At 44.1% G+C, this 72,089-nt stretch overlaps 1 protein-coding gene across 1 annotated transcript; it reads right to left on the bottom strand.

Annotated features, from left to right (window-relative positions):
* Nucleotides 1-14,188: 14,188 nt before the first annotated feature.
* il10 (interleukin 10) lies at nt 14,189-26,848 on the bottom strand. Its single transcript, XM_063066414.1, has 5 exons — nt 26,635-26,848; nt 25,429-25,491; nt 23,146-23,298; nt 16,396-16,473; nt 14,189-15,603 (listed from the first exon to the last, which is right to left on the bottom strand). Exons 1-5 carry the CDS (start codon nt 26,788-26,790, stop codon nt 15,514-15,516), a joined length of 540 nt encoding a protein of 179 aa, XP_062922484.1. The 5' UTR covers nt 26,791-26,848; the 3' UTR covers nt 14,189-15,513.
* Between the last annotated feature and the right edge of the window lie 45,241 nt (nt 26,849-72,089).

Below are 72,089 nucleotides of genomic sequence, written 5' to 3'. Positions count from 1 at the left end.
CGGAGGAACTCAGTGGGTCAGGCGGTATCTGTGGAGGCAGAGGGATGGTCGACATTTGGAGTCAAGACACTGCATCAGGACTGAATCTTTGGAGTGTCTTTGCTTTCAAAGATTCAAAGTGCATTTATTATCAAGGTATGTATAGAGTATACAACCCTGCGTCTCATCCTCCTGCAGGCAGCCATGAAACACAGAAACACCGTGGAACTCATTCAAAGAAAGCATCAAACACCCTACCCATGAAAAAAAGAACAAATCATGCAAACAGCAAAACGGGCTAGGAACGTACAGTTTAGTTCAGTTCAGCTCAGCGCTGTGTCCTTCGATGACTGCAGGTTTTGTTATATGAGTTTGCTCGGATTTGGCATTTCGTCTAAAAGTTTGACAAGCATCCATAGATGAGTGATGGGGAGTATCCTGACTGGTTGCATTAAGGACAGGTATGGAAACACCAATGCCCAAAAATGGAAAATCTTACAAGAAGTAATGGATACGGCCCAGTCCATTGCAGGTAAGGCACTCCTCACCATTGAGCACATCTGCATGCAGCGCTATCACAAATAGAATCTATCACTGAGGACCTCCACATCCAAGCTCTGCTCTCTTCTCACTGCTGACATCAGGAAGAAGGTGCAGGGGATTTACATCTCACACCACTAGGCTTAGGAACAGTTATGACCTCTTCAATCATCAGGGCCCAGGACCAGCCTGGATAACTTCACTCACCCCAACAATGAACTGATTCCACAACTTATGGATTCACTTTTAAGGACTCTACAACTCATGTTCTCAATATTTATTGCTTTTTCTCCCTTTGTTTTTGTATTTGCACACTATATTGTCTTTTGCATGTTGGTTGTTTTTCCATCCCTGTCATGTGTAGTGTTTCATTGATTCTATTGTGTTTCTTTGTATTTACAAAAAAAATAAGAACCTCAGGGTGACATATACATGCTTTGATAATAAATTTACTTTGAACTTTGAACTTCTGAACTTGGAATTCACTAACCCAACCAGTTGTGGATGTTCAATCATTTGTTAATTTCAACTCTAAGTCTTGTGGATCTCTAGTTGTAAAGGGTTTGGAAATTGTGCAGGCAGGTAGAGTTAACTGTCACATGCGTCTTCACTATGTGCTGAAACATAGTGGAGGCGTGACCTAAACACAGAGTAGAGGAGATGATTACTGATGAATAATCACTTTAATAATAAACTGCAAAATAACAAGTCATGAGGGGCCACAAAACAAGACAGAATGGATATATTAACACAACAAGGTAACTGGAAGTAAGGAGCCACTGACTGGTTCCTTGGGTTGAACACGGAATGTGGATAAGAGCTGGGTTTTAATAGGCTGCAGGTGATGAGTTGGAAATGAGTGGCAGGTGACTGGGAAGTGCCTGCCTGTGCAGGCCTGACAGGTGCAAGAAAAAATTAGTATAAAGTATACATATTTTATGAGGATGAAAATAATTAGAACAAAAAATTGAGATATCAGAATCAGAACTGTGTTTATTATCACTGATTAATGTCATGCAAATTGTTGTTTTGTCGCAGCAGTACAGTGCAAGATATACAATATAAATAAGAAAAATAAAAACATTAATAAGTAGCACAAAAAAGAGAGCAAACTTGTGAGGTAGTGTTCACGGGTTCATGGACTGTTCAGAAATCTGATGGCAGAGAGGAAGAAGCTGTTTCTAAAATTTTGAGTGTGTATCTGCAGGCTCCTGTACCTCCTCCCCAATGGTAGTAATGAGAAGGGAACATGTCCTGGGATAGTGAGGATTCTCAACGATGGATGGTTCCTTCTTGAGGCTCCAGCTTTTACAGACGTCTTCAGTGCTGGGGCGGCTAGTGGCCATGATGGAGTTGGCTGAGTTTACAATCCTTTGAAGCCTCTTTCAATCCTGTGCCAGGCTCCTCTGCACGGGGTTGAAAGAAGTTCCTCTACACGGAGTTGTAAACCAGGGAGTGATGCAGTCAGTCAGAATGTTGACATAGAATGCCATAGGGTCAACCACGGTCTTGTTTATTGACAGAGGAGGTATGGGGCCAGAATGGTTTACCCCCGACCCTGCTTCAATCTTTGTCTCTGGGCATGCCAGGATTACCAGACTCAAAAACAGTTAACTCCCCAAGCCATCTTGTATCTCGAATCTTGAATTGTTCCGTGTGCACTCTTTCTACACCCTGCTGGGACGGGTTACTGTTTCCTGGTTACTTTTCAATAGGAGCAAGAACATAGCACTGGACAGGCCATTCAGCCCACAGTGTTGTGTCTATCTCAATGCCAATTTATATTAAATGTCCTTCTCTGGTTTGTCATCCACGTCCCTCCATTCATTTCATGTTCAGGTGTCTGTCTAAAAGCCTCTAGTGCGCATGCGCCGGTCGTGCATGCAGCCTGTTACAGCCATTCCTATCAGTATTCTTACTTTTTCTCTTCTTACTTTTTAACTTACGTTATTTTTTGTATTTTTTTTCTCGCGGTAACACCTCGAAGCTGCACCCTCTCTAACATGCTGGTAGAGATAGTTTTATTTGGGTTTTTAGCACTAGAAATAGTTACATTCCGACACGTCTCATTAGCGGGACAGAAGCATGGTCGCATTATTTATTCCAGTGACCAGCTGCTTGCACTTATGCCGGCCGGTTTAGCGAGCAGAGTGGCGGACACCCCTGCTGAAATCTGGAGGAAAACACACAGAGGATGCAGAGGGGGATCACAAAGTCGAGGAGAGAGGACCAGGTCGAGACAACGGAGACTTATGGAGAAGAGGAGTTCAGTGGGTAATAAAATGGACGAGTTCACGGCGCTAGCCAGGCATCAGAGAACATTTCGGGAGTGCAGTGTTATGTGTTTCACTGGAACGGGGCTGCACGAGGACATACCCGATCAAAACTTTTCCATGGACAGCTTCCAGACCGTTCTGGCTGACCGGAAGTGCACTGAGAGCGGTAAGCGTAAAGGAGTTGGGTGTTTACTGTTCTGGTTAACAACAGATGGTGCAATCCGGGTCATATTACGATCAAGGAACGTGTTTGTAGACCGGATATTGAACTTTTTACTGTTGGACTTCGCCATATTCCACCGAGGTACAACACTGGACGGCACGGGAGGTCGTTCCTGCCTGTGGCCATCGAACTTGCAGCTCCTCCCGTGGAGGGTCAGACACCCTGAGCCAATAGGCTGGTCCTGGACTTACTTCCCATCTGGCATAGTTTGCATTTTGTTGTTTGATTGTTTGTGGTTTTTGTATTGCTATATTTATGCTCTATTCTTGGTTGGTGTGGCTGTAACGAAACCCAATTTCCCTCGGGATCAATAAAGTATATCTATCTATCTATCTATCTAACTCCATCAAGCTATCAGCTTCCACCACTATCCTTGATAGTTCTTTCCATGCCCTGACTCACTGTCATTAAAACACCTTTAAATTTTCCCCCTCTCTAACCTTCAAAGCACGTCCTCATGTGCTTTCCATCTCTATCCTGGAATGAAATTCTGACTGCCTACCCTACCTATGCCTCTCATTTTTAAAAACCTCTGCGAGGTCTCTCCTCAGGCTCCGACGCTCCAGGAAGAAGAACGCAAGTTTGCCCAACGTTTCCTTATGCGTCATACCTCTAATCCAGGCAGTATTGTGGTAAACTCCGGGATCTGCTCCAATTTTCCTAACACCACAACAGGTAGACAGCAGATGTGATCTCTCTGGCTCGTCGTTCTGCTCTGAACCATCTTGTCAATGAGAACTAAAATGTTAGATAATGTTCAAAGATTACAGCTCAGTGTTGAGCACAATCAGCTGCTCCAATCTTTTCATTCTAGACCTGGGCCTCTGTACCTCCTCTGCAACTGGATATTGGATTTCCTCATTGGAAGACCTCAATCCATGTGGATTGGTAACAGTATTTCCTCCTTGCTGGCAATCAATGTGGCGGACCTCCATGCCTTCTACTTAGTGTCCCGCTCTGCTCTCTAAACACGCAGGATTGCAGTGTTCAATGCCATCTGCAAGCTCGCTGGTGGCTCGGCTGCCATTGCGGCTAGTAATGAGTCAGCATACAGAAACAAGATCGGATTACTGGTTAAGTGGTGCCATATTGACGGTCTCTCCTGCAAAACTAAATTGTCAACTTCAGGATGGGGAAGGAGGGTGAACATCTGCCAGTCTAAACTGAGGGACCCCCAACTACCCAGGACTTGCCCTGTTCTCATTGCTACCATCAGGAAGGAGGTACAGAAGCCTGAAGACACACACTCAATGATTCAGGACCAGCTTTTTCCCCTCTGCCATCTGATTTCTGAATGGACACTGAACCCATGAACATTTCCTCACTACTTTTCTTTACTTCTATTTTTATAGTACCTATTTTAAATTCACTATTTAATACACACACACACACACACATATATATACTGTAATTCAATTTCTATATTTATTATATATTGCATTGTACTGCTGCCACGAGGTTAACAAAATTCATGACATGCTGCTGGCATTAAATCTGATTCTGATCTGATTTTGACTCTAATTAGACTCCGACTAATGTTTTACATAGGCTTCCTTACTTTTATACTCAGCACCCCTACCAACGAAGGCAAGCATGCTAAACACATTCTTAAATCACCTTATCTCTTTCAGAAGACTATGGAGTTGGACCCCAAGATCATTATTTCCCTCAGTGTAGTTAAGGAGTCTACCATCAATGAATATTTCCTCCTTTTATTTGATATCCTATTATGCAGCACCTCACACGTACCCAGTTTAAACTTCATCTGCCTCTTCTCTGCCCATATCAGAATCAGGTTTAATATCACTGGCATATGTTGTGAAATTTGTTGTGTTATGGCAGCAGTACATTGCAATACATAATAATAAGAAAACTATAAATTACGAAAAGAAACATATATTTAAAAAATTAATTAAGTAGTGCGAAAAGAGAGGTAGTGTTCATGGGTTTATTGTCCATTCAGAAATCTGATGGCGGAAGGGAATAAGCTGTTCCTGAAACGTTGAGCGTATGTCTTCAGGCTCATGTTCCTCCTCGATTGTAGCAATGAGAAAAGGGCATGCCCTGGGTGAAAGGGGTCCTTAATGATGGATGCTGGGGAGGCTAGTGCCCATGAGGGAACTTGCTGAGTTTACAACTTCCTGCAGTTCTTTCCAGCCCTGTTCAGTGGCCCCTCCATACCAGCAGCCGATGCAGCTGGTTAGAGTGCTCTCCATGGTACACTGATTACTGGCCTATGTATATCCCACTGTATTCTTGGATAATCATAGAGTCAGAAAAGTTCAGGTCAGAAAATAGGCCCTTCTGTCCATCAAGTCCATTCTGAACCATCTAAACTGCCTACTCTCATCGGCCTGCACCAGGATCGTGGCCCTCCATATCCCTACCATTCATGTACCTATCCAAACTTCTCTTAAATGATGAAAATGAGTCAGCATGCACCAATTGAACAAGCAGCTTGTTTCATATTCTCACGACCCTCTGATTGAAGAAGTTACGCCTCAAACCTTTCATCCTTAACCCTTGACCTCGGGTTGTAGTCTCAGCCAACCTCAGCCTGCTTGCATTTACCCTGTCTGTACCTCTTGTAATTTTATATACCTCTATCAAATCTCCTCTCTACATTCTAAGGAATAAAGTCCTAACCTATTCAAAGTTTCTTTATAACTCAGGTCCTCCAGACCCAGCAACATTCTTGTAAGTTTTCTCTGTACTCTTTTAACCTTATTTACATCTTTCCTGTAACCAAAACTGCACACAATACTCCAAATTAGGCCTTGCCAATGTCTTAGACAACTTTAATTTCCTTGACAGTTGTCCTTTAAAATTCCACCAAATTTTGGTGCCATCCACAAACTTGCTAACCCACCCATCCGTAGTATCCAAAACACCTTCAAGGAGCAGTGTCTCGGAAAAGTGGCTTCTGTCTTCAAGGGCCCACCACCCAGGACATGTCCTCTTCTCATTGTTACCATCAGGAAGGAGGTACAGAAGCCTGAAGACACACACTCAGCGTTTCAGGAACAGCTTCTTCCCCTCTGCCATTGGATTCCTAAATGGACATTGAACCCATGAACACTATCTCACTGCTTTTCTTTAAATTTTATTTTTTGCACTACTTAACTATTTAATATACGAGGAGTGATTGATAAGTTCATGGCCTAAGATAGAAGGAGTCAATTTTAGAAAATCTAGCACATTTATTTTTCCTACATTTACACACTTAGTCCAGCGGTCGTGGAGCATACGGATCATTTCTTTGTAGAAGTCGGCGTCTTGTACCTCCAGAAGTGGTCCGCAGCAGGGGTGATTGATAAGTTGATGGCCTAAGTTAGAAGGAGATGAGTTATTAACTTCAAACTTTCTGCATTTTCACTCGAAGAGTTGAACTGCATGTGCATGTAACAAGAGCTGTATAACCCATCGCCGTCTACCCTAGGCCACGAACTTATCAATCGCCCCTTGTATGTATATATGCTTAGTGTAATTCAGTTTTTTTGTTTATTTATCGTGTATTGCATTGTAGTGCTACCGCAAAGTTAACAAATTTCACGAAATACACTAGTGATATTAAACCTGATTCTGATTCTGATCTACATTTTTATCAAATCATTGATATATATCTCAAACAGCAGAGGTCCCAGCACCAGTCTTGTGGAACGGTACTGGTCACGGACCTTTAGCCAGAGGAACAGACTTCCACCCCAGATTCTGTTTTCTGTGAGTGAGCAAGTTCTGAATCCAAACCTACAAATCGCACTGGACCCCACACATCTTTATCTACCGAACCAAGTTTTCTCACACTGTCAAGCTAATCTGCACATCAGTTACTATACACTTATGTATCATCTGGCAATTTTTATCAGTCACATCTGATAAAAGTGCCTATTTAAGTGATGCTTATTCGATCAGCACTGGTAAGATGTATATGGTTGGGGAAGATCTTGCTTTATGTGATGAAATGATTACAAGTACATTTCTAACTGCCTTGCTGAAACTTTGACACTATTCATCATTTGTCTTTCCTGGTATACATGCATATTCTTGTATCTAAATTTGCAAGACTAGAATTGCTGGAAATAACTTCATAATTAAGATAAGTTTATAATGAACATTACTTGTTAATTAAACATCTCTGAAGTTTTTTTGAATATAAAGCAGTTTTTATGTTTTATAACTTCAAAACATTAAATTAATAAAAAGGAAGATGTGGATTGAAAAACTGCAGGTGTAACTTTATCTTTACTTTAAGCAAGGCGCACCTGTATCACATGGTAGTGTGGTGATGTATGCAATTCATGCATTTATATATGTTGCTATTCCTCTCCGCACCTTGTGGTGCATCGGGTGGCAACCTTGTTGTTTCTTTAGCATTTGTCAGTTTTTTATGAGGCTGAGTCGCTCACTCGACACTCAACCCAGCACGGACGGAAAGTGTGCGAGGAGCCGGCCGGATTCGAACCCAGAACCACTCGCCTCGAAGTTTGTTGCTGATGCCACTACACCACAGGCGGGCTATTTACACATATTACCCGTAGTGAATGATTGAAGGGAACAAGAATGCTTAATCAAACTATATATATAATTTACAAGGTTATGCTAATATAACTAAAATATCAAATACACAACAGTTTTGCAAAACTTGGTCTTTTAAGTATTTAATGGACAATGTCAAGAATTTTATGGTAGAGAAAGCCCTCGCCCCACCTTATCCAGACTGGCCAATGCACTTGGCTATATTAGGTCAGACAGCATCTCCTAAACGTGACGCTGCCTGACCTGCTGAGATCCTCCAGCAATTTGTGTGTGTTACCTCGGTGCCATCTGCCAACCCTTGATCAATAGACTTAAACATGATTCATATGCTTGTCCAGATGTTTCTTAATGGCCTGTGAGAGCAGACTGATGGGAAAGGTTGATGGAAGGGCAAGGATAAGTATGAAGTAGTTTCTTTTGACTGTCAACCATGACTGACAGGGGCCTGGATCTCAATGCAGGGCACAACTGTGACTTAAGTTCAACAGTTTAAGGGCCTGAGGGAGTGGTGGATGCAATGACTCTCAAAGCCTTGAAGAAATACAGAAGTATCTATTGAATCGCCCAGGAGAGAGAAGGCAAAATGGGATTGGTGCAGGTTGGTGTTTGGTGGTCAGCATGAGCATGATGGGCCGAATGGCCTGTTTCTGTGCTGTTGGATTCAATGAGTTTCGGTTAGTTCTCCTGTGAGCTGCTGTACTTTTTGTTTTTATTTTACCTTTTATGAAGAGATGCAGCACAGTAACAGGGCCCTTCTGGCCCAATGAGCCCACGCCTCTCAATTACATCCACGCGACCAATTAACCTACGGACCCGTACTACGCTGGAAGAACTCAGCTGGTCAGTCAGCACCTACGGGAAGACATATGCAGTCAACGCTTTGGGCCGATACCGATCCTCAGGACTGAGAAGGAAGGGGGAAGATGCCGGAACAAAAAAAGAAGGGGTGGAAGGGAAAGAGGAAGGTGATAAGTGAGTCCAGGTGGGTGGGAAAGGTCAAGGGCTAGCGAAGAGATATAGGCATCCATTAGTCTCGTAAAACCATGGATTTGCGCCTTGGAAGGTTTCCAGGGCGCAGGCCTGGCCAAGGTTGTATGGAAGACTGGCAGTTGCCCATGCAGCAAGTCTCCCCTCTCCACGCCACCGATGTTGTCCAAGGGAAGGACACTAGGGCCGATACAGCTTGGCACCAGTGTCGTCGCAGAGCAACGTGTGGTTAAGTGCCTTGCTCAAGGACACACACGCTGCCTCAGCCAAGGTTCGAACTAGCGACCTTCAGGTCACTAGACGAACGCCTTAACCACTTGGCCACATGCCAACACTTAGCAAAGAGAAAATCTAATCAAAGGGGAGAAACACGCAAGTCTTTGGAATATGGAGGAAATTAGAGCACCTGGAGGAAACCTCCGTGATCATGGGCGAGAAAGTACAAAAACTTAACAGACAGCGGCAGGTAATAAAGCTGAGTTGCTGGTGCTGTAATAACGTTACACTAACTGCCATACTACCGTGCTGCCCTGTCCTACCGAGCTTCTGCCTTTTCGATGTGGTATTAAATTGATCACCTGTTTGCTGGATTGAAATATTCCTCTGAGGTTGCAGTGGAGAGGAGTGCGGTCATCTTGATCGCCTTGATATTTCAGCTGAGCTCACTGTAGATACTGAAAGGGATGGAGGGACAGTGGGACCTTGGAGTGTTCGTCCGCAGGTTGTTAAAATACTAGCACTGGTTGACAGGAGGATGAAAAAGGCAAACAGTGGATTATGTCATTCATTAGCAGGGTGGGCATGTGGCCAAGTGGTTAAGGCATTGGACTAATGACCTGAAGGTTGTGAGTTTGAGCCCCAGCCAAGGCAGCATGTTGTGTCCTTGAGCAAGACACTTAACCACACATTGCTCTGCGATGACACTGGTGCCAAGCTGTATGGGTCCTAATGCCCTTCCCTTGGACAACATTGGTGTCGTGGAGAGGGGAGACTTGCAGCATGGGCAACTGCTGGTCTTCCATACAACCTTGCCCAGGGGAGAAGACTTTCCAGGCACAGATCCATGGTCTTCCTAGACTAACGGATGCCTTTATTTTTATCAGTAAAGGCACAGAGTATAAGAAAAGAGAGTTTATGGGGGAGATACAGAGACCGTGAACAAGGATAGCATGCATGATTGTGAAGTGTTGCATAATTTTTCTTTGGTTGTTTGTCAGGCTTTGTTTATTCAAGATTCAAAGATTCAAAGTGCATCTGTTATCAATGAATGTATACAGCATACAACCTCTTCCCAGACAGCCACAAATCAATGAAACACCATGGAAGCCATTCGAAGAAAAACATCAAACCGTCAGCGAGCAAATAAAAGAACAAATCACACAAATCATGATTCGAGGTTGTTTATTTGTTGTTGGTCAGTACACGAGTGTAAAGGAGAACAAAATAATTGTCACTCTGGATCCGATGCAGCACAGAAAACTCAGTAAGCATAAAGAACACAGTAAGAAACAATAAATATAAATTAAAAAAGCAATCCTATAAAACACAATGTACAAGTAACTGTTACATACAGATTGATTACACGTACATAAAGCGATGCTAGGTGATGTGCATGTAGTGTTGGTGGGGGGGTGGAGGGGTTAGTTAATGAGTGGAGATGTTGATCAGCCTGATGGCTTGGGGGATGTAATTGATTTTGAGTCTGGTGATCCAGATGTGGAAACTGCGTTGCCTCTTTCTCAATGGGAGTGGGAATAAGAGTCCATAAGCAGGGTGGAAGTATATGTATAGTTTTTTTAAAATAAATATTACTGTATTTCTTTACTCTTCTTGTAAATGCCTGCAAGAAAATGAATCTCAGGGTAGTATACGGTGACTTTTACATACTTTGATAATAAACTTACTTTGACTTTTGTGCTCAGGTCTGGACATGACACATCAGAGGGTAAGATGGCACTGGAGATGGTGCAGAGGTTGCTAAGACTGAAAAATAATAATGACAGAGTAAGATTGGATAGGCTGGAGTTGTTATAGGGTGCTATGGTAATGCAGCAGTTAGCAAGGCACTATTACAGCTCGGGCCGTTGGAGCTCGGAGCTCGATTCCGGTGTCCTCTGTAAGAAAGGTTGTACGTTCTCCAGAGTACACGTAGGTTTTTTCCTGGGGCACTAGTTTCCTCCCACAGTCCAAAGACATACTGGTTAGTCGCTTAATTGTAAATTGTGTTGTGATTCTCTCTCTTCGGTTGTCCATCCAAATCCGATGAGGACGTCCACTCCTTTAACGGTGAGATCTTTGATGACTATACAGTCCTATCCTGGACCCACAAGCTCTATTGTAGGAGGGACATGTATATGTGGTAGTGGTGGCAACCATGGCTGCATTTCTCCTGGCTCTCTTCTGCTGTCTTCTGGTTGTTCTTTCCATCTCCAGAATACGAACCCCGTCCCTACACAGCTGTCGCCAAGTGGTACGGTCAGCAGCAACGTCCTCCAGGTCCTCGGGTCTGATTTGCACTTCCTTAAAGCATTCTTCATCTGATCCTTATCGCGCTTCTTCGGCCCTCCAGCTGAGCGTCGACCGTGATGTAGCTGGCCGTGTAACACGCTGCGGGGTAGCCGACATGGGGGCATCCTTATCACGTGCCCTGGCTGTGTTGTGGTTAGGCGAGGGTTAAATCAGAGGATTCTGGGTGGCACGATTCATTGGGCTGAAAGGACCAGTTCTGCGCTGTATCACTAAATAAATAAAGACTAAGGAGCCATAGGTAGGTACACAGGCAGGCTGAGGAGGACATAGTTAAAATAGAAAGGGCATACCTATTATCAGACAGGTCAACCTCAAGTGGTTATAGATTGGTAGAAGGATTAGGGAGGAGAAGTCCTTTCATCTGGAGAGTGGTGTGGGGTGCAATTCGCTCCCTAAAACTCACAGGACCTGACAATTCATGCTCTTGGCATTATTTATTTATTTATATACATCAGTACCTATCTGTCTACTCATTTATACATTTATTTATTGGACCATTTTCTCTTCCTTTGCACATTGGTTGCTTATCAGTCTTTGTTTACATATAGTTTTGGATAAATTCCATCGTAAGTCTTTACTTCATTGTAAATACCTGCAAGGAAATGAATCTCAGGGGAGTACATATATATGTGACGTATAATCAGTAGTCACTTTATCACTTTCTCCTGTAGCTGATGAAGTGGCCACTGAGTCTATGTTCATGGTCTTCTGCTGCTGTAGCCCATCCACCTCAAGGTTCTACACTTTGCCTTTTCAGAGATGCTCTTCTACATACCACTGTTGGAATGCATGGTCATTTGAGTTCTTGTCACCTTGAACCAGTCTGGTCATTTGCCTGCGATCTCTCTCATTAACAAGGTGTGTTTGCCCACACAGCTGACACTCACTGCTTGTTTTTTTTTGTTTCTCGCACCATTCTCTGTAATCGAGATTGTTGTACGTGAAGATCCCAGGAAATCAGCAGTTTCCGATATACTCAAACCACCCCATCTGGCACCAACATATATCATATTTCTTCCCCATTTTGATGTTTTCTCTGAACAACAACTGAACCTCTTGACCATGTCTGCATGTTATTATGCATTGAGTTGCTGCCACATGATTGGCTGATAAGATATTTGCGGTAACGAGCAAGAGTACAGGTATACCGAATAAAGTGGTCAGTGAGTGTGTACACACTTTGATAAGTTTCATTTGACTTTGACTGAGATGGAAGGACAGATCATTTGCTGCATAAGAGAGTAGTGAAAGCAGATTCAATTATCTCTTTCAAATAGAATTGGATAGATGGAACAGAACCGTTAGCGGATGGGACAAGTGCAGGGAATAGGACTCAGGACTCGCACCACTAGGTTCAGGAACAGTTATTACCCCTCAGCCAGCAGGCTCTTGAACCAAAGGTAATAACTTCATTCAACTTCACTCGCCCCATCATTGAAATGTTCCCACAAACAATGGACTCACTTTCAAGGACTCTGCATCTCATTTTCTTGGTATTTATTGCTTATTTATTTATTTATTATTTTTTTTTTGTATTTGCACCGTATATTGTTTTCTGCATTCTGGTTGACTGCCCTAGTTGGGAAGTCTTTCATTGATTCTGTTATGGTTGTTATTCTATAGATTTGTTGAGTATGCTCACAAGAAAATGGATCTTGGGGTTGTATATGGTAACATAAATGTACTTCAATAATGAAATTATTTTTACTTTGGTTGCAGGGCTCCATCGAGATCAATGGCCTTGCTACATGCTGCTATCATAATTATAACTCTGAAAGAAGGCAACAGATTGATAATTGAAGATTTGAACAAAATGGTATTTATTTAAACAGTGCAATCAGGTATACAACAGTTCAGATTCACACACTACACATGCAATGAGGTAGGCAGAGTGTGTCAATACACAAAACAAAGCAGAGACATTCATGTTCTGACACTTTAAAGCCTTCGGCGGATCCTCCCCCCCAAAGTACAATAATTACTTTTAACTTGATGTAACAGATTCTGGGCCCTTGACACCCAATTCAACACACACAAATCTGTAAGAATTTGCACTTCAGATTGAAACCGCACAAGAAACTTTCAGAGGTTCAACAGTCCAAAGCATCAACGCTACATTTCACGGTAAAACATACTACTGAGGTTAATTACTTTGTTCATCACCTTCCATCCAAGGGACTCACTTAACAAAACATACACAATGAGGTATAGTTGTTAACATTTATATAGATTGCATTATTTACATTGTCTCCATCGTCATTAGAACAACTCGTGCGACAGTAATGATTAGTTTTTACACAATCCTCCCTTTGCTGGGAGGCTTTCTTTCCCCTTCACACACCAATATGCCAGGCTGGTGAGACTTTTTTCCAGGATCATCTGAAGACTTACAAAGGATTTTCTTTTGCATTTTTAAAAGGTTAATACTTCACAATGTGCTCAAATGTGAGAATTTGATAAGAGGAGGTGTAAGGTGCTCCTTCCCTCTGCTAGCCTGCAGGCCACCCTTGGGCAAGGTGTAGCACCTGCTTGGATTGGGGTCATGTGAAGCCATGGGGGCAAGGTGTAGCACCTGCTTGGATTGGGGTCATGTGAAGCCATGGGGGCAGGTGGTGGATGGTCGTATGAGCAGCTGGTGCACATCACTAGTCCTGGTTATGCAACCACTGACGCCAGGCAGACAATCTCTGAAGAGTATTGATAATGGCTGGGGTCTCCCGTCTTGTAAAGACACTGCCCAGAAAGCAATGGCAAACTACTTCTGTAGAAAAATTTGCCAAGAGCAATCATGGGCAAGACCACGATCGCCCATGTCATACGGCATGGTGCATAGTGACGATGTCATAAGGCACGGCACATAGTGATGATGTCATACGACACGGCACATAATGATGACGATGAATACATCACAATGTGTTCAAAAGTGAGAATTTGACAATAGTCTCAGGCAAAGTGTGAAGATCTAGATCTAAACTAGTTCAAAATAGAGCTCCTAATATTGCAATGATGGAGACAAGTCGTTATAACTTATCATAAAGTACACACAAGTGTACATTCATTTGAACACAGACAGTATTCATAACAAGTCAATAAATATTTAGATTGAATCAAGCTGTAATATTGCAGTAAATGTCTTTGAAATGGTTGTTATAGATTTACTGATACAGTAATGGATGGATATATCAAAATACAACTGAAATTAAATTACTTAAAGCTCCATATTGCACTCTCATAAATAGTAAAAAATGCAAATTGAAAATATATCCGTTATCAAAATATACTGACCACAAGCAGTAAAGAATATTGAGAAAATCTTATGAACTAATTGTGAGAGTTATTTTTGTTCTATTGCTTAATTCTTGAATACATGAATAATCAAAACTAGAATTGTTGATCTAACAAAAGATTATGAAATAAAAAATATTATTTGCATTTTCATTCTATTGAAAAATAAAAATTGAATGAAATTCATTCAGATGTGATTTACATTTAGATCGAGCAGTCACAGGACAAATTGCAACAAGTGGGATGTACAGAGGAAGCATTTTTAGATACTGGAGAATTGGAGTAACCCTTGTTGACTTCAAGCATTGAAAATTTCGGGTGAATTCATGTGGGGTCAGTAAGTGTCACTGGGCAGAAGCGAGGCACTCTTGCACAGGTGAGTAGGGTGAGTCAGAGACACACTTCTATAGTACTGGATTATCTGGTTACAGACTGGCTTAGCCCATCCCCTGAGCAGCTGCTGGATGTTCAGTTGTGACAACATAGATTGAGCGGACACGGAGAGGGTTTCCTATAGTTGGGGGAGTCTAGGACCAGAGAACACAGCCTCAGAAACAAGTAAATCCCTTTAGAACCGAGATGAGGAGGGATTTCTCTAGCCAGAGGATGGTGAATCAGTTGAATTTGTTGCCACAGACAATTGTGGAGGCCAAGTCATTGGGTATATTTAAAGCGGAGGGTGATAGGGTCTCAATTAGTAAGGGAGGCCAAAGTTTGTGGGGAGAAGGCAGGAGAATGGGGTTAAGAGGGATAATAGGTCAGCCATGATCGATAGGTGGAGCAGACTCGATGGGCCGAATGGTTTGATTCTGCTCCTGTGTCTCATGCTCTTATGGTGACAGATAGCAATGACCTTGCCATTCCTCGCTGGCTGTTCAATTTTGTCTGCTCCCAACGTCCACTTTTGTTGTCTTCAAGGGAGCTAACTTTCAGGGGACAATACTAAATCAGTCCAGATTGAGAGCAACACCACAAATCGGAAAAGCATTCCATTCATTTTACTCTTAAAGGGTTAACAAATATTGGGAGAAGCAAACACCACAATGAAGTAGCAAAGATGCTGAAACTGCCAAGCCTAAATATAAATATGGCTTTAAATACTAGTGATTTTCTTAATTGAGGAAATATTGGGACTCGATCAGTCTGCTCCACTCCTTCTTAATGTCGTCTCAAGTTTATGTAATTCCAAATCCAGTCGATGAAGGCGTTAATTTCTCCCATTGCTTTGTACACGCCTTTCACCTGTAACTGATGAGGGCAGTAACACGTTACCACACAATGACCATTAAAATCAAAGTAAACTTACTATCTAAGTACGCATAGGTTGCCTTGTGCTAAACACGAGATACTCTGCGGATGCTGAAAATCCAGAGTAACATGTGCAAGACGCAGAAGAAACTCAGCAGGGTCAGGCAGCTTCTATGGAGAGGAATAAACCATCAACCCTTCAGGCCGAGACCCTTCATCAGGTCCTAATGAAGAGTCTTGGTCCAAAACGTCAACTGGTCATTCCTGTCCATAGATGCTGCCTGATCTGATGAGTCCCTCCAGCATTTTGCGTATGTCACTATATACTACAACCTGAGATTAATTTTCTTGCAGGGACTAATAGCAAAATAAAGAAATACAATAGAATTTACGAAAAACATTACATAGCAAAGACTGACAAACAAATTATGTGCAAAAGAAGACAAATTGTGCAAATGGAATAATAAATAATACTGAGAACATGAGCTGTAGAGTCCTTGAAAGTGAGTCTGTGGGTTGTGGATTCAGTTCAGTGTTGGGGTGAGTGAAGTTATCCTCTCTGGTTCAGGACTCTGATGGTTGAAGGGTAATAACTGTTCCTGAACCTAGTGGTGTGGGACCTAAGGCTTCTGTCCCTCCTCCCCAATGGTAGTCTTGGGAAGGGAGCTTGGCCTGAATGGGAGGGGTCTTTGCTTTCTTGTGGCAGTGCTCAGTGGTGGAAAAACACCACTGAGATTTCGACTGCCTGAAGTCAGCCTCCCTGGACATTTCGAAACATAATCGCTCTCTTACCTGCTTGAATGTGTGATGTATGGTCTTGAAGTACGAACTTTGGTTGCAGCTGCACAGTTCGCAGTTGAAGAAATGATGCTGAAAGGCAAAATAGCTCATCTTACAAAACGGTTCACTCTTGTTACCAATTTGAAATGACACACATTCTGGTACTAATTTACACAGGCGGTATCAAGTCTAAATGTTGTTTTAAACCTGTGAAAGCAGTGTGAATATTAACAACAAGGTGATTAGCTTGAAATCCAGTACCGAATGTAACAACAGAACATGGACCACCAAACACTACTGCACAGTCCAAGCTGTTCAGCTCATGACGTTGTGCTGACCTTTTAAAATCGATCTAACCCTTCCCTCCCACATAGCCCTATATTTTTCTATCATCCACATGCCAATCTAAGAACCTGTTTAATGTCCCTAATGTCCCTGACTCTACCACCACTCCTGGCACGGTGTTCCACACACCTAGCACACCATGTGTAGAAAACCAACCGCTAACGTTCCTCCTATACCTTCCTCCAACCACCTCAAAATTGTAACCCCTTGTATTAGCCATGTCCACCCCAGGAGAATTGCCTCTGGCTGCCCCCTCGATCTATTAGCTCAAATCCCCCTTCATTCCAAAGAGAAAAGCCCTAGTTCGCTCAAGCCATCCTCATAAGAAATGTTGCACACTGGTAAATATCCTCTGCACCCTCTCCAAAGCTTCCATATTCTTCCTATAATGAGGGAACTGGAACTAAACACAATATTCCAAGTGTGGTCTGACCAGAGTTTTATAGAGCTGCAACTCCTGAATTCAATCCCCCGACTAATGAAGGCCAGCACACAAAATACTCGTGTAAAGAGTATTCATGTTAATCCAGGTTTAATATACTACAAGGTAACAGTTGGTTCCTGTGACACTCTGCATTCTAGTCATGGCCATTTTAAAATGAAGATGAAAACAGGAGATTCTGCAGACGCTGGAAATCCAAAGCAACACACACAAAATGATGGAGAATCTCAGCAGGTCAGGTAGCACCTATAGAAATGAATAAACAGCCAATGTTTTGAGCCGTGACCCTTCATCAGGTTGTGATTTGAAGGAGATGGACCAAAGTGCCTCAGTAAGGAGGAATTTCTTTAGCCAGAGGAAGGCGAATCGCCACTGCCAGCTGCGGAGGCCACGTCATTGGATATATTTAAAATGGAGTTTGTTAGGTTCTTGGTTAGTAAGGGCACCAGAGGTTATGGGGAGAAAGAGGGAGAATGGGATTAAGAGGGAAAATAAATCATCCATGATGGAATGGCGGAACAGACGCAAGAGGCTGAATTCCCTAATTCTGTTCCTATGTTTTATGGTCCGACAAGCAGCCTGAATTTAGTTTAAGGCTTGCTGTGACTTGGTCCTTCTGCTCTGGTTTGCTGTTCGTTGAGGATCTGACTTGAAGCCGTGACCACAGCAGCTCAGGCAACACCAAAGTTGTAGAGTTAAACACCTTCAGCAGTTGCTGAGATCAAAGCATGTTTATCAGGAGCGCTGTTAACCACTGTAGTGTGGGTGTGGACATATTCTGAAAGCATGGGAGGGATCTCTTTCAACACAAACCCAGGAAAGGGAAGAGGCGCATTATTGTCCTAGAGTTTCAGAGGCAACCTTTATTGCTGAGTCACTCAATGAGTCACAAAGCATAGAGAACACTAACTTTTGCAGCTGTTTAGGGGTTTAGAAGATAACTTATGTGACATTATTTAACACACAAGTATTAGACCTGGCTTTTCCTCCAATTGCATTGCAGTCAATCGTCCTTGTTTTGACAAGATGAATTCACTGATGAAACATCTAGGTCAGCAGTTTGTTTTGTCATTTAAGCCCTCTGTTTGCAAATGGTGCTGTCCCACTGAAAATTTGCATTCTTTATTTTCGCTCAGGCTTTTGCAAATGCGCTCCAATTGCCTAGTTATCTGGTTAACGGTTTTCACAGTAACTATGGTGAAACATTCATTTGATGCCTGCTGCTGTTTCATTCTGAATTGGTGCAAATGTTGAGCTGTGCATGTCTAACCAGCACTTGAACGAATCTCTCTCTCCACTCCGGCATGCTCATTGCAGCAAAGAACAGTAGCCCTTACAATTTAGGGTCAGAACTCTGAGATAAACTCTCAATTTCCTGATGCAAAATTGGTCACGGAACAATGCCCCAGTCTCATGACCTGCTGGGTTAGAATGCGTCAGTGTTTCAGACTTGGTGCTTTGCAACGAGCAGCAACCTGACCTGTAAATCTCTGTGGAAGAAGTATTTTAAAAAAACAGAATTTATTATCAAAGTATGTATACGTCACCATATACTACTGTGAGATTCATTTTCTTGTGTGCATCCACAGCAGAACAAAGAAATCCTATAGAATCAATGACAAGCACTTGAAACATCACTGGGGACTTTCTCCTGAAGCTGACAGCGGCAGAGAAAGATGTCATTTAAGACATAAGACACAGGAGCAGAGTTAGGCCATTCTGCCCATCAAGTCTGTTCCACCATTCCATCATGGCTGATGTATTTTCCCTCTCAATGCCATTCTTCTGTTTTCTCTCCATAGCTCCTGACACACTTATTGATCAAGAACCTATCAATCTCCACTCTAAATATACCAAATGACTTAGCTTCCACAGCCTCTGTAGTAATGGATTCCAGCGATTCATCGCCCTCTAGCTAAAGGAGGTGCTCCTCATCTCTGTTCTACAGGGATGTCTTTCTACTCTGAAGCCCCCTGGTCTTAGACTCTCCCACTATAGGAAACATCCCCTCCATGTCCACTCTATCTTGACCTTTCAGTGTTCCATCCTGTCCATACCAGCTTCCAGACAGCAACTGCATTACTCCTAGCCCCTGCCTCCCTATTCCCCTGTAACCCTGCAACCTGTCTCCTGTTGCAAACACCCATTAACTCCCCTTTGACTCTTTCTGCCATCGGCCTACATTAGAGAGTCACAGCGGTCAGTTAACGATCAGCACACCTTGGGCGGCTCGGCAGCACAGAGGTTAGCACAGCGCTTTACAGTACCAGTGAATTCCCGCCACTGCCTGTAAGGAGTTTGTACGTTTTCCCCCATGACCGTGTGGGTTATCTCCAAGTGCTCCAGATTCCTCTCGAATTCCCAAGGGGTATGGGTTAAGATGATTAAGCTGGGCGCATGCTATATTGCTGCTGGAGGCACGGCCACCCAGCGCCCAGCACATCACTGTATGTTTCAATGTACATCTGACATATACAGCTAATCTATAAATATTTTTAAAAATCTTTTGGCACTTAGGAGTAGAATGAGACCATTTGGCACATTGAGACTGCTCCACCATTCCATCATGGCTGATTATTATCAGCCCCATTCTCCTGCCTTCTCCCTGTAATCTTACTAATCAAGAACCTATCAACCTCCACTTTAAATACCCCCAATGACCAGGCTTCCACAGCTGAAGGGCCTGTGCTGTGCTGTGATGTCTATATTCTATGTCATAGAAACGAACATAGAAACATAAAACATACATTGAAAGGTCAAGATAGAGTGGGCATGGAGGGGATGTTTCCTATAGTGGGGGAGTCTAAGACCAGAGGGCTTCAGAGTAGAAAGACATCCCTTTAAAACAAAGGTGAGCAGCACAACCTCTTATGTGAAATACTTTGTCTGGATGCCCTAAGTAAATAGTTGGATGTACGGTAGGGACAGGGTGCTGCCATTCTGTAAGACAGACATTTCAAAGAAGCTGGAGGCACAAAAGACTGCGGATGCTGGAACCTTGAGCTAAAAGCAATCTGCTGGAGGAACTCAACAGGTCGAGTAGCATCTGTGAGGTGGGGGGGTGGTGGGCGCCGAGAAGAGGAAGCAATATCCTGATGGAGGACCCAAATCGTAGACAGTTCCTTTCCTTCTGCTTCTCACCGTCTGGTAGAATAGTGCCACTGCACAGGATTGTAAAGAGCAGCAGGAAGTTGTAAACTCAGCCAGCTCCATCATGGACTCTCAGCTCCCCGGCATCGAGGGCATCTTCAAAAGGCGATGCCTTAAAAAGGCAGCATCCATCGTTTAGGACCCCCATCACCCAGGATGTGCCGACTTCTCTTTGCTAACATCAGAGAGGAGGTACAGGAGCATGAAACACCCCTCTGAACATTTCAGGTCCAGCTTCTTCCCCATCACGATCAGATTTTTGTGTCGTGGTCCAGATCAGGTTCCCTTTAAATTTACTTTGTTTATGTTATGATCCAGACCGTTGACTCGCTGTTTCTCTTTGGTTCCCTGTTTTCCCGTGTCCCTTGGGCTTGGTGATTGGAGGCAATTTACTCTCGACTGAACCTGCAGTTTATAAGTCTCCAGCTTTCAGCCGTTCGGCACGAGCGCGTTAACGAAGTCACCAAAGGTACTGCGAGCCAATGTCATCTGGCCCTGGAGGCTTCAAGTATCAAGTCCTGGCCCTGGAGGTCCGTGTTCCGAGTCCTAGCCCAGACCCTTAGTCCCAGCCTAGTCCAAGGCCTGTGCCCCTGTCCATTATGCTATTCCTGCTTCTGCTTTGCTCTCCTTGCAACGAGCAATAAACTCAATTTAAGTTAACCTCACAAGGTGTGTTTGTGTCTTGCTTTTGGGGCCACTCCCATTGTGACATTCTGAATGGACAATAAGCCCATGTAATTCACTACTTGTTTTTTTGCTCTTGTGTTGCACTACTAACATATTTAATTTAATTCTTTATATACATTTAGATTAGATTAGATTAGATTATGAGAAGACTCAGTCCTCGTTCATTGTCATTTAGAAATGCATGCATTAAAAAATGATACAATATTCCTCCAGAATGATATCACAAAAAACACAGGACAAACCAAGACTAAAACTGACAAAACCACATAATTATAACATATAGTTACAACAGTGCAAAGCAATACCGTAATTTGATAAAGAGCAGACCATGGGCACGGTAAAAAGAAAGTCTCAAGTCCCGATAGCCCCATCATCTCACGCAGACGGCAGAAGGGAGAAACTCTCCCTGCCATGAACCTCCAGCTCCGCAAACTTGCCGATGCAGCACCATTGGAAGCACCTGACCGCAGCGGACTCTGAGTCCGTCCGAAAACTTCGAGCCTCCGACCAGCCCTCCAACAACGAGCACTGAGCACCATCCTCTGCCGAGCGCTTCGACCCCGCCCCGGCCGCCAAGCAACAAGCAAAGCTGAGGACTCGGGGCCTTCTCCTCCGGAGATTCTGGATCACACAGTAGCAGCAGCAGCGAAGCAGGCATTTCAGAAGTTTCACCAGATGTTCCTTCATGCTCTCACGTCCGTCTCCGTCAAATCAGGATTGTGCACGGCACCCTACTTGACAGATAACAGCATCACCACCGGAGTGGTCGCTGCGAGCTGCGTCGTACTGCCATCTTCTCCTCCTTTCTTATTGTAATTTATAGTTTTGTATTATTATGTATTACAATGTACTGCTGCTGCCAAACAGCAAATTTCACATCACATGCCAGTAATATTAAAGCTGATCCTGACCTACTGAGTTCCTCCACTACATTATATTTTGCTTTTAGAGAAGTTGCCTGATTTTGCTTCCAATAATATTGTGCTAAAACTGAAACTGCAGCCCATGCGTGTCAGGATGCTACATGGAAGCTGGTAATAAGGGTCAGAGGAAACGACTGCAGTTCAATCACTGCTGTTTCACATTAGGAAATATCCTTTGGTCATTTAGATTTGTATCGAGAGACAGCAATGATGTTGTATCTTCTCCAAACAGAACAGCTGTTTAGAAGCATGGATCATGTAAACTCATGGTGTGTCTGAAGATCAAAAGCCATAGAATATTGCACAATTTTCAGCAAATATTTTGCAAAAGCTAGGTAAAGATTGGAAAGTTGCTGAGGCCAGGTTGTTAGATATAAACTCCAAAATATATTACAATCCACAAGCATTAGGATGACTCTCAGTTTCCTAAGTTGAATGCTACAAACCTGGTTAGACCATGCCTATTTTCAGCATCCCCATAAGGAACTTCAGTTCCAGTGATCTCCCTGATAGTGTCGGAGAAGGGTCCAAGCACAACAGCCTTTTGGTGGCGGATGGTGCAGAAGTTGTCGTTTCAGGGTTTCTGTGTGAAGTTCTAAGGACAAACACTCTGAAGCCACCATCAATGCCATGGTATAACTAATATGAACGCTGGTAATGCTTCCATCAATAATTCCACAAATGACATTCTCTTCTCGTAAAAGGCATAGATAGAGTGGACTTGGAGGGGATGTTTCCTGTCGTTGGGGAGTCTAGGACCAGAGGGCACAGCCTCAGAACAGAGGAACATCCCTTTAGAATATAGATAAAGAGGAATTTCTTTATCCAGAGGGTTGTGTGTGGAGGCCAAGTCATTGGATATGTAGTATTGAAAGCACAGGTTAAAAAACTCTTGATTAGTCAGGGCGTCAAATATTATGGGAGAAGGCAGGAGAATGGGGTTGAGAGGTTTAATAGATCAGCCATGATAGAATGGAGGAGCAGACTCGATGGACCAAATGGCCTGATTCTATTGCTATGTCTTATGCTCTTATTGTCTTATAATATTTTTTAAAAATAACTTTTAAAAAAACTTCTCAAGTTACTCATCAGCCTGAAACATTGGCTGTTTATTTCTCTGCGGCTGAGTTCCTCCATCATTTTGTGTGTTTTGCAAAGTTGTTCACAGTGTTTTCCCTTCCAATAGGAGTTCGAGGAAAAAAATGCAGTACTTACGCAGTTTTGCACATTCTCGTTCAGCTCATGCAAGGCATTCCCAATTTTACTGATGTGTTTATTGATGATCTTCTTGTTGGTCTTGGCCGCAGGGATTACATCCTTGAGGTAAAAGTTCAGCATCTCCTTCAGGAACTGGCAGCTGTGCTTATCCTAAACATTTACAAGAGGTCACTATTAAGCCCTTAATCTTGCCATTGCACAACTTGAAAGCTGCAAGCAGTTCTAGTTTTTGGAATAATGCCACAATCTGTAATGCACTTTCTCAAACTGTAGACTCATAACCCAAAAGTGAAATTGATACAAACAAGATATTATTTCAAAATACTACAGAATTAAATTGTTTCATTTTCTATTTATAAACCTAATTTTACAATTATTTATTTCTTCCCTTAGTATCTACTCAATTGCAATGCATATGGGTTGCTTGGAGTTCGGTTTCATTTGACTTCATTTAAGTTTACCCACCTGAAACATTGATCCTGCCCCTCCACGGATGCTGCCTTACCAATGGAGTGTTCCCAGCTTTTTTATTTGTTTTTATTTTGGATTCCCACGCACTGGAAGGAATTTGATTTTGGCTCCTTGGGTCATGCCCGTGTAGAGTGAGTCCTCCCCTCCCCCCCCCCCAAGCAACAGTTTGGCACAGACCGAGGTGTGGGGTTGTTAGGGTGTATTGAGGAGCTAGACTATATAGTAAGTATCAATCTCACCAGCAACTAATCTTCAGGAATGAATAAGGATTGTAGTTTGAATTTAAAATGCAGCTCTGAACAACAGTTTTTCTGGAGTTGTAGGCTGGAGTTGCAAACCAGACAATGCTGATTAACATTCATTTTGCGTGTCTGGAGTGTGGGTGCGAAGAAGGAACGTGTATAAAAACTGTATGTAATTCAAAGGAAGCATTGTAGATACAATGTAACTATAGAATTGTCCTGCTGTTGCTTCTGATCTTTAGCCTATAGACATCTCATGTATATTGGGTCGTGAAGCCTCTTGCTCCAAGAGTGTCTCACTATGATGCCTGTTGAATAAGACACTTCTGTATCCACGAACTTCAGAGTCTCTCCAGTGACTTCATCAACATTACAACAGGGTTATGTGGTGTATCCGGGTCTTATTTATAGACCCTGTGGCCACACACTAACCGGACTTGCTATTTTACTGTCAATATTATGTAATACTACATGAGATGGCAGCTTTATTCCCACACAGAAACGGGGCATCGAGCCCATGGTTCTATGTCCTGGTCATCTGGCCCTTACAACATTATGGAAGAGATTCACCAGAGGGTCTGCATTGGTTTCAGAAGGTGACACATCACAACCTCCTCAAGCAGAAGACAAGCTGCCGAAGGAGCTCAGTGGGCAAGCAGCACCTGGGATGGTCCATCTTTTGGGCTGAGACCCAGCATCAAGACTCAAGATGACTAAGGCAATAATGAGGAGAGTACTTGCACAACTTATTTAATTTAACTATTTTATACATATTTATTTTTATTCTGTTTCAGCACCCTTCCAGCTGGCATTCTAATTGGTCAAGTGTGATGTTCCTGTTATCTGCTCACTGCAATTACAGGAGTCATCAATAGTGTTGAGTATATCCCACTTATAAACTGGAGGCACGGTAGTGTAGTGGTTAGCACAACGCTTTACAGTAACAGGTGATCCGGGTTCTATTCCCGCCGCTGCCTGTAAGGAGTTTCTATATTCTCCCCGTGACTGCGTGGGTTTCCTCCGGGTGCTCTGGTTTCCTCCCACAGTCCAAAGACCTACCGTTTGGTAGGTTGGGACTAAACTGGGGGATTTCTGGGCTGAGCAGCTCAAGGGGCCAGAAGGACCTAGCCCACAGTGTAGCTTCTAAATAATAAATAATAAACAGGAAAACTGAACAGGTATGGAAATTGATAACTCCTGTAACGGCAGTGAACAACTATAAGGAAAATCAGCCTAAATCCCAATTTCAGGTAAAGTTAGACCCAGGTCAGTGCTGAGGTCTGCGTTCTACATTTGTGCACCATTCCCGTCCCATGACCGTGACCTTTCTCTGTGCTCTGTTTATTTTTCTGATCAAAGAGCTTTGTGACTCAGTGGTGACAACACAAATCAGTGCAGTGACAATCAGCCTCAAGAAGGGCAGCATTTGTCAACGTGAGGCGTTTGATCTATTATTGTCTTTACGTGGAGTCTCTCAGGCAGTAACTATAACACCAGAACCCTATGACAGCAATCATGCCCAGCTTTAGTAACTGATGTATGACTGATCGTGTGAAATGTTACTCACCCTGATTCCTGGCAGACCTTGTCTTTCCAGCAATGTTATCTTAATATTGTCATCTTTTCTTTGCTGTAACAAACAACAGATACAAACCACTAAATACAAAATCTTTAATACAATGAATAATTTCTTCCTTCCACTAGCTGCCTGACCTGTACACTTCTAGGCACAAGCCCAGTTTACTTTTCCAAGGTTCAAAGTTCAAAGAAATTGATTGTCAAAGTACATATTTATCACCTTATACTATCTTGAGATTAATTTTCTTGCAGGTGTTCACAGTCGAGCAAAATTGAATGTAATCAATGAAAAACTAAAAACAAAGACTGACAAACAACTAATGTGCAAAAGATGACAAACTATGCAAATACAAAATTAAAAAATAAATAGTACTGAGAATATACGTTGCAGAGACCTTGAATGGGAGTCCATAGCCTGTGGAACCTGTTCAGATTTGAGGTTATCCAGGCTGGTTCAGGAGCCAAATGTTTGTAGGGTAATAACTGTTCCTGGACCTGGTGGTGGGGCACTTAAAGCTCCTGTGGCATGAAAGCTGATTCTGAAACCATCGCCTGGTGTTAAGCATTAGATCTTTTTGTTTATGTTTGATTAACTGTGGACAGAGTGCTTATCTCATTTAAAATCTGCTCTCTCTAGGCTAACCGAATCTCCAATAAACAGCACTCACGTTTTCTTGAAAAAATTGTGTATAATTTATACTTACGTTTTTTCTTGCAAATGCTGCTATGTGATACAGTGGGTCAGTGATGGTGCTGCAAGTGTGTTTATCTTTGCACCTGTGCCTACAGTCTATGGACTTGTGCATACGACAATAAAATTGACTTTGACCTTAACATTTTCTAAAGGGAAGCAATGTTCACCGCTCACAGAATAATGCAAAATAGATTTAAACAACTCTAGATATAAAATATCTGCAATGTATAATTTTAATAAAACTACATGCATTTGCTTAAAATGACTGATATCAAAGCTGAACTGTTTTAATATATTCATTGATAGATTTTCAACTTCATATTTTATTTACTTATTTTATCTCTAAAAGTACTATTTGCAATCAGCTTGCAATAATACTCTCTCAGGCTTCTCATTAGCTGTCCTGCCCTGCAGAGACAGGATTATTATTTTTAAATCTGTAATTTAAAAATAATTGCCCTCTACCAAGCACGAGAAAACATATTTTCGGTGAATACTTACAAAATGGTTCTTTATATGTCGATAAGAAGTTCTGAGTTCTTCGATGTGAGCAGGGAACACAGCATAATTAAAACAGCGATGATGCGTGTGGCTTAGGCTGTAGCACCAGCACTGAATGCTAATCAGTGTACACAATATCACAGTCACACTCTTCATAATTCTGTCTCGTTCACACAGCCGTGTGCATGGATTGACACTTAGACTTTTCTTTATATATTTCCCTTTGTGGCTCATTTTGGTTTCTAACTTCCTATCGAATTTCCTGTTGGTTATATATTACTTGAGCTGTCTACCAATTTCTAAATGTCACCAAAAGCTTTCTGGTAATTAAAGTTTCCATTAATACTTAAGCCTTTTAATCATTGTGAAATTTTTGCGCTGAACTTCAGACCATACATATTTTTTTTTCCCGTCACACTAACATTTTGCAGTGCTTGTCGATATTCTTATGCAATTAATACTTTGAAGCTTAGATATTGCTACCACGAGCACTAATCTCAGTTTCTGGTCCTCACACATTTCTCTGCACATTGGGACCAGGATCAGAATCAGAATCAGAACCAGGTTTATTATCATGGACATATATCGTGGAATTTGTTCTTTTGTGGCGGCAGCAAAGTGTGATGCTTAAAATAAACTATAGATTATAATAAGAAATCTGATATGTGTATGTATAATATTTAAATTGATTATATACATACAAAACCAAGTAAAACAAGTAGTGCAAAAGGAAAGCAAAAATAGTGAGGTAATGCTCATGGGTTCACGGTCTGTTCAGAAATCTGATGGCCGAGGAGAAGAAACTTCCTAGTAACATCGAATGTGTGTCTTCAGCCTCCTGGACCTTCTCTCTGGTGGGATTATTGAGAAGGAGGAATGTCCTGGGTGGTGGGTCTCCTTAAAGTTGGATGTTGTCTTTTTGAGGTATCGTCTTTTTATGGTGTCCTTGAAGCTGGGGAGGCTAGTGCCCATGATGGAGCTGACTGAGTTTACAGTCCTCTGCAGCTTTTCCCAATCCGGTGCGGTGGCCCCTCCATACAACTAGTCAGAATACTCTCCATGGTATATCTGTAGAAATTTGCTAAGAGTTTTTGGTGCCATCTCCACAAGCTCCTAACGAGCATTTTTCCAGGTTTGTGTTTGCTTGGGTCAAGAGATGTTCTCTGGCTGGAGGACCCAAGGTCCCGTTGTTCTCATCCTACCCTGGTGACTGGACGTGGGGCTGAGTCAGTGACGGTATTTCCTTAGCTTGCCACTCCTTGTTCTCAATGGAAAGGGAGTGCAATACACAGCAGACTACTTTTTCTCTGTACATTAGAGCTCATACTTTTGAGTTTATCTTTCTACGTAAAACCCTATGCCATGCAAACACATCAGGCAGGAAGCACAGGAGCCTTAGGTCCCACACCACCAGCTTCAAGAACAGTTATGACCCCCACTGAACCAGCATGGATAACTTCACTCACCAAAACACTGAACTGATTCCACAGCCTTCACTTTCAGGGACTCTACAACTCACTTTATTTGTTTGTTCATCATTATTTATTTATTAATCCATTTATATGTTTACTTACTTATTATTTCTGTATTTTCAGTTTGCCTTCTTTTGCACATTGGTTGTTTGTCAGTCTCCGCGTGTAGCTTTTTCATTGATTCCATTGTAGTTCCTTGTTCTATTGAAAATGCCTGCGAGAAAATGAACCTCAGGGCAGTATATGGTGACAGATACGTACTGTGATAATATAAATTTATTTTGACCTTTGAATTTGAACACTTTAGGATTTCCATGCAAACGTGGAAATTGGAGAAGGTCTGCTGATGTACATTGCAATGCATGCAAGATGCTGATGGGGCTCAGCAGTTCAGGCAGCATGTATAGAGGGGAATAAATTGTCGTCATTTCGGGACGAGACCCTTCATCGGGACTGCCTGACCTGCTGAGTTTTCTATGTGTGTAACTCCGCAGAATTTCTTGTGCTTCTCTACCTCAGTGCTATTGACAGGAAGCACCGAGGGAAGTTCAGCAACCGGGGCGACTCCCACAGACACAGTGAGGCAGCATCTGCCTTTGCTTTTTGCTTCCTGAGATGTTTCCCTGATTTCTGTGCTGCAATGTCATTCAGCTCTTCAACACTACGTCCTAAATGTCAGGCACAGCAGTGATTTGGAAACGCATTCTTGTCTCAGCCCCTGGTCTAACATCAGCTGATGCCAGTCCCTCTGGATGAGAGATAACCTGCAGACTTTGAAAAAAGTTCTGTGCCATTCAGGTCCATCAGACATAGGAGCAGAATGAGGCCATTCAGCCCATTGAGTCTGCTCTACCATTCCATCATCCCATGGTCCATAAATGGACTGGTCACTCACCTATAGGAAAGGTATTAATAAGATTGAAAGAAAGTTTACAAGGATATTGCCGGGTCTTGAGGACCTATGTTATAGGAAAAAGTTGAATAGGTTAGGATTTTATTCCCTGGAGAACAAGAGAATGGTGGGAGATATGATGGAGGTATACAAAATTGTGAGGAGCAGAGACAGGGTAAATGCAAATAGGTTTTTTTCCACTGAGGTTGGATGGAACTACAGCTTGAGGTGAGGGGTTAAGGGCGAAAGGTGAAATGCTTAAGGGAAACAGGAGGGGGATCTTCACTGAGATGGCGGTGAGAGTGTGGAACAAGCTGCTGGCAGAAGTGGAAGATGCTGGTTTGATTTCAACGTTTAAGAGAAGGCTGGATAAGAACGTGGATGGGGGTGGTATGAAGAGCTATGGGCCGAGTGCGGGTCAAGGAGACCAGGCAGCGGAATAGTTTAGCGCAAACTAGACAGGCTCGGCCCGATCAGTGTCAATGGGTCTGCAGCTGAGAGGGTGAATAGCTTCAAGTTCCTGGGTACGCACACACCACCGGTGATCTCACCTGGACGGTACACTCCGGCTTTGTGGCAAAGAAAGCGCAACAGCATCTCTTCCACCGCGGGTGACTGGAGAAGTTTGGCATGGGCCCCCAAATCCTCAAGACCCTCTACAGGGGCACCTTTGAGAGCGTACTGACTGGCTGTATCGCCACCTGGTATGGGAACTGCACCAGCCTTGATGGTTGGGAGTGGTATGGACAGCCCAGCGCATCTGTGGATGAGAACTTCCCTCCACTGAGGACATTTACAGCAGCAGGTGCGGAAAAAAGGCCTGGAAGATCATCAGGGACACTGGTCACCCCAAAGATAGAGTGTTTCAGCAGCTTCTGTCTGGCAAAGCCAGGACCAACAGGCTATGGGACAGCTTCTTTCTACAAGCCATTAGAATTCACATGTCTGAACATTGCAACAGAGTCATAATGCAGGAATTCTTAATCCCTCACGTGGGAGTAATGTAAATCATAAATCTGAAGGGCCCGTTTCTATGCTCCAGTGCTCTATGACTCTGTGTCTCTAGACGCAGCATGATCAAAACCACAAAATCAGCCTATGAACAAGAGATTCTGCAGAAGCTGGAAATCCAGAGTAACACACACAATATGCTGGAGTACTCCGGGGTCAGGCAGCGTCTATGGAGGGGAATAAACCGTCAACATTTCCGGTTGAGACCCTCATCAGGACTGGAAAAGAAGTGAGAAGAAGACAGAATAAGGAGGTGGTCGGGGGTGGGGGTGGAGGGGAAGGACTCGAAGCAGGCGGGTGATAGGTGAATCCTGGTGAAGGGGAAGGTTGATGGGTGGGTGAGGGGTACGAAGACATGAGGTGATAGGTGAAGGAGAGAAAGGGCTGAAGAAGAAGGGAGGGACAGCGGACCATGGGAGAAAGGGAAGGAGGAGGGGGACAGAGGGTGGTGAGACGCAGGAGAGGGGAAGAGAAGAGGTAAGAGAGGAACCAAAATGGGGAAAGGGGAGTAAAAAAGGAAAGAAGAGGGAGGAGGAGAAATTACTGGAAGTCAGAGAAATAGATGTTCCTGTTATCAGGGTGGAACCTCCCCAGATGGCGTATGAGGTGTTGCTCCTCCAGACTGAGTGTGGTCCTGTTGGGGCAGTAGAGGAGGGCATGGACCGTGGGTATTGGAATTAAAATGGTTGGCCACCAGGAAATCCTGCTTGTAGTGAAGGTACTCGATATCATTAGGCAATTTAGAAATCAAATGAAAAGGCACCCGAAAGGATTGTTCATGGCTGCCTGATTCCTTCTCTTCTGTATAAACTTTGGGGTATTGAAACTTAACTTTGCCTCGAGTGCGAGGTGCTTGGTGAAGTGCTGACGTTTGTGTAGTGACATGCTCCATGACTGAGTGGAATTGGCACCCAATGTAGTAAACACAGTCACATGTGAGATGGTGATTGCGAAGCAAAAATCACCTTCAATATTAAACGAGGGTATTTTTTTTGGTTTCTTGATGAAGATTTAATCTTAATACCAAGTGTCGAAACAGGATATTAGTGGTTCTGTGCCTTGTTAATTCGTAGAACTGTCCGTAGATGTTGCTAACAGTTGGCCACTCAGCATTATTGCCATTGAGCTGAGCTCGAGCAATACCTGTTCAATTTTATCTTTATGACTAAATTAAGAAGTACAGTTTTGAATGGATCACTGTTTCAAATTTATTCTTGTTCAATATTAACAAACTTTTATTGATCAAAACCAAAACTTTGGTTTTTTGCAACTTGCACCTCTTAATCTCTTAGGAGAAAGAATTTCTTTAGCCAGAGTGGTGAATCTGTGGAATTCATTGCCATGGCTGGCTGTGAATGCCAAGTTATTGGGTATATTTAAAACAGAGGTTGATAGGTTATAAGACCATAGGATACAAGAACAGAATTAGGCCATTTGGCCCATCGGGTCTGCTTTGCCATTTCATCATGGCTGATCCATTTCCCTCTCATCCCCATTCTCCCATCACCAATCAACAATTTATCAACCTCTGCCTTAAATAAACCCAATAACTTGGCCTCCACAGCCGCCTGTGGCAACAAGTTCCACAGATTCACCGCTTTCTGGTTAAGAAATTCCTCCTCATCTCTGTTCTAAAAGGATGCCCCGCTGTTCTGAGCCTGTGTCCTCTGGTCTTAGACTCCTCCACCAAAGAATATGAACTCCACAGATTCACTGTTCTCTGGCTGAAGAAATTCCTCCTCATCTCCATTCTAAATGGGCATCCCTCTGTTCTGAATCCATGTCCTCTGGTTCTTGGTTAGTTAGGATGTCAGAGGTTATGGGGAGAAAACAGGAGCTTGGGGTTGAGATGATGAATCAACCGTGATGGAATCGAGGAGCAAACTCAATGGGCTGAATGGCCTAACTCTGCTCCTATACCTCCTGGTCTTATGGTCCAATCCCAGGAATTTCATTCACCTCTGTAACTACCCAGGATCTCGGTGGCCCTTCACTTCTGACCCGTTATCAGTGGCTGAGCAGCATCTAGTTACTCATTTTATTGCTGTTTTAATTGGGGTGCTCAATGAGGGCTGGTGCACTTCGGTGAAGACTGTAGTCGATGTATGCTTTGGCGTAGTTGGCTAGCAGCGCAGAACTGAACTGAACTGAAACAAACTGAATACTCCTGGACTCCTGGTCTGATGTTTGATATTCTAGGTGTTGATTGCTCACTTTTTCCAGTTTGTGCAATTTGTTCTCTTTTTTGTGCATTAGGTGTTTGATGTTTTTCTAGGAACGCGCTCTGTGGTGTCTCTTTGCTGCACAGCTGCCTGTGGAGCACAAACCTCATACCTGGATAGTGTGTACTTTGACTTTGACTTTGAGGCGATCCATGGGGAGAAGGGAATTCTCAACGTCTCAGGGTGAAACCCTGCATCAGGTTGGAGAATGGAGAGGAGTGGTGGCCCCCGTAAAGGGGAGGAGGGAGCCGTGAGAACAGAGTTTGTGGCGATTGGTGTGGACTGAGGAGGGGCGTGAGGTGACAGGCAGGCAGTGCCAGGTACAGGAGTGGGCATGGACGGGTGGAGTTGGAAAGCTGTGGCAAGTGAATAATGGATGGAGGCATACTGAGAGGGAGAGAGCGAGAATTATTGAGAAAGTGCAGGAGTGAGAGCGTGATGGAGTTAGAGAGAGAGAGTGAGTGAGAGAGAGAGTGAGAGAGGGAATGTGTGAGAGTGAGAGAGAAAGCAATAGAGAGAGAAAGAGAGTGGGAGAGAGTGAGAAAGTAAGTGAGAGAGTGAGATAGTCTGTGTGAGAGAGTGAGATTGAGAGAGAGAGAGTGAGACAGCGAGAGTAAGAGAGAGTGTGAGTGAGAGAGAGTGAGAGAAAGAGCATGTGAGGGAGTGAGAGAGATGGAGAGAGTGAGAAAGAGAAGGAGCGGGAGAGGGGCCGAAGGCTTTCTTTCTATGATTCTATGACTATCGTGGCTTCCAGATTGATGCTGTCGGTGTGGAGTTTGCATGCTGTCCCTATTTTTCCTCTAAGTGATAGATAGATAGAACAGAACAGAACTGAATTTAGAAGAATGGGTGGGGGGTGGGAATGATGTTACCGAAACATATCAAATGTTGAAAGGCCTGGATAAAGTGGATGTGAAGAGCATGCTTTCTTTGGTGGGGGCGTCTAGGACCAGAGGGCACAGCTTCAGAATAGAGGGACATCCATTTAAAATGGAGATGAGGATGATTTTTTTTTAGCCTGAGGGATGGTGAATCTGTGGAATTCATTGCCACAGGCAGCTGTGGAGGCCAAGTCATTGGGTATATTTAAGGCAGAGGTTGATGGATCAAAGCGTGAGAGGTTACGGGGAGAAGGTAGCAGAATGGGATTGAGGTGAAAAATGAATCAACCATGATGGAATGGCGGAGAAGACTTGATGGGCCGACTGGCCTAATTCTACTCTTGTGTCTTTTGGTCTTATGGCTAGAACAGCACCGAACGAGGTTTTTTTGGCTCAAGAGATCTGCGCCAATCATGAAGATCAAACTAATTCCATCTTCCTGCCACCACTCTGTGTGCAAAATCTTGCGTTTTATGTCTCCATTGAACTTTGCCCTCTCACGTAGTACCTATGCCCCTTGGTATTTGACACTTCTACCCAGACAGAAAAGATTTTGTCTGTCTATTTATGACTATTGTAATCTTAAATCTTTCCATCAGATCATCTTTCAGCTTCCTACGCTTTAGCAAAAAAAAGTAATGCATCTTTTCTTCAATCTCTGCTTAGCTACTACCAGGCAACATCCTGGTAAACCTCACCTGCACCATCTCCAAATCCTCCACATCCTTCCTGTAATGCAGTGACCAGAATTGCACACAATGTTCCAAATGTGGCCTGATCAAAGTTTTGAAACAGTTGCAACTTGACTTCCTGACGTTTATACTTAGAACCTGAACCTTTGACCTCCAAGAGGAACAGATGCTTGTTGTGGTTTGGAGGCTCGTGTGCCTCAATGATCCGGAGAGCTGTGTTGGCTGGGGTCGGGGCTTTATGCTTTGGCAGGGTCAGCCAAAGGGTAGAGGCCAGACTAAGAGTGGTCCACCGGTCCTCCAGATTCGGGGGTTCAGCTCAGGGCTAACAACCCTGACAGGTCAAACAAAACTGTTACAGAAACAGCAATGAAGAATCCTTCTACATCTGAGTGTGACGGTATTCCTGAGTCTCCACCTGGGACTTGGACAACTGGTAGTAAGAGGAAGCTGCTGACATGATGAAGGAAGCCGGAAACGCCTTCAGAGATGGACGACCTTCATTGCTGCCCTAAACACCAGCAGCGTAATGGGCAGTAAGTAAGCTGAACCTTTGAAAGCATGTATGCTGTAGTGTACACCTTCTTGATAATCTGACCCATTTGTGCTGCTACCTTCAGGGAACAAGCAACTTGCATTTCAAGTCCCTCTGTACATCAATGGTCCTCAGAGTCCTGCTATTTATTGCATACTTTCCTCTGAGATTCACCTGCCCAAAATATATCACCTCACGTTTGTATGAATTCAACTCCACCTGCTATTCCTCTATCCAAGTTTCCAGCTTAACTCACTCATGCTCTGAACCTTCGGCAACCTTCATCAATATTCACATCTCCACCAATCCTTGTGTCATCTGCAAACTTACTAATCAGGCCAGCTGAATTTTAATTTGATTTTTTTTTTACCTATATTCAAGAAAGGATACGGACTTTAGCCTGGAAGCTATTGATGGTGACTGCCGTGAGTCCTGCAGGCCTCTGTGGCTTGATGTAGAGCACTGGGCTTCTAGTCAAGTCAAGTTTATTGTCATTTAACTATATGCACGTACGCTATCAAGCAAGACACCGTTTCTCCGAACCAGGGTGTAAAGCATTGCAGTACACAAAACGCACAGTAACTTATGAAGGTAAGGATGAAACCTACAGATGGATTACCCACATAGATACACAAACTAAAGAGCATAAATTAAATATTGGAAAGTATAGAACAAGGTTTAGATTAACCAGTGACACTCTGAATATGATGTGGCAGTGAATTCAGAAGCCTAATATTTTGGGGGAAAAACTGTTCCCTATTCTGACCATTCTTGTTTTTATGCATCAGAGTCTCCTGCCTGATGGCAGAAAGTCAAAGGGGATACTGGATGGATGGGTGGGATCCTTAATAATGCTAAGGGCCCCGTGTATGCAGCTCTTCTGATAAACATCCCTGATGGATAGTAGGGAGACCCCTATCATCCTCTTGACCGCACAGTGCTTTGTAAGGACTTCTGGTCCGATGGTCGGCTGCTCCCATACCGAGGACCAGATGGAGATGCAACTTGTCAGGATGCTCTCAATGGTGCTCCTAGAGAATGCAATTAAGATGGTGGGAGGATGGGGAGCCTCACTCCTTAAGAAGTGGAGACTGCTGTGCCTTCTTCTTGAGGAAATGGAGACTCTACCATATCTTCTGGGTTTTCTCGAGCACCTGTATTGTCTTAACGAGAGTCATTAAGTCCTTGTGCTTTCAGTGTAATCTTTTCAAGTCAATTGTGACTGACACGGGTTTCCTGCTTTCTATGCTTATGTATTGCAGACTCCTGTTCAGCACTGATTATGGGGTCCTAGTGTTGAGAATGATTTGTCTCACGGTGTCACTCGATCCTGCCGCTGATGCTCTGTTGGAATTCCCATGTAGAACCTCTTGTTTCCATCTCTACATGGGAGTCTGCCTTTCTCCTGCACCTGGGTTCAGTCGTTGTCAGTGCTCACCGTGACAGAATCTGCTGTTTCTCCACACCTGGGTTTAGTCATTGCCAGCACTCACCGTGACAGAATCTGCCTTTCCTCATACCTGGGTTCAGTCGTTGCCAGCACTCACCGTGACAGAATCTGCTTTTCCTTGTACCTGGGTTCAGTCATTGCCAGCGCTCACCATGACAGAATCTGCCATTCCCCATACCTGGATTCAATTGTTGCCAGCGCTCACCATGACAGAACCTGCCATTCCCCGTACCTGGGTTCAGTCGTTGCCAGCGCTCACCGTGACAGAACCTGCCATTCCCCGTACCTGGGTTCAGTCGTTGCCAGTGCTCACCGTGACAGGTGGGTCTCACATCAGTAGCAGGGAGTCTCACAACTGTGGACACTGCCACAGAGGCTAGATGCTCTAGCAGGTGGGCAGCTGAAAGAAGTCGGCAATCACATCCCTGAGAACACACACGGTCCAGTTAATTAGGGTTCCTTTGTAATTGTATTTAACTCTCTTCCTTTTCTTTCAACCTCACGAAGTCTAAATTGATGCATAGTGATAGCAATACTCTCTGCTTACCTCAGTTCATGTTCTCAGAAAGATTAGGCATCTATTTTGACGCTGTTAAAGGAGCGATATTAATTTAGCTCTCATCATCATCATTATGTGCCATGTTGTATGACGTGGGTGACCATGGTCTTCCATTTGTCTTTAATCAATAAGCTCTTCTATTCTTTTCTCTTCCCATGACCATGATTATTCTTGGCAAATTCCTCATGTGGAAGTGGTTTGCAATTGCCTCCTTCTTGACGGTGTCTGGATGGGTGACCCCAGCTATTATCAATACTCTTCAGAGATTGTCTGCCTGGCGTCAGTGGTCACATAACCAGGACTTGTGATGTGCACCAGCTGCTCATACGACCATCCACCACCTGCTCCCGTGGCTCACGTGACCCTGATCGGGGGGCTAAGCAGGTGCTACACCTTGCCCGAGGGTGACCTGCAGCTAGCGGAGGGAAGGATCACCTTACACGTCCTTTAGTAGAGATGTATTTAAACCCCACCACCCATTTAGCTCTAGGTTACTGCTTTCGAGCCACAGTGATGGCATTAGGTTTTATTTAGTTTGAGTGTTTTTAGTGAGAGTCCTGTTAGCCTAGCTTTTTATAATTTTCCTTAATTCTGAACAGTTCTTATTAAACTCAGTGAACTCTTCATTTTGGGTCCGAATCTCTCCCTCTGCACTTGGGCTACCACTGACCACTTGTTAGGGAGAGGACTCTTGGGGATAGGAATTCTATGCGTTTGGAAAACTATGGCTTAATTAGGGACAGTAATACAACTACTATACAGACATCCACAGCACAGTAAATTTTAAATTGTCCCATTCAGGCCTAAAGATTTCATCACTGTGGAGGACTTCTTACTCTTGTGGGATAACATCTTTCCTGACGGGAGGTGGGGGGTGGGGTCAGTCTGCTTGGCAGGAGAGACTTGTGGCTGAAATAATTTTAGGTTCTGGGACCTACTCCATGATGGTTGCAGGAGCTGACTCCGAGAGTAGGAAGTAATCTGACAGCTCTGGATACCACTTATCTCCTTTTCTTTTTCCTTTCCTTTCTCTTCTTTCTAGGACGTGCACCTTGATCTTGGGAAGGTGCATTTAGTTCACTCTTATTAATCCTTCTGTTGCTCCCTTTACAATCTGACCTCTTCTCTTGGTTTCCTCATCCACAACATCATCTGACAAATCCATTGACTCCTTTCTCTTTCGCTTCCGTTCATCATGCAGAGTAGATTCTAGTTCTTTATACTCACAAAAGCCAAATGCTTACAACTTCCCTGAAGCTCCTTGAACTCTCCTCTTGCTTAAAACCAAGCCACATTTTGCAAGTAACTGCCTGAATAGAATTTCAGAAACCTTTTCAGACATGTTGCCTACAAAAACGGTTGTAGTCGGACCACTACTTTTGTCACTTTTTTGCTCTCTCGCAGCAAATGGTTCTTCCTGGGTCCAATATGCTCTCCAACCAGAGGCACAGAGGTTGACAGCAACGTCTGGTTGTCCTCTGTTGGGCAAAGGTTCATGGTGTTAGGCATAGAGACAGTTGTGGCAATCATGCAGTACATTTCTTAATTTGCTTTTAGTTTTCTTCATTGTAGGGGATGTGGTGTGCAAATGGTAGATGGATTACCAACCAATTTGTAGTTGTCCAGCCACTCACATCCCCACAATGCTTACCCTCCTGTTTTTACTATATGTAAGCCCAATGTGGCCTGTTCATTATTGTATTTCATTGTTACAAATGTCATTCCTACAGGAGTTATCTTTTCTCCAGTACAAGTTCTTAGTTGGATATCTGCAGGTTTCAGTTTTGTATCTTTGAAATGCAGTTGTTGTGGAAACACTAACTAAGAACACCAGAGCGACTTTGAGTTTCATTTTAAGAGTTTATTAACATGATATCATGGAGAGTCTGCAGCAGTCTCCACCTCCACTAGAGCTCGTTTCTGCTGGTCTGGTTGGAGCAGTCAAACTTTGAAGCAAACTGTATGCCTTCAAGCCCAATGCCCTCAGTAAAATTGGTACTTGTTCCTCATTGGCTATTTAACTTGCTTCAAAATGTTGCTAAATTAGCTCAATATATACATTCCAGTTATCTTTTATGTAATCAAACATGTCAATTTTTCTGATGCAGCCAGCCACTTCTGTTTTTTATGATTATTATCACCTGGTACTCACTCTTTATGAACCTGTGAATTCCTCCATTTACTGACTTGCAAAAAAAAACTCGATCATGTCTTCCCTTCCAGAGAACATGTGCTATGCTGCTTCTTAAACTTGACCATCTCTGCACTTACTGAGCTTTCTAAAAAAAATTTAACTGTTCCTCACTGCGCTTTTTTTTAGTTCGAACGTCTCATTGATCTTCAGCAGGTCAATAGCTGTCTTGGGTTCATTATAAAAGTACCTCATCGCCAATAATAAACTGGATTGGTCAAAGAACTCTGAGGCTGTCTACAAGAAGGGTCAGAGCCGTCTCTATTTCCTGAGGAGACTGAGGTCCTTTAACATGTGCCGGACGATGCTGAGGATGTTCTACGAGTTTGTGGTGGCCAGTGCGATCATGTTTGCTGTTGTGTGCTGGGGCAGCAGGCTGAGGGTAGCAGACACCAACAGAATCAACAAACTCATTCGTAAGGCCAGTGATGTCGTGGGGATGGAACTGGACTCTCTGATGGTGGTGTCTGAAAAGAGGATGCTGTCCAAGTTGCATGCCATCTTGGACAATGTCTCCCGTCCACTACATAATGGACTGGTTGGGCACAGGAGTACATTCAGCCAGAGACTCATTCCACCGAGATGCAACACAGAGCGTCATAGGAAGTCATTCCTGCCTGTGGCCATCAAACTTTACAACTCCTCCCTTGGAGGGTCAGATACCCTGAGCCAATAGGCTGGTCCTGGACTTATTTCCTGGCATAATTTACATATTACTATGGAATTATTTATGGTTTTATTACTATTTAATTATTTATGGTGCAACTGTAACGAAAACCAATTTCCCTTGGGATCAATAAAGTATGACTACGACTATGACTATGATATTATGTTTTGTAACTTCAAAACATTAAACTAATATAAAGGAAGACACTGGAGTCTGAAGTCCAGGTCTACAGACTCTAGTGTCTTCCTTTAAATTAGTTTAATGTCCAGGTCTAACTTTGTGTTTACCTTAAGTGAGGTGCTCACTTATCATGTGGTAGCACGATGACATATGCAATTCATGTATTTATATATATAAGAATGCTTAATCAACCAATACATACACACAAGATTACTCAAATATTACATATACAACAATTAATATTTCTTTCTTTTTGTATTTGCACAGTTTTGTTGTCTTTTGCCCACTGGTTGAACAGCTTGTTGGTGCAGTCGTTCATTAATTCTACTATGGTTATAGGATTTATTGGGTATGCCCACAAGAAAATGAATCTCAGGGTTGTATATGGGGACATGGATGTACTTTGATAATACATTTGCTTATAACCTTGAGAATGAGCAACTCTGCTCTAAGCCATGTTGACTATCCACAATAAATCTGTCCCTTTCCAAGTCTGAGTGAATCCTTTCCCTGAGAATTGACCCCAATAATTTCCTTATCGCTGATGTAAGTTTCACTGGCCTCTAATTTTCTGCATAACCCCTAAAGTCCAAACAAAGTGACATGGCTGGCTATTCTCAAGGGTGCTCTGTCTTCCTCCCCCATCCCAAATAGGATGAGGAAAGGAGAGGAGAAGATGGCATGCATTACTAAATGACAATAAAAGAGGACTGCGTGTCCTCATAATCTAATAATCTAAAATATATGTGGGCTTGCCCTTGCTAAATCCCCCATATTGGTGAGTGATGAAACCTGGGGGAGCTAATGGGAATGGGGGATGAAACAATGGGATTAGTTGAGGAATTGTGTCAATGGGTGTTGAATGGCTTGTATAGGAAGGGTTATAGGAAGGAAATGGAAACTTTAGGGAGAATGCAGAGGAGGTTTACCAAGATGCTGTCTGGATTAGAGAGCATGGCTTTTGAAGAGAGGTTGAGAGAGCTAGGGTTTTTCCCTTTGAGGCGAAGGAGGATGAGAGTTAATCTGACAGAGGTGAACAAGATGATAAGAGGCATCGATAGAGTGGGCAGCCGAAGATATTTTCTCAGGGTTGAATTTGCTAATGCCAAGGGGCATAATTAAAAGGTGACAGGAGGGCTGAGGTATGCTTTTTACACAGAGAGTGATGGGTGCCTGGAACTTGCTACCCAGGAGTGATCGTAGAGGCAAATGCATTAGGGACATTTTAGAGACTCAAAGAGGCATATGAATGAAAGAAAAATGGAGGACTATGTGGGATGGAAGGCTTTGATTATCTTAGAGTGTGTTAAAAGGCTGACACAACATGGAGGGCTTGTCATCTAACTTTTGTGTTCTATGTTCTCTTGCCATGTTGTATAACATCATGACTCTAAACAGAGGGTCCCTTCACTCTCTCTTGTGGATATAAAAGAGCCCATGATACTATCCAAAGGGCAGAAACTTCCCCTTGGCAATCTGTTAATTGTTCTGCTGCTTACATTCATCTTCCACGGTCAGTCACTTGCTAGGGCTTATCAGCAAAGCTGCGGTCGGAGTGACTATGCGATAACTGTAAACCATCACCAATGCATTAATATTTGATTGAGTCATGTGTTTAGAATTGTTCCAGTCACTGCCTGTGTAACTGTGTGGGAGAAACTACTGAAAAGTACAAAATGTGAAAATGAACCACTCATATTAGCAATCAAATAAGAATAAAGGGACTCGTTTTGCATAATCGCCAATAATCAATCAGGCTACTTGTGATTTTCTGAAATCAGTCCCTTTGAACTGAACTGGGTTCTGTGGCTTTGTAACACGGAAGAGTCTAAGTGTGATGATCACAGAAGAGTAACAGCAATTTCTCATAAAGAGAATTGAATTGACTTTATTTCTTATGTCCTTCACATACATGAAGAGTAAAAATCTTTATGTTACGTCTCTGTAAATGTGCAATGTGCAATCACAGTAATTTATAATAAATAGAACAGTCAATGTAACATAGGAATACACTCAAATCAGTGTGAAGTCTGATGGCCTGGTGGAAGAAGCTGTCCTGGAGCCTGTTGGTCCTGGCTTTTATGCTGTGGCACTGTTTCCCGGGTGGTATAGCAAAATTAATTTCTGGAGGGAGCTGAGGTGAGAAATCTTTTATTGAGGAGGAGATTTGGATCTATGAAGGGTCGCCCTGAATTCTACAGAAAGAATGATGCTGTGGTTCCGAAGGAAGATTAGAGAGGGAAGGGATTTCAAAAGAAAAAGCTGGGTGCAAATTCAGAGCATTTTTGAAGAAGAGCGGGGTGGTCTGAAGAATGTCATTGGAGAATGATTTGCATTGCTCAGAATCAGAATCAGGTTGAATATTTATTTATTGAAATTCAGTGTGGAGTAGGCCCTTCCTTCGAGGCTCACCACCCAGCAACCCCCAATTTAATGCTCGCCTAATCACAGGACAATTTACGATGTCCAATTAGCCTACCAACTGGTACGTCTTTGGACTGTGGGAGGAAACCAGAGCACCAGGAGGAAACCCACATGGTCACAGGGAGAACGTAGAAACTACTTACAAGCAGCGACTGGACTTAAACCCAGGTCACCCTTACTGTAAAGCATTGTGCTAAGCGTTGTGATAGCTTGCCTCCCCAAAATCACTGGCATATGTCATGAAAGTTGTTATTTTGTGGTAGCAGTACACTGCAATACAAAAAAATAAAAACTATAAATTACAATAAGCAGTGTATATTTTAAAAAATTTAAATTAAATTATTAGTGCAAAAAGGAAGGCGAGAAAAGGTGCTGAGGTAGCCTTCATGGGCTCATTGTACCTTCAGAAATGTGCTGGTGGAGGGAGGGACTATTCCTGAAACATTGAGTGTGCGTCTTCAGGCTTCTGTACCTCCTCCCCTTTCATGGTAGCAATGAGAAAAGGGTGTGTCCCGGGTGGTAACAGTCCTTAATAATGGACGCCTTTTTGAGGCATTGCCTTTTGAAAATGTCATCAATGGTGTAGAGAGTTGACCCATGATGGAGCTTGCTAAGCTCCATCCGTCCTTTAACATCTGCCGGACGATGCTGAGGATGGTCTACCAGTCTGTGGTGGCCAGTGCCATCATGTTTGCTGTTGTGTGCTGGGGCAGCAGGCTGAGGGTAGCAGACACCAACAGAATCAACAAACTCATGCGTAAGGCAAGTGATGTTGTGGGGATGGAACTGGACTCTCTGACGGTGGTGTCTGAAAAGAGGATGCTGTCCAAGTTGCATGCCATCTTGGACAATGTCTCCCATCCACTACATAATGTACTGGGTGGGCACAGGAGTACATTCAGCCAGAGACTCATTCCACCGAGATGCAGCACAGAGCGTCATAGGAAGTCATTCCTGCCTGTGGCCATCGAACTTTACAACTCCTCCCTTGGAAGGTCAGACACCCTGAGCCAATAGGCTGGTCCTGGACTTATTTCCTGGCATAATTTACATATCACTATTTAACTATTTATGGTTCTATTACTACTCATTACTTATGGTGCAACTATAACGAAAACCAATTTCCCCCGGGATCAATAAAGTATGACTATGACTATGACTATGAAGTTTACAACACTGCAACTTTTTATGATCCTGTGCAGTGGCCCCTCCATACCAAACAGTGATGCAACCAGCCAGAATGCTCTCCATGGTACAACTGTAGAAATTTGCTATAGTCTTTGGTGACATACCAGATCTCCTCAAACTCCTGATGAACTATAGAGGTTGCTGTACTTCTTCATGACTGCATCAAGGTGTTGGACCCAGGATAGATTTTCTGAGATGCTAATGCCCAGGAACGTGGAACTGCTCATCCTTTCCACTGCTGGTCGCTTGATGAGGTGCTGGTGTGTTTTCCTTCAACTTCGCCTTTCCTGAAGCCCACGATCAAACACATACTGCTTGTTGTAGGCAGGTGCACAGAGTTTTGGGCTTAGACCCTTCTTCAGGACTGGAAAGGAAGGGGGAGGACTCCAGAATAAAAAGGTGGGGGAGAGGGTAAGGAGGGTGGTTAAAAGCTGATAGGTGAAGCCAGGCGGGTGGGAAAGATAAAGGGCTGGAGAGGAAGGTATCTGATCGGAGAGGAGAGTGGACCATAGGAGAAAGGGAAGGAGGAGTGGTGCCAGGGGGAGGCGATAGGTAGGGGAGAAGAAGTAAGAGGCCAGAGTGAGGAATAGAAGAAGAGGGGAGGGGGAGGGAAAATTATTTTTACCAGAAGGAGAAATTGATATTCATGCATCAGGTTGGAAGCTACCTAGCTGGAGTATGAGAGTGACCTTATCTCAGCACAAGAGAAGGCCACGGACCGACATGTTGTTTTGCAGCAGCAGTACAGTGCAATGTATAAAAATATAGCATAGGTGCCAATAAAAGTATACACACATAAGCAAGTAGTGCAAAAACAGAGCAAGCTAATGAGGTAATAGAAACAAAGAAACATAGAAATCCTACAGCACAATACAAGCCCTTTGGCCCACAAAGCTGTGCCGAACATGTCCTTACCTTAGAAATTACCTAGGGTTACCCATAGCCCTCTATTTTTCTAAGCTCCATGTACCTATCCAGGAGTCTCTTAAAAGACCCTATTGTATCCGCCTCCACCACCATCGCTGGCAGCTCGTTCCACGCACTCACCACTCTCTGCGTAAAAAACTTACCCCTGACATCTCCTCTGTACCTCCTTCCAAGCACCTTAATACTGTGCCCTCTCATGTTAGCTATTTCATCCCTGGGAAAAAGCCTCTGACTATCCACACGATCAATGCCTCTCATCATCTTGTACACCTCTATCACCTCTCATCCTCCGTCACTCCAAGGAGAAAAGGCCGAGTTCACTCAACCTATTCTCTTAAGGCATGCTCCCCAATCCAGGCAACATCCTTGTAAATCTCCTCTGCACCCTTTCTATGGTTTCCACATCCTTCCTGTAGTGAGGTGACCAGAGCTGAGCACAGTACTCTAAGTGGGGTCTGACCGGGGTCCTATATAGCTGTAACATTACCTCTCGGCTAGTCTTCATGGTCATGGGCCATTCAGAAATCTGATGGCACAGGGGAAGAAGCTGTTCCTAAAGCACTGAGTGTGTGCCTTCAGGCTCCTCTATCACCCCTGATGGTAGCAATGAGAAGAGGACATGTCCTGGGTGATGGGGTCCTTAATCGTCCCGCCTTCTTGAGGGATGGCCTTTTGAAGATGCAGAGGCTAGTACTCATCATGGAGCTGGGTGAATTTGCAACTTTCTATTGCTTTTTACAATCCTGTGCAGTGGCTCCTCCATACCAGATGGTGATGCAACCAGTTAGAATGCTCTCTATGGTATATATGTAGAAATTTGCGAGAGACTTTGGTGACATACTAACTCTCCCCAAACTCCTACTGAATATAGCCGCTTGGCTGGGCTTCTTCACAGTTGGAACAATATGTTAGGCCCAGGATGGATCTTCTGAGATGCTACAGGATGTTTCATCAGCTCGAAACTCACAGATTCGATTCACAGTCAGTGAAGTGGTTTTCGATTTTAATTTTAATATAAGAAATGATAAACCAATTTACTCACAGGAAGATACCACAGAGAGCAACGCAATGTGAGACCAGTCACCAGGACTGGGAATGGTCTTTTGAAAACCATCTTCTTGCTGTTTATTGTAAACAGTGCTGTGCAGAGGGGCATGAGTAATCTGGGCCTTACGTCGATACCGAGACACAACAATGACACACAAGGATTGGACTTATAAGAAAAATCATATAGATGTGCCTTGTCTAAAATCTCACATTAATCATCATAGGCTGTGGAGGAGTAACAGTGTGAAAAAAACACCCTTTTTTATACATTCTCCTCTGTAAAATATTACACTGATCATAGAAACATAGAAATCTACAACGTACTACAGGCACTTCAGCCCACAATGTTGTGCCAGCCAAGTAACCTACTCTAGAAGCTGCTTCGAATTTCCCCACCGCATAGCCCTCTATTTTTCTAAGCTGCATACATCCATCTAAGAGGCTCTTAGAAGACCCTATTGCATCCACTTCCATCACCGTCACTGGCAGTGCATTCCACACACCCACCACTCTCCGTGTGAAAAACTTACCTCTGACATCCCCCTTGTACCTACTTCCAAGCACCTTAACACTATGCCTCCTCATGTTAGCCAATTCAGCCCTGGGAAAAAGCCTTTGGCTATCCTCATGCTCAATGTCTCTCATCATCTTATACACCTCTATCAGGTCACCTCTCATCCTCTGCCGCTCCAAGGAGAAAAGGCCAAGTTCACTCAACTTATTCTCTTAAGCCATGCTCTCCAATCCAGGCAACATCCTTGTAAATCTCCTCCGCACTCCTCTATAGTATCCACATCCTTCCTGTAGTGAGGTGACCAGAACTGAACACAGTACTCCAAGTGGGGCCTAACTAAGGTCTTATATAGCTGTGACATTGCCGCTCAGCTTTTGAACTCAATCCCACGGTTGATGAAGGCCAGCACACCATACGCCTTCTTAACAACACTGTCAACCTGCCCAGCAGCTTTGGGTTTTCTATGGACATGGACCCCAAGATCTAGCTGATCCTCCACACTGCCAAGAGTCTTAACATTAATATTATATCTGTCTTCAAATTTGACCTAGCGAAATAAACCACTTCACACTTATCTGGGTTGAACTCCATCTGCCAATTCTCAGCCCAGTTCTGCATCCCATCGATGTTGCGCTGTAACCTCTGACAGCTCTCCAGGCTATCTACAATACATCCAACTTTTGTGTCATCAAAAAACTTACTAACCCACCCTTCTACCATCCTCCTTGCAGAATACAAATCATCTACAACCACCCTTTGCCTTCTGTGGTCAAACCAATCCTGGATCCACAAAGCAAGGTCTCCTTGGATTCCATGCATCAATACTTTCTGAATAAGCCTTGAATGGTGAACCTTATCAAATGCCTTACTGAAATCCATATACGCTACATCCACTGCCCTACCTTCATCAATGTTTTTTGTTACATCCTCAAAGAATTCAATCAGGTTCGTAAGGCATGACCTGCCCTTGGCATCCCCTGACTATCCCCAATCAGATTATGTCTCTCCAAATGCTCATAAATCCTGCTCTCAGGATCTTCTCCAACAAATTGCCTACCACTGAAGTAAGACTCACTGGTCTATAATTTCCTGGATTATCTCTACTCCCTTTCTTGAACAGGGGGACAATGTTTGTAAAGTTCCAATCCTCTGGCACTTCCCCCATCCCTATTGATGATGCAAAGATCATTGCCAGATGCTCAGCAGTCTCTTCCCCGGCTTCCCACGGTAGCTTAGGGTATATCTCATCCGGTCCTGGTGACTTACCTAATTTAATACCTTTCAAAAGCTCCAGCACACCCTCTTTCTTACTGTCTGTACACTCAAGCATTTCAGTCCACTGTAAGTCATCCCCACAAATGCCAAGGTCCTTTTCACTGGTGAATACTGAAGCAAAGTATTCATTAAGCACCTCCGCTACCTCCTCTGACACAATGCACACATTTCCAATATTACACCTGATTGGTCCTACTCTCACACGGCTCATCCTCTTGCTCTTCACATACTTGTAGAATGCCTTGGGGTTTTCCTTAATCCTGCTTGCCAAGGCCTTCTTATGGGCCATTCTCGTTCTCCTAATTTCATTCTTGAGCTCCTTCCTGGCAGCCTTGTAATTTTCTAGAGCTCTAACAGTACCTACTTTCTTGAACTTTTTGTAAGCTTTTCTTTTCTTCTTAACTAGATTTTCTACATCCTTTATACACCATGGTTCTTTAACCCTACCATCCTTTCCCTGCCTTAATGGAACATACCTATGCAGAATGCCATGCATTTCCCTGAGAACCTCTACTCCCAATTTATGTTCTCAGTTTCCTGCCTAATAGCATATATTTTCCCCTACTTCAATTAAGTGTTTTCCCAAATTGTCTGCTCCTATCCCTCTTCAGCATTATGGTAAAGGAGAGAGAGTTGTGATCATTACCTCCAAAATGCTCTCCCACTGAGAGATCTGACACCTGACCAGGGTTTGTTTCCCAATACCAGATCAAGTACAGCCTCTCCTCTGGTTGGCGTATCTACATATTGCATCAGAAAACCTTCTGAACACACCTAACAAACTGTACCCCATCTAAACCCTTTGGTCTAAGCAGATGCCAGACTATATTAGGAAAGTTAAAATCACTCATCACGACAACCCTGTTATTACTGCACCTTTCCAGAATCTGCATTTCTATCTGTTCCTCGATGTCTCTGTTACTACTGAGGGGGGGTGGGGGTCTATAAAAACACCCAGTAGAGTTATTGCCCCCTTCTAGTTTCTGACTTCCACCCACAATGACTCAGTAGACAATCCCTCCATGACTTCTTCCTTTTTTGCAGCCCTGATACTATCCTTAATTAGCAATGCCATTCCCCCAACTCTTTTGACTCCGTCCCTGTCCTTTTTGAAACATCTGAAGCCCGGTACACTCAGCAGCCATTCCTGCCCCCGAGACATCCAAGTCTCTGTAACGCCAGAACATCATAGTTCCACGTATTGATCCAAGCTCTAAGTTCATCCACCTTGCTTTTGATACTCCTTGCATTAAAATAGACACATCTCAAACCATCTGGCTGAATGCTTCTTTGCTCTATCATCTGCTTATCTTTCCTCATAAACTCCCTACAAATTGTCTCTACTTGTGCACCAAATGACCCATCTACTGCCTCTTCACTTCAGTTCCCACCCCCTGCAAATCTAGTCCTAACCCTCCCCGACAGCATTAGTAAATCTCCCTCCAGTTCAGGTGCAACCTGTCCTACTTGTACAGGTCACCCTTTCCCAGAAAAGATTCCAATGATCCAAGAACTTGAAACCATTACCCCTACACCATCTCCTCAGCCACTCATTCATCTGCACAATCTTCCTGTTTTGACCTAGCTCGTGGCACTGGGAGTAATCCAGGAATCACCTTCTTGGAGGTCCTGCTCTTCAACCTCCTTCCTAAATCCCTAAATTTACTACTCAAGACCTCCACGCCACTCCTGCCTATGTCATTAGTACCAGCATATACTACAACCTCCAACTTCTCACCCTCCCCTTCAAGAATATTCTGCAACTGCTCAGAGACATCCTGGACCTTAGCACCCAGGAGACAACACACTGTCCTGGTGTCTCGTTTGCTGCTGCAGAAACTCCTATGGGTCCCCCCAACTATCAAGTCCACTATGACTATTGCCCCGCCTGACTTCACCCTGCCCTTCTGAGGCTCAGAGCCGACCACAGTGCTATTGGTCTGGCTGCTGCTGTCTTGCCCAGATAGGTCATCCCCCTCATCACTATCGAAAGGGGTATACCTGTTGCTGAGGGGCATGGCCACAGGGGACCCTTCTCCCCTTTACCTCTCTCAGTGTTCACGCTGCTACACCTTGAATTCTGCACTCTGGGTGTAACCACCTGCTCAAAAGTCTTGTCTATTAATTGCTCTGCCTCCCAGATGATCCTTAGTTCATCCAACCCCAGCTTCAGCTCCTTAATGTGTCTTTCATGAGCTGGAGTTGGCTGCGCTTCCCGCAGGTGTAGTCATCAGGGAGACCGTCAGGTTCCATGAATTCCCACATCCTACGGAGGAGAATTCCATTGCCATATCAGCCATCCTGCCTGCACTGTTCAATGGGCAACCAAGACCAAATCAACAATAATGAAAAGAAAAACCTACCCTTCTTGCCTGTTCCTTTGGCCTCAGCTTCTTCTCATCAGAGCCGCTTGAGTCAAAGCCTGACGCTCCTGCTCTCACAGCTGGCCTACCCCCAACAATGGCCGCCCCACTTGCCCCTTCTCTACTTTTATTTAATTCGCGGTGCTCAGCTCCCTCCACCGACTGGGCCGGCAGAAAGCCATACGCCCGGAAAGCTCTACTTTTATACAAGCTTCGGTGACCTGCGAATAGCCTCTTCAAAGTGCTCAGTTCAGTGTTTGGGTGAGTGACGCTGTCCCCTCTGGTTCAGCAGCCTGTTGGTTGGGGGGGTGGGGGTAATACCTGTTTCCGATCCTGGTGGTGCGGGACTTGTGACCCTGTGCCTCTTCCTGATGGCTGCAGTGAGAAGAGAGTTGATTTATCATTGTCATATGCAGGTGAGATTCAGTGAAGATTTACTTGCCATCCAACAGATCATTTCACGCTTTCGTACGTTGAGGAAGAACGAAAAGAGGAACAATAACAGAATGCAGAATAAAGTGTTATGGTGGCTGAGAAAGTGCAGTGCAGGTAAACAATAAAGTGCAGAGGCAAAGACGAGGTAGACTGAGAGATCAAGACTGGATCGCTATCATACAACAGCTTCATTGGAGGGTCTGAATTCCTTGGTATTATCATATGGGAGGATCCGTCCAGGGACCAACATGTAAGCACCTTCTCAAAGAAGACATGACAGTGCCTCTACTTTCTTCAAAGTTTGCATAGATTTGGCATGCCATCTAAAACTTTGACAAATTTCTATAGATGCAGTGGAGAGTATCCTGACTGGTTGCATCATGGCCTGGAATGGAAACACTAGTGCCCAGGAATGGAAAAGTCTACATCCCAGGCAAAGTCCTCCCCACCATTGAGCGTATTTACATGGAGCGCTGCTACAAGAAAGCAGCATTCCTCATCAAAGACTCCCACCATCCAGGCCAGGCTCTCTTCTTTCACCTCAGACTGTTGAGGAAGTTTGGTATGAGCCCCCAGATCCTAAGAACTTTCTACAGGGGCACAATTGAGAGCATCCTGACTGGCTGCATCACTGCCTGGTATGGGAACTGTACCTCCCTCAATTGCAGGATTCTGCAGAGAGTGGTGTGGACAGCCCAGCGCATCTGTACTTGTGAACTTCCCATGATTCCGGACATTTACAAAGATAAACGTGAAAAAAGGGCCCGAAGGATCATTGGGGACCCGAGTCACCCCAACCATGATCTATTCTAGCTGCTACCATCCGGTAAATGGTACCACAGCATAAAAGCCAGGACGAACAGGCTCCGGGACAGCTTCTTCCACCAGGCCATCAGACCGATGAACTCACGCTGATTTGAGTGTACTCTATATTACATTGACTGCCTATCTATTATAAATTATTCTAAATGATAATGATTGCACATTGCACATTTAGACAGAGACGTAACGTAAAGATTTTTACTCCTCATGTATGTGAAGGATGTAAGAAATAAAGTCAATTCCATCCAGTTCAATACAATTCCCATGGAGTAGGAGGCACAGGAGCCTCAGGTCCCACACCGCCAGATTCAGGAACCGTTATTACTCCTCTACCATCGGGCTCCCAAACCAGTGTGGATAACTTCACTCACCTCAGCACTGAACTGATTCCACAACCTACAGACTCACTTTCAAGGACTCTACAACTTGTGTCCTCTGTGTTATTTTCTCATTTGCGTAATTTGCCTCCTTTTGCTCATTGATTGCTTGTCCGTTTTTACGAGTAGTCTTTTGTAAATTCTGTTCTACTTCTTTATGTCCTGTAGGTGCCTGGAAAATGAATCTCCAGGTAGTATGTGGTAAAGTGTACATTCTTTGATAATAAATGACCTTTGACTTTGATAACCGTGGGATAGAAGCTGTCCATGAGCCTGATGGTACATGGTACATGTCCCCAACCTTTCGTGTCCTCCACCGGATGGGGGGAATGAGGGAACACCTGGGTGGGAAGGGCCTTTGATCATGTTGGCTGCTTTACTGAGGCAGAGAGAAGTGTAGACAACCTGCTGGCCTTTGTCCACGTTTAAATTAGACCCCCTCTCATCCTTCCAAACTCTAGGGTATAGAGATGCAGTCTATTACCTTCTTCCCGAGACAGTCCTGTCACCTAAAATCTGTAAGGCTGATGTCATATGATTTTACTGTATGTACACAGTGCCCAATGACTCATTTGTTATGTACAGCATCAGAGGTTAGCAATGTATTATGTGATTATATTGACAAAGTACTATGTAGGCAAAACTGAGTAATACTGAATTAGATGTCTGATATTGAGCCAATAGCTTGAAACATTTTGACTTTCTTGACTCTTGAGCATATCCAAGATCCTGGGTCAGCTTTATTGGTTGCTGATTCCAAGGCTTGGAAAATTGGTTTATTATTGTCAATAGGTAGCGTAATGCTACGGCAGTACCAGAGACCTGGGTTCAATTCCCACCACTGTCTGTAAGGAGTTTGTACATTCTCCCCGTGACCACGTGGGTTTCCTCCGGGTGCTCCGGTTTCCTCCCACAGTCCAAAGACGTAGGGGTTCGTAAGTTATTTGGTCACATGGGTGTAATTGGATGATGTGGGTTCACTGGGCCGGGTGGGGGGGGGGGTGGCTGTTACTGTGCTGTATCTGTAAATAAAATATCCAACGTGTATCGAGGTACATTGGCTTTTCACCGTTCCCTCTAAGCTGTGTTGGGGGTGGTGCAGCTACACAGTAACTGAAATGCTCCTATGAACATAGCCTTTGTTGCCGTGCAGCTGCCATCTTCTTTTACTGTATACCAGGTGTTCCCAACCTGGGGTCCGCAGATCCCTCAGTTAACGGTAGGGTCCATGGCATTAAAAAGGCTGGGAGCTCCTGCAGAGTCTGCAATGCTTAATTAAACTGCTGGGCAGCGCTCAGGCTGTGCGAAAACCTCCTGCTCAGAGCAACGGTCGGTCCGCGAAGCTACAAAAGAAAATGAGAGGAAACCTTGGCTTTGCTACATTCGTACCGTGCATTGTCAAAGAAGGGGAAGATTTTTAATTAACTTTCTCAGTTTCTATTGCTCTGCAGCAGCCAACACGTCAACGGGGAGAGTTAGTTAGAGACCTCTGGGGAATGCAGTGAGAGTGGTGAAATCCTACCCGCTGGTCCAGCAGTTAAACACAGCTCAAGATGATTTTCTCCAGTTACGTGCAGTTGAAGAGGTCACAGTTCCTTGGGTTCTGCGAAACCCTAATCACTGCAGTTATGACCACTTCAACCAGCCTGTACTAAAATAAGTTTTGTTTACACTTCGCCATCTACCAATTTCCCGGTGGCCAGCCATTTTAATTGCCATTCCATTCTCGTTCTGACATGTCAGTCCTCAGGGTGGAGGAGCAACACTTCATATCTTGGTAGTCTCCAAACTGATAGCATGAACATTGATTCATCCTACTGGTTAAAAAAAATATCCTTCCCCCTTCCCTCTTCTTCTATTCCGCACTCTAGCCTCTTACCTCTTCTCACCTGCCTATCACCTCCCCCTGGTGCCCCTCCTCCTTCCCTTTCTCCTATTATTCACTCTCCTCTCCTATCAGATTCCTTCCCCTCCAGCCCTTTACCTTTCCCACCTGGCTTCACCTGTCACCTTCTAGCTTATCTTTCTTCTTCTGCACAGACCCCCCCCCCCCCAACCTTTTTATTCTGGCATCTTCCCTGAAGTGTTTCACCCTGAAACGCCGACTGTCCACCATTTCCATGGATGCTGCCTGATCTGCTGCGTTCCTCCAGCATTTCATGTGTATTGCTTTATCTTTATTTGTTCTAGGTGTGTTTTCTTGTCAAATTCTTGTATAATAAAAGCTTCGTGGATGTTTTTGTTGTGAATGCTGCTTATGTGACTCTTTGGTCCTGAAGAAGGGTCTTGCCTGAAACATGGGCTGTTGATTCATTTCCACTGATGCTGCCTGACCCGTCGAGTTCCTCTAGCAGTTTGTGGTGTTGCTCTGGGTTTCCAGCCTCTACAGATTTTCTCATGGTTATGACGCTGCATGCCTGCAATGCTGCTGCAAGAGAGCCTTACACTGCACCTTTGCAACCATGCACTTGTGGAGATGATATTAAACTCGATTTTGGCAGTAACTGACCATTTCAATCACCAAGGGCTCCTAAGGCAATGTACCAATGTTTACATCTGAGATAAGAGATCACTCCTTTAAGGTTGACAAAGCATTTTTTTTTCTTTCCACTTTCATAACTCTGTGAGAAAGTGGAAAATGTACCAGGTTTACTAGATTGATGTTTATCTGTTGTTCTCATAACCAGAATAACAAGTGTGATCTTTCAAACAGAAACATATTTCTTCCACTGTTTTTCTACTAAACAATTGGTTGAATATTTCCAACAACAGACGATTGCACTAGATTTTAATTCTTCTCCAGGGGAGAATAAGTACTCTCTTTGTTCTGTTGATAATTATTGAGTCTGTTCATATGTTCACATTTATTTCAGTTTGATTACTGACGTTTGCACATGTGACTATTCTGCTAATTGTTGATTGCTTACGGCTGCACTATTGTCTTGTAAATTGTTGGTTGCTATTATGTTGTCTGCTACGGTATTGTCCTGTGCTTTATGCTTGTCAGCAAACCACAATGAATTCTGGTATGCTCCACGTACTGGCAATAAAGTGATTCTGGTTATCACCGATGAGATGCTTTCATTGCAACCAAGCAACACTGGGAAACCTGGCATCTTCCAGCTACAGAGCGAAGACGAGCTCACCACCACCACCACTGGATCCTTGACTTCCTCACTGGGAGACCACAGAGTGTGCCGTTCGGAAATAACATCTCCACCTTGCTGATAATCAAGGATGTGTGCTTAGCTCACTGCTCTACTCTCTCTACACCCATGACTGCGTGGCTAGGCACAGCTCAAATGCCATTCATAAATTTGCTGATGACACCATTACTGGCATAATTTCAGATGGTGACAAGAAGGTGTACAGGAGCGAGATAGATCAGCTGGTGAGAGTGGAGTCGCAGCAACAACTTTGCTTGCACTCAACATCAGTAGGACCAAAGGATTGATTGTGGACATCAAGAAGGGTGAGTCGAGGGAGCACACACTAGTTCGTATCAAAGGATCAGAAGTGGTAAAGGTGAGCAATTTCAAGTTCCTGGGTGTCAACATCTCTGAGGATCAATCCTGACACTGATATATCGACGCAGCTACAAAGGAGGCACGACAGCAGCTTTATATCTCATTAGGAGTTTGAGAAGATTTGGTGTGTCACCAAAGACACTCGCAAATTTCTACAGATGTACCTTGGAGAGCATTTTATCTGGCCACATCACTGTCTGGTATGGCGGGGAAGGGAGCACGGGGGCTATTGCACAGGGTTGGAATAAGCTGCAGAAAGTTGTGAACTCAGTCAGCTCCATCATGGGCACCAGCCTCCCCAGCATCCAGGGCATCTTCATGAAGCAATGCCTCAAAAAGGACCCCATCACCCAGGACATGCTCGCTTCTCATTGCCACCATCAGGAAGGAGGTGCCGGAGCCTGAAGGCACACACTCAGTGATTCAGGAACAGCTTCTTCCCCTCTGCCATCCGATTTCTAAACAGACATTGGATCTACGAACACTACCGCTCTATTTTTTTCCATCTTTGCACTATTTATTTAATTTAGCTCATCCGCCTTCTCCGTCATAAGTTCAGTTACTGAACCTGCCGGATCTGCTGTTGGCCTTCGCTCGTATCCTGAGCAGGAACCCTTGCAGGTGCTACCGTTCCGGGTCGGAGCGGCCCTGGGAGCAATGAATGACTGAGGGGTAACTCCACCTTCCCCGAAGCTCTGAAAATCCCCAATCAGAGCCTCATCACCGGTTGCAGTTTGGAGTCAAACCCAGGACTAAACTGTAATTTACAGCTTTTGTTACTTTGTATTGCGTTGTACTGCTGCTGCATAACAACAAATTTCACGACACATGCCAATGATATTAAAGCTGATTCTGACTTCTCAACAGAGACCAAATTTGGAGTATTGTGTGAGGTTCTGGTCACCCATCTACAGGAAAGAAATCAATAAGATTGAAGGAGTGTAGAAAAAATTCACATGGATGTTGTTGGGACTTGATGACCTGGGTTATAGGGAAAGGTTGAATAAGTTAGGACTTTATTCGCTAGAGCATGGAAGAACGAGGGGAGATTTGATAGAGGCTTACAAAATAATAGGAGGTATAGATAGGGTAAATGCAAGCAGGATTTTTCCAGCAAAACTGGGTAAGAGTAGAACTAAAGGTCATAGGTTAAGAGAGAAAAAAAGTGAAATATTTAAGGGGAACTTGATTGGGAACTTCTTCACTCAAAGGGTGGTGTGAGTGTGGAATAAGCTGCCAAAGTAAGTGGTGGGTGCGGGTTTGATTTAAAAGACATACATGGATGAAAGGGGCCTAGGGAGCCATGTTTCAGGTGCATGTGTTTGGGACCAGGAGGAATAATAGTTTGGCACAGACTAGATGGGCCAACGGGCTTATTTCTGTGCTGTAGTGCTCTTCGGCCTATGATATTGTGCTGATCTTTTAACCTACTCCAGGACATGATGAAAGGTCTCAGCCAGAAACATTGTCTGTTTATTTCCCTTCTTAGATGCTGCCTGACCTGGTGAGTTCCTCCAGGGTTTTGTGTGTGTTGCTCAGGTGTACAACAGTTGAACACTTTCCCTGCTGTCCACTAGTACGTTGGGAGAATCCTTTGAAAGGCATCAGAGATTTTTGCGAGACAGTTAAAAAGTCTGATGGTTGCCCAGGCATTGTGTTCAATATAACCCATCTCCGCCAGCCTCTGATGGGGTTTGTTACAAGATCTGAAAGTTGAGTGTGAACCCAACAAACACCTATCGTGTCAAACTAACAAGTACGAGCTTGCTGTTACTTCCCTTTTAACTTCTCACTCTGCTTTCTGGCAAAGAGTTAGCAGAGACATGATAAACTCCGGTCTAAAACTGAAAGTCCTCACTTAATATTTACAGCTTGCACCATCCTACTACTAATAGCGTAATGGCCACTAATAGTGAGAATCGATGGTAAAGGAATGAATCAAGGGTAGACTGATTTGACCATATCCCTTAGTGTTTTCACTCTCAGAGGCTGGGACAAATGGTGATTGTATACAAAATAATCAGAGGGACTTTTGATCTTTGAATAAAGAGAATACTTATTCCGTCAGCCAGGCTATGATTATATTGATGACTTCCAATCCAGATTCAGATAGAGATACAGAGTTATTTATCAGATGTACATTGAAACATACATACATTGAAATATATTACTTGCATTAGCAACCAATATAATTAAGGATGAGCTGGGGGCTGCCTGCAAATGTGGTCATACATTCAGGTGCCAAAATAGCAGACACACAGATACACAGACACACACACACACAGAGACACACACACAGACACACAGACACAGACACACAGACACAGACACAGACACACACACACACACACACCACACACAGACACACACACACACACACACACACACACACACACACACACACAGACACACACACACACACACACACACACACACACACACACACACACAGACATGCACGCAATCTTCCAACTACTCCAGGCCAGGCCTCTGGGCCCTCCAGTCCTCTGATCATCCAATCCTCCAGGCCTCTGGGCCTCCAGTGGCCAGGCTTTGGCCATCAGGTTATGATTTCTGAACTTCCAACTGACCTTTGGGCTTTGGTCTTCATTATTGAACCCTAGACTAGCCACTGGCAGGATTCTGAACTCCAGGCTCAAAATGTAAGTGTGAACTGACCAGCCCTTGTGCCTCTTGCTCACAAAGATAAACACTGATTTTGGAATATTGGGGCCCAGCAAATCCATGTTTCTCATCTCACTGACACCAAGGGATATAGACCATAAGACCCTAAGACATAGGAGCAGAGTTAAACCATTTGGCCCATCAAGTCTGCTCCAGCATTCAATCATGGCTGATCCTTTTGTCCCCCTCCTCCACCCCACTCCCTGGCCTTCTCTCCATAACCTTTGATGTAGTGTCCAATCAAGAATATACCAAGCTCTACCTTAAATACACCCAACAACCTGGCCTCCACAGCTCCCTGTGGTAATAAACTTCACAAATTCACCACCCTCTAGCTCAAGAAATTTCTCCGCATTTCTGTTTTAAATGGCCGCCCCTCTATCCTGAGGCTGTTCCACCATGGGAAACATCCTCTCCACATCTACTCTGTCTAGGCCTTTCAACATCCGAAAGGTTTCAATGTGACATAGAACATAGAACATAGAATAGTATAGCACAGTACAGGCCCTTCGGCCCACAATGTTGTGCCGACCCTTAAACCTTGCCTCCCATATAACCCCCACCTTAAGTTCCTCCATATACCTGTACTAAGAGAAATAATGTATGAGATCATGAAAAGGCAACGTAACTTCATTGGACATGTGATTAGGAAAGAGGAGTTAGAGTGCACGGTAATTATGGGAAAGATTGAAGGGAAGAAAGCAAGAGGAAGACAAAGACAAATGATGATGGAGACAGCAGCCAGAGAACTGGAAATGAATACCAGTAAATTGATCCACTTGACCCGAAACAGGAGTGTGTGGGCCATGGCAGTCAAAGCTCAAACTGGGCATGGCACCTGATGATGATGATGATACCTGTCTAGCAGTCTCTTAAATTTCACTAGTGTATCTGCCTCCACCGCCGACTCAGGCAGTGCATTCCACGCACCAACCACTCTCTGAGTAAAAAACCTTCCTCTCATATCCCCCTTGAACTTCCCACCCTTTACCTTAAAGTCATGTCCTCTTGTATTGAACAGTGGTGCCCTGGGGAAGAGGCGCTGGCTATCCACTCTATCTATTCCTCTTATTATCTTGTACACCTCTATCATGTCTCCTCTCATCCTCCTTCTCTCCAAAGAGTAAAGCCCTAGCTCCCTTATTCTCTGATCATAATCCATGCTCTCTAAACCAGGCAGCATCCTGGTAAATCTCCTCCGTACCATTTCCAATGCTTCCACATCCTTCCTATAGTGAGGTGACCAGAAATGGACACAATACTCCAAGTGTGGCCTAACCAGAATTTTATAGAGATGCATCATTACCTCGCGACTCTTAAACTCTGTCCCTCGACTTATGAAAGCTAACACCCCATAAGCTTTCTTAATCACCCCATCTACCTGTGAGGCAACTTTCAGGGATCTGTGGACATGTACCCCCAGATCCCTCTGCTCCTCCACACTACCAAGTATCCTGCCATTTACTTTGTACTCTGCCTTGGAGTTTGTCCTTCCAAAGTGTACCACCTCACACTTCTCCGGGTTGAACTCCATCTGCCACTTCTCAGCCCACTTCTGCATCCGATCAATGTCTCTCTGCAATCTTTGACAATCCTCCACACTATCTACAACATCACCAACCTTTGTGTCATCTGCAAACTTGCCAACCCACCTTTCTACCCCCAAATCCAGGTCGTTAATAAAAATCACGAAAAGTAGAGGTCCCAGAACCGATCCTTGTGGGACACCATTAGTCACAACCCTCCAATCCGAATGTACTCCCTCTACCACGACCTTCTGCCTTCTGCAGGCAAGCCAATTCTGAATCCACCTGGCCATACTTCCCTGGATCCCATGCCCTCTGACTGTTATGGTCCAGTCCGTGAAGTCCGCATTCCGGTTCACGGTCCGGTCCGTGGACTCAGGACTCTGGGTCTTCCAGTGGTCCCTTGTTTGAGTTAATCATTGGCACCTGATTCCCATCTTTGGGCTTGCAATATAAGTAACCTTGGGATTGAGTGTGGGTGGCTGGTTTGTCTTGTCAGTCTCCCTTGGAGCAACCTGCTGATGGAAGGCTAGTGAAACCATTTGTGATCTCTAGACCTGGTTGGAGGACCACTGCTTCATGGAGCCTTGTTGCCACTTGTTGGAGCTGTCCTTGTGGTATGGATTTGGCTGTTTCCTGGGCCAGCTGAGTAGCTGCCAGCCACTCTGAGCTAGGTAGGGATCTGGCTGTTTCTGTAGCCAGCTGAGGTTGCTGGCTGAACTGGGACTTGGAGCTACCCTGGAGCAGAGATGGAACTGTCTGTTGTTCTTTGGTGTTTGTCTCTTCTTGTCCTTGTCTCTGGGGTAAGTCAGGCTGTCTTGCCATTGCCCTGTGGGGGAGGGTCATGTCTTGTCTTGTCCTTGCCTCCATGGGGTAAGTCAGGCTGTTTTGCTGTTGCCTTGTGGGGGTTATGTCTTGTCTTGTCCTTGCCTCTGTGGGGTAAGTCAGGCTGTCTTGCTGTTGCCCTGTAGGGGGATATGTCTTGTCTTTGCCTCTGTTGGGTAAGTCTGCCATCCTGCTGTTACCCAACAGATGGATCTGTCCCACCTTGGTGTGGAGAAGTTGAGTCCCAGCTTGTCTTAGGATAAGTCCTGGCTCTATGTTGATGTTTGTTTCCCAGTCTAAGCTCCAAGAATGCCAGCCTTGAGGATCCCAAGCCAAGATCAAGACCCAAGGCCTCAAACCATGTCATGTCCTTGCCTGGTTCTGGGGTCTGAGCCCAAGGCAAGACTCAGGTTCTGGGTCCTTGTCCAGTCTCGGGCTTGGAGTCTGAGCTTTGTCTTGTCTCCAAGCTCAGGCCTCTAGACCCCAGCCACATCCTGTCCTGAAGCCATGTCATGTCCTTGCCTGTTTCCAGGGTCCAAGCCCAAGGCAAGACCCAGGTTCTGGGTCCTTATCCAGTCTCGGGCTCGGAGTCCCAGCCTTGTCTCCTAGTCCATGGTTCCTAGTCCTGGTCCTGCTTTCCCTAGCCCAACTCTGCGTTCTTGTCCCTGCTCCCTGCCTGAATCCTGTCACATCCCTACTCTAGTCAAGTCCTGTTCCTTGTACTTCAGTGTCTGTGTCTTGCATTTGGGTCTGTTCCCAGCGCCCCCTTGTGACACTGACTTTCTGAATAAGCCTACTGTATGGAACCTTGTCAAATGCCTTACTAAAATCCATGTAGATCATATCCACTGCACTACCCTCATCTATATGCCTGGTTACCTCCTCAAAGAACTCTATCAGGCTTGTTAGACACGATCTGCTCTTCACAAAGCCATGCTGACTGTCCCTGATCAGACCATGATTCTCTAAATGCCTATAGATCCCATCTCTAAGAATCTTTTCCAACAGCTTTCCCACCACAGATGTAAGGCTCACTGGTCTATAATTACCCAGACTTTCCCTATTACCTTTTTTGAACAATGGGACAACATTCGCCTCCCTCCAATCCTCCGGTACCATTCCCATGGACAATGAGGACATAAAGATCCTAGCCAAGGGCTCAGCAATCTCTTCTCTCGCCTCGTGGAGCAGCCTGGGGAATATTCTGTCAGGCTGCGGGGACTTATCTGTCCTAATGTATTTTAACAACTCCAACACCACCTCTCCCTTAATATCAACATGCTCCAGAACATCAACCTCACTCATATTGTCCTCACCATCATCAAGTTCCCTCTCATTGGTGAATACTGAAGAGAAGTATTCATTGAGGACCTCGCTCACTTCCACAGCCTGCAGGCACATCTTCCCACCTTTATCTCTAATCGGTCCTACCTTCACTCCTGTCATCCTTTTGTTCTTCACATAATTGAAGAATGCCTTGGGGTTTTCCTTTACCCTACTCACCAAGGCTTTCTCATGCCCTTTCTTACTCTTCTCAGCCCCTTAAGCTCCTTTCTTGCCTCCCTATATTCCTCAATGGACCCATCTGATCCTTGATTCCTAAACCTCATGTATGCTGTCTTCTTCCACCTGATTAGATTTTCCACCTCACTTGCCACCCATGGTTCCTTCACCCTACCATTCTTTATCTTCCTCACTGGGACAAATTTATCCCTAACATCCTGCAAGAGATCCCTAAACATCGACCACATGTCCATAGTACATTTTCCTGCAGAAACATCATCCCAATTCACACCTGCAAGTTCTAGCCTTATAGCCTCATAATTTGCCCTTCCCCAATTAAAAATCTTCCTGTCCGCTGATTCTATCCTTTTCCATGATAATGCTAAAGGCCAGGGAGTGGTGGTCACTGTCCCCCAGATGCTCACCCACAGAGATCTGTGACCTGACCTCATTCATTACCTAATACTAGATCTAGTATGGCATTCCCCCTAGTCGGCCTGTCAACATAGGCCACACCCCCCCCCCATGTGGGAGGAAACTGGAGCAGCCTGAGGAAACCCACATGGTCATGGGGAGAATGTAAAAACTGCTGGTACTGTAATGATGTTACATTAGCTGCTATGATACTGTGCTGCTCATCATAAATTTTCTCCCCGTCAATGCCCGCAAGAAAATAAATCTCAAGGTGATTGTTGTTCCTGTTGTGTTTTGTGCAAGAAGTCAGGGGAGGGAAGGTCAATGTCCTTGTTGCATTTTTTTGTGTGGGGAGTGGGGAATTCAGGGGGCTGATTGTGTTTGGTGTGGGGGACGGGGTTGGGATTTGGAAGCCAATGTTCTAGTTCTGTTTTAGTTTTTGTGTGGGGGAGGGGGATTTGAGGGCTGGTGTTCCTGTTGCATTTCATGCAGGAGCAGGGGCTTCCAGGGTGGGGGCTGATGTTCGTGTTGCTGTTCTATTTTTATGCGGGGTGGTGGGTTTGATGTTTCTCTTTGAACGGTGTCCATGGTTTTTCTTTGTTTCATGGCCATCTGGAGAAGAAGAGTGTCAGAGTTGTATACAGCGTACATACCTTGATACTATGTGAACCTTTGAACCTTTGGTAATATATATGTACTTTGGCAATAAAGTTACTTTGAAGTTGACCTCAGGTGCTGCCTGTGTGCACTTCACAGGTACTCCCATTGACTGAATGAGTTTCCCTTACGAGATCAAGATTTCTCCCACATCCAAGGACACGTGGGTTGGTGGGTTAACTCAAAGTTCAAAGTAAATCTATAATCACAGTATGTGTATATCACCATATACTGCCCTCAGATTCATTTTCTTGCAGGCATTCACTATAGAATAAATCAAGGCAATAGATTCAATGAAAAGCTACACAGACAAGACTGACAAGCAACCAATGTGCAAGTCACATGGTGCAAATATAATTTTAAAAAAAATATTATTGAAAGCAAGAGTTGCAGAGTCCTTGCAAGTGAGTCTATAGGTCTTGCAATCAGTTCAGAGTTGAGGTGAGTGGCCATTGCAAATTTCCCCTGGTGTCTAGCTGAAGGTTGGAATCTGGGGGACTACATCATAGAAACAGGTCCTTTGGCCCAAGTAGTCCATGTCAAACTGTTATTCTGCCTAGTCCAATCGACCCACCCCTGGACCATCTATGTACCTATCTTAAATATTGCCATCAAACCCACATCCACCATTTTCACTGGCAGCTCATTCCACACTCTCATCCTCTGAATGGTTCCCCTTAAATACTTCACCTTTCACCCTTAACCTATGACCTCTAGTTGAGCCTCACTCAAACTAAGTGAGTGACTTCCAAAGGGTGGAAGTCACTGCCATGCAGAACAGTGCAGATAAATCTGACTGACCTTGCTTTCTCAATTAATTAATTCAAGAGATTAGTTGATTGACAATTGTCAAATGACTAACATGTTTGAGTAATCAATTAGTGATCAATTGATAAATTAATTGATTAATTATTAATTTGTTTAATTGATTAATTGGTTGTAGAACATAGAACAGTACAGTGCAGGAAGAGGACCTTTGGCCTACAATGTTGTGCTGAACCAATTAAATTAGTAATCAAATGGCTAGCAAAATGAATCCCTTCTGCCTACATATTGTCCGGATCCTTGCATTTTCCTCACATTCATGTGCCTATCTAAACATCTCAAGTCCCTAATGTATCTGCTCCTATCACCACCCAGAAAGCGCATTCCAGGCACCCACCACTCTGTTTTTTTTAAAATAAAATTAAAAAAAACAACTTGCCCCTCACATCAGCTTCGAAATTACTCCCTCTCACCTTAAGTGCATGCCTTCTGGTATTAGACATTTCAATCCTGGGAAAAAGATGCTATCTGTCTACTCTATCTATGCTTCCCTTAATCCTATAACCTCTATCAGATCTCTCCTGTGCCTCTGCAGTTCCACAGAAAAATCTCTTGTTTGTTTAGAGGGTATGATAGCACATGCCCACTAATCCAGACAACATTCTGGTAAACCTCCTTATCAACCTCTCCAAAGCCACAACATCCTTCCTATAATGGGGTGACAAAAAGTGTATGCAACACTCCAGGTGTAGTCTAACTGGAGTTTTATGAAACTGGTTGGTTGATTCTTTTGGAAGATGTGGACACTGACATCTCTAGGCAGCATAACAGAGGACAGTCCACTGTTTCTGGAAAATATCAGCTGGTGGGTAATCATTGGTGGAAAAGAGAACAGTGAACAAGTCTGCCCAAAGACCCTTTTCCCTGTAAGCAGTGCCAGTGCATCAGGTGCTTACTCGGGTTTTGAACGTGCCCCCTGCACACATCCACACACTTGGCATGAACTTCCGCGGCCTCAACACCCTTCAAAATCTTTCTATAATGCCTTTAACTCCTGTAGGAGTTCTCCCAGCCGAGGAACATACTTCCTTTGAAGTCACCCTCCTACGAACTCTTGCGCACATTAATAATGATACCAGTATTAACTTTGATCTTGATATTTTGCAAAATTCTGCAGCGCTACAGAGGGTGGCATTGCCTCTGAGGCAGAAACCTTCGTCACCCTTAAAGAGGTGGCATGGTAGCATAGTGGCTAGCAAAACGCTTTACAGTACGGGCAGCTCAGGCTCAATTCCCACCGCTGCCTGTAAGGAGTTTGGACGTTCTCCCTGAGACCATGTGGGTTTCCTCCAGGTGCTCTGGTTTCCTCCCACAGTCCAAAGACCCACTGATTAGTAGGTTAATTGGTCATTGTAAACTGTCCAGCGATTAGGCTAGGATTAAATCGGGAGATTGCTTGGCAGCGCGGCTTGAAGACCACGTTGTATCTCAAATAAACAAATAAACCAACAAACAAATAAACAGAACTTGAAGACTTATCAGGTGCAGGATATAGCTGGTTGATGGGATTAAGCTTTCATCACTACACTGACACAAGGGAACTGTCCCCTCAATTTTTTTTACTGCTGTGTGGACCAACTATTACTCAGCAGGAAATTTTTTACACCGCCTGAAAACTTGCGCGGCTCTTTAAATGTTATTTTTGTAATATGCACACTGAATACTTAGAATGAAAATTGAAACATCACATACTTGTGATTTGATTTATTGATTGAAGGGTAAAAGAAATACAGTACAATAAAGAAAATCTTCCACGTTTCATAAACTTTTTCTAGCTGCGTCCATTTCCAGCTGTGTGGCAATGAAGTCTATGTGCGTGGGAGTATTTTGATTACTTGTGATCTCGCAGCCATGCAGCTAGAGGGAACAGAACTCAAGGTTCAGATGGTCATAAACCAGATGTGATTCTATGTTGTATTTTCATATCCCTGAAAGATAACTGGTTTGCTACTGAGATGAAACGTGGTGCACGATGCAATACTGTATGTTATTTTGCAACATTCAGTAGTACTGCCAAGGAACTCTCTGTGCCTATTACCCCATGAATAGTCAGCAGTTTTGGGTTCTGTATCTAAGGAAGGGTGTGCCCGCAATGGAGATGGTCCAGAGGAAGTTGAGAATGATCCTGAGAATGAAAGAGTAAAGGAGCGCTTGCAGGTTCTGGGTTTGTACTTGCTAGAGTTCAGAAAGATGAGAGGTTCTCATTTAAACCCATTGAATATTTCAAAGGACTGGATAAAGTGAATGTGGAGAGGATGTTTCATATAGTGGGTGAGTGTAGGACTGGGGGCACAGCCTCAGATTAGAAGAATATCCCTTTAGAACAGAGAGAAGGAGGAATTTCTCAAGACATAGCATGATGAATCTATGGATTTCATTGCCACAGGAGAATTCAATCAATTCTGAACAATCCGCTGAATTTAAACTCCCAGTTTTCTTCAGAATCATTAATCCAGGCTGCTGGATTCCAAATATCAAAACATTTCCTCAGTGTGGTCAAACCCCTGGATGAGTTGTTTTTTTCCAGATGTGCGGAGGTTGAGGGGGGCTGTGTGTAAAATAATGGGAGCTCAGTCAGCATGAGCAAGAAGAGATATTTCTTTTAGCAGAGTAGTCAAAAAAAAATCATGGGATATGGGATTAAAGCCATTGGTAGGGGATTGGGGGGGAGATGAGATCATTGTGGGGTCCTGGAACTCATTGTCCACATGGGTGGTGGACGTGAAGGGCAGAAATCTTTCTCACACTTAAGCTGGACGTTAAGAGCTCCAAGGTGCAGGGTACAGACGCAGAGCTGAATGGTGGGACCACACCAACACAAGGATCAGGCAGTCCAGGTGTGGGCAATAGGACTAGGCAAAATAAGTTTGGTACGTATTAGATGGGCTGAAGGGCCTGTTCCTATGCTGTTGTTCTGTGTGACTCTGACTATTATTCTACATAGCTAGGGCACGGGGGGGCTGCAGTCCAGCTAAGGCATGGGGGGCTCTGGTCCAGGTGCAGATCTTAAACCATGTTAACTGTCTGTGACTCTACATTGTATTTTCATATTCCTGAGATACAACTGGGTGGCTAGTGAAATGAAATATGATGCATGACACAATGTGGTTCTGAAAATTATGCACATTTTGTAGTAAACTGCAGTTTTGGCCAACAGTATCGATTTCACAAGTCCTTGCTGTGTAGAAATGATTCGAGCCTTGATATAACCCCTAAGAGCCTCTTAAAATTCAGAATGCTGTGTGCATTTACTGGAAATACATGAACCGGAACTGTCAATCACTTACTGGATGTCAAGAATGGGTGTTACTTTAAATGTGAGATATATTTAGATGAATGAAAGATCAAAAAGAAACATTTGGTTCATTGCATATACTGCAATTACTTGTGTCTGAACATATATTATTTCCTTTAAATATTAGTTTTCAACGTCACTGGCAGAGTTTTTAGATGTTAATGGAATGACTCTCCAAGCAGGTTGGAGAAAGTTAACAGAAATGTCATATCAATAGAGTCATGGAGTCCCACAGTACTACGGCAGAGAAACAGCCCACCTAGTCTGTGCCAATCTGTTCTTCTGCATTGTCCCATCAGCCTCTGCCTGGACCATAGCCCTCCATCCCATGTAGAATAATAGTTTATTTACCGACACAAAGGTATAGTGTGGAGGAGGTCCTTCCAGCCCTTCGAACATGCCAACCCCAGCAACCCCTGACAAACCCGATTAACCCTAATCTAATCATAGGATCATTCCCAATGGCCAATTGACCTACCCGGTACGTCTTTGGACTGTGGGAGGAAACCGGTGGAGCTGGAGAAAGCCCACACGTTCCACAGGGTGGGTGTGCAGGGGCCCCTAGCAGAACGGAGCCGGAATTGATCCCCAAGCTCCGGAACGCCCTGAGCTGTAATAGCGGCGTGCTGTTGCAGCTACACCAGCTGCCATGGAACCCGATAGTGTTGTAGAGTCACAGAGCACAGCAACACACAGGCCCTTCAGCCCATCGAGTCTGTGCTGAACTGCTATTCCACACTCAGCGATTCAGATATAGCTTCCTCTCTGCCATCTGATTTCTGAATGGGCATTGAACCATGAAAACTACAACACTACTTTTTCACAATTTCTGTTTGCACTGCTTACTTTAATTTAACAACTTAATATACATATGTATACTGCTGTAGCTCAGCTTTCTTTCTATATTTATCATGTATTGCATTGAACTGCTGCCGCAAAGTTAACAAGCTTCAGGATATGTGCCAGTGATATTAAAACTGATTCTTATTCTGATTCCCGTTAACTGGCATGTGAACCCATCCCTCCAAACCTATTCCATATAGAACAAAAAAAACAAACAGAGGGAAGACACATGCAGGTCAGGCAGCATGTGGAGAGAATTTCTCAGTTCAGTGGTGTGCTGTATTTGTTGTAATGTTGGAAATGGAGCAACGCGCGCACACACACATACTTTTTTCCATCAATGCTGCCTGACCTGCTGAGTCCCTCCAGCATTCTGTGTGTTGCTCGGATTTCCAGCATCCGCAGATTTTCTCTTTGTGATACGCAAACTGGTGGAGGAACTCAGCAGGTCAGGCAGCATCTATGGAGCTGAATAAACGGTTGATGTTTCGGGCCAAGCCAATTCACCAGGACTGGCGATTTCCAGGCATCTCCAGAATTTCCTGTGTTTAGAACACGTAGGTGTGGGGCAAAACAGAGAATGGGCAGCGTTTACTACCTTGAAAGATATGACTGACCCATTGGAGATCGTGCAATGAGCCTGTGGAATCTTGTCTAGGAGTGACTATTCACTGTGCAACAACACCCCTGTGGTAATAAGTTGGCAGGAGACCTCAGATGTCCCCAGTGGACATCTCTTTATGTAGGGGGTCTTTCCCCTGTACATCGGGGACCTCGGGTGAAAGGTGTTACACAGCTGTGCCATGCCAGAGAATTTGAATCAGTTCACTGACTGATTCAAATCTTCCGACGCAGACTGGGAGATCATTTTGCTGAACACCTACGCTCTGTCCGCCAGAGAAAGCAGGATCTCCCAGTGGCCACACATTTTAATTCCACGTCCCATTCCCATTCTGATACGTCTATCCACGGCCTCCTCTACTGTAAAGATGAAGTCACACCAGGTTGGAGGAACAACACCTTATATTCCGTCTGGGTAGCCTCCAACCTGGTGGCATGAACATTGACTTCTCTAACTTCTGTTAATGCCCCACCTCCCCCTTGTACCCCATCCGTTAATTATTTTTATACACACATTCCTTCTCTCTCTCTCTCTCTCTCCTTTTTCTCCCTCTGTCCCTCTGACTATACCCCTTGCCCATCCTCTGGGTCCCCCCCTCCTTGTCTTTCTCCCTGGACCTCCTGTCCCAGGATCCTCTCATCCCTTTTGCCAATCACCTGTCCAGCTCTTGGCTCCATCCCTCCCCCTCCTGTCTTCTCCTATCATTTTGGATCTTCCCCTCCCCCTCCCACTTTCAAATCTCTTACTAGTTCTTCCTTCAGTTAGTCCTGACGAAGGGTCTCGGCCTGAAACGTCGACTGTACCTCTTCCTAGAGATGCTGCCTGGCCCACTGCGTTCACCAGCAACTTTGATGTGTGTTGCTTGAATTTCCAGCATCTGTAGAGTTCCTCGTGTTTACAGTTCACTGACTGCCCGGTCACTTGTCCTTGCTATGACCAGGAGGAGTCGGTCTACCATGCATATAATGAAAGTGAGGTTGATGCCCCCTGTTTGAATATCTAAAAAGAGTGCTCCTCAATTTCTGGCCTCACACTCCTGATCTATGACATTGAGTCTGGAGGGGAAAGGGCCGCCTGGGAGATCTCCTGGTCAGTCTGCTCCAAGATCTGGACAAGCTGGCCATTTGGGGGTCTAGGTGGCAGGCAGTTAAGGACTCTGCCCCAGCTGACTGCCTGTCTCTCTTCTGGGGTTACATCCCTAGGGAAGCATTGCGCCCCGGTGTCCCTAGGGAAGCATTGTGCAGTCTCTGTGGGCACAATGGGGGATTTCCAAGAACAGTCTCTCAGGGCTTGAATGCATTGTAGATAATAGTAACCGTATTTTAATTTGAACCTGTAAATAATTTATGAAGACCTGATTTATTGTACAATGTTTTCTTGGTGAATAAACATTTGTTAAAAAGGGAGGGAGGTTTCATAAACCACTGACACGTACTTTTCCCCGGTATCCTCCCATATCATTTTATTTCTTTTGAATTTGCATAGTTTGTTGTCTTTTGTGTGTTGTCTGTCTGTCATGTTGGGTGCGGTCTTTCATTGATTCCATTGTGTTTCTTGGATTTATTGAGAATTCCCGCAAGGAGACAATAGGAAACAGGAGTAGGCTGTTTGGCCCTTCGAGCCAGCACCGCGATTCACTGTGATCATGGCTGATCATCCACAATCAGTATCCAGTTCCTGCCTTATCCCCATAACCTTTGATTCCACTATCTTTAAGAGCTCCATCCATCTCTTTCTTGAAAGCATCCCGAGACTTGGCCTCCACAGCCTTCTAGGGCAGAGCATTCCATACATCCACCACTCTCTGGGTGAAAAAGTTTTTCCTCAACTCTGTTCTAAATGGCCTACCCCTTATTCTTAAACTGTGTCCTCTGGTTCTGGACTCGTCCATCAGCGGGAACATGCTTCCTGCCTCCAGCGTGTCCAATCCCTTAATAATCTTGTATGTTTCAATAAGATCCCCTCTCAGCCTTCTAAATTCCAGAGCATACAAGCCCAGTTGCTCCAATCTTTCAACATATGACAGTCCCGCCATCCTGGGAATTAACCTTGTGAACCTACGCTGCACTCCCTCAATAGCAAGAATGTCCTTCCTCAAATTTGGAGACCAAAACTGCACACAGTACTCCAGGTGTGCCACCCAGCTTTGTGTCATCGGCAAATTTGCTAATGTTACTTTTAATTCCCTCATCTAAATCATTAATATATATTGTAAACAGCTGCGGTCCCAGCACTGAACCCTGCGGTACCCCACTGGTCACTGCCTGCCATTCCGAAAGGGACCCATTAATCGCTACTCTTTGTTTTCTGTCAGCCAGCCAATTTTCAATCCATGTCAGTACTCTGCCTCCAATACCATGTGCCCTAATTTTGCCCACTAATCTCCTATGTGGGACTTTATCAAAGGCTTTCTGAAAGTCCAGGTACACTACATCCACTGGCTCTCCCTTGTCCATTTTCATAGTTACATCCTCAAAAAATTCTAGAAGATTAGTCAAGCACGATTTCCCCTTCGTAAATCCATGCTGACTCGGACCGATCCTGGTACTGCTATCCAGATGTGTCGTAATTTCATCTTTTATAATTGACTCCAGTATCTTTCCCACTGCTGACGTCAGGCTAACTGGTCTATAATTCCCTGTTTTCTCTCTTCCTCCCTTGAAGAGAGGGACAACATTAGCCACCCTCCAATCCACAGGAACTGATCCTGAACCTATAGAACATTGGAAAATGATTACCAATGTGTCCACGATTTCTAAAACCACCTCCTTAAGTACCCTGGGATGCAGACCATTCACAGGTTGTATATGGTGATATACATGTACTTTGATAACAAACTTACTTTGAACCTTGATTTTGGTTTACAAAAATTCTTCAGCTTCACATTTAAAACTATAAATTGAACTTTTATCAACTGCCAATTGCAGGAGGGGATTATCAAGTCTCTCTGCCCTTTCCATGAGAAAGGGCTTCTGACCTTCACTCTGGTCCTAGACTCCCCTGCCAGCAATAGTTTCTCTCCACGTGCAAAATGCTGGAGGAACTCAGCAGGTCAGGCAGCATCTGTGGATTTGCGTGCGTTGCTCTGGATTTCCAGCATCTACAGAATCTCCTGTGTTTACAATGTTCCACGTTACATTTGGCCAGGCCCTGAGGATGTATCTGCCTTTATGTGCTTTAAGACGGCTGGCACCTCCACTTTTGAAAAGTGTTTTTCTCTATCTCTCTGTAATCAACAGTTGAACTGTGAGGAGAAGTTCTGAATCTACAAGGGGAGCTGCCACAAATAAAGCAGTATTCATCATCATCAGGGACCCCCCACCATCCAGTCCAGGCCAGTTTCTCTTCTCACTGCTGCCATCAGAAAGAAGGTACGGGAGCCTTGGGACCCACACCACCAGGTTCAGGAACAGTTATTATCCCTCAACAGTCAGGCTGTTGAACCAGAGGGGACAACTTCACTCACCTCAACACTGAACTGATCCAACAACCTACAAACTCACTTCCAAGGAACCATGTTCTTAGTATTATTTATTTACTTACTATTTATTTATTTATTTTTATGTAATTGCACAGTTGATCTTCTCTTACACATTGGTTGGTTGTCACTCTGTGTGTGGTGTTTTGTTGATTCTATTGTATTTATTTGTTCTACTATGAAAGAAAATGAATCTCAGGATTGTATGTCGTGTATGTCTGCTGTCGTGTTTGCTGTTGTGTGCTGGGGCAGCAGGCTGAGGGTAGCAGACACCAACAGAATCAACAAACTCATTCGTAAGGTCAGTGATGTTGTAGGGATGGAACTGGACTCTCTCACGGTGGTGTCTGAAAAGAGGATGCTGTCCAAGTTGCATGTCATCTTGGTCAATGTCTCCCATCCACTACATAATGTATTGGGTGGGCACAGGAGTACATTCAGCCAGAGACTCATTCCACCGAGATGCAACACAGAGCGTCGTAGGAAGTCATTCCTGCCTGTGGCCATCAAACTTTACAACTCCTCCCTTGGAGGGTCAGACACCCTGAGCCAATAGGCTGGTCCTGAACTTATTTCCTGGCATAATTTACATATTACTATTTAACTATTTATGGTTTTATTACTATTTATTATTTATGGTGCAACTGTAACAAAAACTAATTCCCCCACCCCCCAGGATCAATAAAGTATGACTACTATGTATATGTGACTTGTGTAATAAATTTAATTTGAACTTTGGATATATATGTACTTTGATAATGTTTATTTTTAAACTTTAAACTTTGAGTATGCTGCCCACTGAAATGGCTGTAACTTGGTCCTGATGAAAGGTCTTGGTCAGAAACGACTGTTTACTCTTTTCTGTAGATGTCACCTATCCTGCTGAGCTCAAGTATTTCGTGTGTGTTGTCTTTGATTTCCAACAACTGCAGATTTTAACAATGAATTCTCCAACTTCCGGTAATGCCCTCCCCCTCCCTTCCCCCATCCCTATGCCCCCTCCCCAAGCTGCCTATCACCTCCCTCCTGTTTCCGCCTACTTCTACAACCCATTGTGCTTTCACCTATTCCTCCTTCACCTTTCCTGCATTTTCCCTCCCCACCACTTCATCTTTCCCCTTACTGGTTTTTCAC

Source organism: Mobula hypostoma, chromosome 13, assembly GCF_963921235.1.
Source record: "Mobula hypostoma chromosome 13, sMobHyp1.1, whole genome shotgun sequence".
Classification (NCBI taxonomy): domain Eukaryota; kingdom Metazoa; phylum Chordata; class Chondrichthyes; order Myliobatiformes; family Myliobatidae; genus Mobula; species Mobula hypostoma.
The sequence above is the reverse complement of the archived record's forward strand: the minus strand, read 5'-3'. Positions and strand labels throughout refer to the sequence as shown.

Excerpts from the sequence above, each read along its gene's own strand:
- il10 (XM_063066414.1), bottom strand. The coding sequence starts at position 26,790 with ATGAAGAGTGTGACTGTGATATTGTGTACACTGATTAGCATTCAGTGC. Across the intron at positions 23,299-25,428 it reads AAGGTCTGCCAGGAATCAGG|GATAAGCACAGCTGCCAGTT; the intron begins GTGAGTAACATT and ends GTAAATGTTTAG. Across the intron at positions 15,604-16,395 it reads TACATCACACATTCAAGCAG|TTACAGGTGAAAGGCGTGTA; the intron begins GTAAGAGAGCGA and ends TGCCCTCATCAG.